Consider the following 72089-nt stretch of genomic DNA (forward strand, 5'->3'; position numbering starts at 1 on the left):
CTTTTACTAAGGAGTGGCTTTCGCCTGGCCACTCTGCCATACAGGCCTGATTGGTGGATTGCTGCAGAGATGGTTGTCCTTCTGCAAGGTTCTCCTCTCTCCACGGAGGAACGCTGGAGCTCTGACAGAGTGACCATCAGGTTCTTGGTCACCTCCCTGACCAAGGCCCTTCTCCCCCGATCGCTCAATTTAGATGGCCGGCCAGCTCTAGGAAGAGTCCTGGTGGTTCCAAACTTCTTCCATTTACGGATGATGGAGGCCACTGTGCTCATTGGGACCTTCAAAGCAGCAGAAATTTTTCTGTATCCTTCCCCAGATTTGTGCCTCGAGACTATTTTGTCTTGGAGGTCTACAGACAATTCCTTTGACTTCATGCTTGGTGTTTGCGCTCTGACATGCAGTCAACTGTGGGACCTTATATAGACAGGTGTGTGCCTTTCCAAATCATGTCCAATCAACTGGATTTACCACAGGGGGACTCCATTTAAGCTGTAGAAACATCTCAAGGATGATCAGTGGAAACAGGATGCACCTGAGCTCAATTTTGAGCTTCATGGCGAAGGCTGTGAATACTTACGTAAATGTGATTTCTTAGTTTTTTATTTTTAATAAATTTTCAGAACTCTCAAGAAAACTTTTTTCACATGGTCATAATGGGGTATTTTGTGTAGAATTTTGAGGAAAGAGATTAATTTAATACAATTTGGAATAAGGCTGTAACCTAACAAAATGTGGAAAAAGTGAAGCGCTGTGAATACTTTCCGGATGCACTGTTTTAATTTAAAGACAATTTCTCAAAACAATGTGCTATCCCAATACTCTCCCATATGCAGTGCAGTGGTTTATATTCAAAATCTGCTGCATTTCATCCACAAAATGCTTGGTTATATCCATAAATCCATAGTCCATGGTATGTCAATACAAAGTAGGATTGAATGGTTTACATGCTAGTAAATAAAAGATAGTACCACCAATAGCACAATTTCATTTGCAATGAGCTAATTCACCCTCCTTCAATTATGTCTCAAATTATATTGCATTCATTCATAATAAACAAGTGCATAAATAATATCTTACATATTTATACCAGTGTAGAAGCTGAAGGCATGCAGCTAGACTTAATTCAACTGATTTCAGCTGACTGATGCCAGCTCGCAAGGAAAACATTGAAAACAAACGACCTCCTGTATTTGAGCCTAAATTGATTCCTATTTGTTTTTGATGTTCAAAAAACAAGTTGGGTATACAAATAATATATATTAATAATTATATTATTAATAATAAGAATATCCCCACTAATTATAAACAAAAAATGTGTTGGTTAAAAATTCCGAATTTGCAATTATAGATATATGATTTCCTGTATTTTCAATGTGCATGAAAGTATTAATACTGAATAACATCATGCTTTCATTATTGTTGTTCATAACTATGGCTTAAAACTATGCAATACTGCAATCGCAGATTACAACTACTGTTTAATAAAACTACAAGACTTCGAACTCACTGCGCTTCTCCTTCTTCTTAAACTTGTTCTTCTTCTTGCTGTGCTCCTTGTCATCGTCTGAGGCTGCATCAGGGGGCTCATGGTGGTGTCCATCATGGGGAGGTGAGGGTTCACCTGTGCGGTACAGTCCTGGGAACTTAGTGGGGCTGATCTCCTCTGAGCTGGGGGTGCGGGGCACGCCACCTGGGTGCTCCGCCCGCCGCTGCTCTGCAGGGCTGCTGCTGGGTGGCAGGAAACACTCAGTCATCTCGCTACTGCGTCCCTATTGGCTCCACACAGAGCGCTGCCCTGCTACTGGTTGCCCTCAAATGGCGCGTCACCTTCCCATGCCATCTGAGGAGATAAATATGATTTGGTCATTTTAACAAGACACAGAACACAGAAACAGACAGGTAGAACTATTTACACATTAATGCAAAATGTTACATTATTTTAGATTTTAAGGGGACTGTAATGGCTGAGGAAAGCCTGAGAACCTAAAATGCTTCAGTGAAAGTCTACTGAGAGCACACTAATGAATTTTCCTATGTTTTGAAAATAGTCAAGAACCTTATTGTGCCAAAAAATGCAAATTCTACTGAGAGCACATCACTGACTCACGTCCAACAAACTGGTCCAATCTGACCCTGTGATTGCTAAAGTACCCTCACTGAGCACTGGGACAAGGTGACTGGTGTGTTTTGGAAACCCTCATGTTCTTTAACATGACAAACCTTCAGAAGACCTAGTCATCCATACTCTACTACTGTCGTTTTGCTTATATTAACCTAGATTCCCAAAATCAAGACAGCTTTTCTACAACTCAACATACGCTCTAGGGCCAAGGCGAAGTTGCGTGACTGCAAAAATAAAGTGTCTAAATAAAGGGTCTAGTGGCTTAGGGTTTGCTGCTATGGTTTTGCGTCCACATGTCCCCATACAGTCACTCAAAATCAAAAGCTATTCTGACTGACCACCTTTGTCCTTATGGGAGTGGTCTCTTCCAGGATGAAAACGCCCCCATCCACAGGGCACGAGGGGTCAGGGAATGGTGATGACAATGAAAATGGTGCAAGTCATATGATACAGTCTTTGCAGTTCAAAGCTCTCAACACAGTTGAACATCTATGGGAGATTTTGGACAGTGTGTTAAACAGCACTCCCGACCACCACCACCACGACCTCCACCACCATCATCAAAACACAAACTGAAAAAATATTTTAGGGGGGGCATTTCCTGAACTTTCTGTTGTGTTTCCATTGAAAATGTCCCTGGCCTGTATTTCACTAATAACTCCTACTTGCATAATCAACAGATAAAGTCTGCTGTTCCCTAATTTTATTTTCTAATGTTGATCCAAAACAAAGAACAGAAGGAAAAGAGATTATATAAATATCTCAACTACAAAACCTCTCAGAAATCTAATGTTGATGGTTACACTACATGGCAAACTCACTCAGAGCATTTCTGAATTAGCTATATTAGGTCTGATCCACTAGATAGTACTGTAAAGCTGTCTGTCAATCTGTCTAAAACCATGTATTGGTCACATACACAGTTCCACATGGTACAACTAACAGTGTAATACTCTGATGACTGATTCTGAACATAGGAAAAAGATACAGATAAAAAATAAAGGTTAAAATAGAAATATGTAGACAAGGCGACAAGATAACATTTGCATTTACATTTATGGCATTTAGCAGACACTCTTATCCAGAGCGACTTACAAGGTTACTCGTATTACAGATGTGGGCCAGTGTAGTGTTAGGAGTCTTGCCCAGGGACTCTTATTGGTGTAGCGCAGCATAGTCACCCAGACCGGGAATCGAACCCTGGTCTCCCACATGGTGTTGTTGTAACGCAATGGTAGGTGGTGGTGTTATCTGTTGCGCCACACCAACCACACGATAACTATTAGTGTTGGACACAGATAGATTTTGGCCTCCGCCTTTAACCCACCCATGCACTGAACACACACACACACACACACACTAGTGACCAAACTAGTGACAGTGGGCCATGCTCAAGGGCCCAACAGTGGCAGCTTGCTGAGCCTGGGTATCAAACTGACAGCCCTGTCACCAATAGCTTGGTGCTCTAACTGCTGAGCCACCACTGACCCATAATAAAAAATATCTACACACATAAAAAAAAACCCTGAAATATAAAGCTACAAGTAGGAAAAGTGTTTAAAAAAGGGGTTAAAGAACAGCTGACTAGCCAGCTATATATCAGGAGCTGCATAAACTACATAAACAAATTCATCAATCATTTCTTGCTCCTTATCACTCATCAGTCGTACCGAATACAAATAACTGCACGTTTAAAACATATCAAATCAATTTAATGTCACTGAATGTTTAAATCAGCCTTTCTTTATAAACTATTAGTTGGCATTTGTGTATAGTGTGTGTACGTGACTGCTTCATGAGTGTTAGCGAGCTCTAGCTGTGTCAAAAACAGCGGAAGCCAGCCTGCTAACGTTAGCTAGCTAGCTAGCGAGTTTCCGCTGCTAATAGTAGCTAGCTAGCTAACTCTCTTATGCCTTAAGGAGCATTTAGGTTCTAGATAACTAGCTAGCTATCTAATTACCCAGCTTTTAAGGGCGTGGTGTCTTCAGCCGAATCTCTGCATCGTTTAAGGTTCTGTCAATCCCACATTCTGGGTCCGTTAAGAGTTTATTTAGCTATCTCTGCTAGATAACAGTTAGCTAGCTAGCGGTGCTAGCATAAGCCACCGAGGATTACTTTAACGAGGCAATGGCAACTGATCAGCCACGGCCTCGACAATTCAGGGGTCTCACATAAACACGAAACAGCCGTTCCACTAAAACACATGCTGAGAAACAGCGAAGGCAGCTTCTTCATTTAGACCAACCTGCTCGGGTGGGATTCACAGCGCTGTGTTTCCCGTTGGCTTGTTTACGTGCCCAACTGGAACGTCAGTCTACGCACGCCGAGACTTCTGGGAGATGTAGTGCTGGGCAGGTGCCGTAACTAACCAGGTGTCTTACGGAGCGCCAGTTAAACTAATAAAACAATGACACGTGTTAGACTCGCCTCACTGTTTATTTTTTTTTTTTTTTACAGTCATTTAACCACTACAGCAATAGAAAAGGCACTGGAGAGAGTGTACCATTAGAAGAAGTCAGCCAATGGCCTGCAGACTCTGGCCACTTTGACACTTGTCCAGCAGATGGAAGCTCTGAGCTACAAATGTGGCCTGGCATGGCCTGCTGAATGATAATACACCAAGATGACCAATCCTATGTGGAAAAGGCCAGTGTGGCTGTAGGTTTTCATTCCAGACAAGCCAGAGAACTCAGCATATTCACCTCATATCAGCATCATTTAGACAAGCAGAATAAGAATGGAGTTCCTGCTTAGCTGGTATGATGATCTGCAGTCACATCAGCCTGTGTGCAGATAGGATTGGCACCCCATGATGATCTAGGACCAGATGCATTTTCCATTTAATACAACAGCGCTGTTCCTCATAGGGTTAGTGCTAATACTCCCATCCTGAGACGCTTTATTCCAGGCCCAAGCGCTGAAAAGAACTCCTCAGCCCAGATTCCATTCATGGCTATCTCTCCATAAACAGCAGATAGCATAGTATTTAGAGAGAGCATTGTGTTCCCATGCTCCCATTCTCAGTTCTGCTCAATAACAATGATGATTCAGCCTCAGGCTAATCTCTGAGCTCTCTCTTAATGAGGCGCCTTGAGATAAGATATGATTCTGACATTACCGCGTGTTATTATGGGTTATCAGCAAATAATCAGTTACATCGGATACATTTGAATTCAACATGAGTCAGAAACCAATATCAGATAATAGGCATCTTTCTAATGATTACAGGTGTGTGCTCTCATCTAGGCCTTAAAACTGGAGGAAGAGAACAAACATATATTCTGTTCTATTCTGTATTATTTATTAGGATAGGACAGAGAATTATGTTCTTTGCTTCATGATGACAAAATGATATTACAATATTATACAGTTATACCATATTTAATGAGGACAATTACCTTAAAAAAGTTCCACCCCCATGCAAGTTTAAATAATAACTTTAGGAAATGAGGTCAGTTGTGCTCAGTAGACGTGTGCAAAAGTTCAGAGCACTCGTTTTCCCTGATAAAGAGACTTTAAGTAGAAAAGTAGGTGAGGCCTTTATTTTTGCTTTAAAAAAGAAAAAGTCCAAAGTTTTATATGTCATAACTTTACAACGGTTTTAGAACTATCTAATCTAATGGAAAATTAGGCCAGTTGTGCTCAGTAGACTGTGATTTTAAATGTACAGTAGGTGTAGGTGTAGCCTTTTTTCATTACTTTAAAATTACTGAGCCTAAAAGCATGACTTTTATTAGGGGTTTCTCTTTGTCTTATGATGTATTGATAGGCCAAAACATACGATCTGAAAAAGCATGTTTATTGTGTTATGGCTTGTCAATAAAATCGCAAAACAAATTGTAAAACATTTAAATGACATTAAATTCACTTGTGCTTTGTGAGCTAAAGCACATTTTACACTTGTGTACTTATTACTCATATCACAGGTACACCTTTGACACCTTCTAGAGTTTTTACTCAATAAAAAGGTCATTTTTTCCCTTTAATGGTGAAGTTTTTAAATGATGAGATGATAAAAGCCAAAGAACACACTGGGACGATTTCCAAATTGTAAGTACATATTGTTTATATCTGACAAGAGCTACCACACAACCATTCCTATGACTGGAAAGACCACAGTGCTGCCAATATACAGCTCCGGAAAAAAATAAGAAACCACTTAATGCTTTTTCTTAAATGTTTGGCAGCCATTTAATTCCAGGTATTTCATTAAACAAAGCTGAGTTACCTGAATTTGCAGACTATAAATGGCATAAAGGCCCAACAGCAATGTGAAAGACTAGGGGAGAGCCGGTCAGGACATGAGAGCTGTGACTGGCAGTCAAGGTTGTTTCATCATAGTGATTTTTGAATGCTGAAAGTTCAAATATTAGTGCTGTGTTGTTTAAATCTGAATAATAATTATTTGCATTATAATTATTATAATAAATTCTTTGCATTATTTGAGCAGTTATTTTTGAGCAGTTGTCATTTCTGCAAATAAATGCTCTAAATAGTAAGATTTTTATTTGGAATTTGGGGGAAATGTTTTCCATGGTTTATGAAATAAACCGTAAACATTAATGCTAATTTCCCTAAAACACACTGCCTATAAATAGTAAAACCAAAGAAACTGATAATGTAGGGTGGTCTCTTCATTTTTTCCGGAGCTGTATGTACCAAATATGAGGCTGGAATCTTAAATTCAAACACACACTACATTACATACTGTCATGGTCATTAATTTTCCTAATACTGCTGGTATTACTTCACGGTGCTTGTGCGCAATAGTTGCAGTAAATTGCTGACCTGTTTGTGCAATACAGCCAACATTGACCTCATTAGGCAGTCTTGCCTGTGCTGATAAAAAAAAAAGTTGTAAAGATAAAACTGTTCTGAGCCCTAAAGCCACTGTATCCATGTTTTCACATCTTCTTGTGCTTAGAAAGAGCGGACGCAGTCTGGTTGATTATGCTAAGAATGTGAGATTCTTGACTTTTGATGTTAAAGCAGAAAAGGCAATGATTTTCCAGGTCCAATGTCTTAAAAGCAGAGTCCTGTCTGTATAAATCCCTGGCTTCAGATTGTGCAAATGAGTTAGAGAAGAAGTAAACACACTTTGTTGTTATCTGTCTCACACAGGTACAGGCCTCAGAGGGGTTTGGCTGTGTCTTTAGGACACTGAAAAATTACCAACCATTTGTAGGAAATGTGTGTACCGTCTGGAAATATATGCAAGGAGTACTTTGTTAAGTACAGAGTATGCAACAAGAGTATTAGAACAGACGTAAAATACATATAGACACCTACAGTTTACTGCCTCTGTTTTTTCAGATCCTCTAGTCAGATGTTTATATGGTATACTGAAGTACAATAATAAGCCTTTATTGCCCAATACATCCAGTTTAAGCAAAGATTTAATATTTACAGTGTTGACCCTTTTGCCTGGACATGCTGGACATGCAGCTTTTGGGCAAAATTCTGAGTGGTGGCATCCCAATCTTGCCTAATCTGTGCTTGGAGTTGATCACAGTGTCTGTGTTTCCTTGTTCGCCCTCTTTCTGAGGATTGCCCACAGGTTCTAAATATGGATTGAGATCTGGTGAGTTTTCTTGCCATGGACCCAAAACTTTGATGTTTGATGTGTTTGCCGAGCCACTTAGTGATCACTTCTGACTTGTGACGTGGTGTTCCATCATGCTGGAAAAATCACTGTTGATCATTGGGAGAAGTTGCTGTTAGAAGATGTTTTGGCAGTGTTCTTCAGCAAACGTTTTCAGCAAACCCACTCCCTTGGATGAGAAGATGAGAAGCAACCCCACACATGAATGGTCTCAGGATGCTTCACTGTTGGCATGACACAGGACCCATGGTAGCTGCGTTTTTATTAAAAAAGAAAAAAAAAATTTTTTTTTTATATATATATATTTTTTTTTCAGTGATTCCAAACTTTTGAACTGCGGTGTACATTTAAGAAGTAAACTTGGGAAAAAAATGTCTGTATCTTCTGTAGTTTCGACATTATGCAACACATATTATGCAACAGTAGTCTTAGTCTTTTCCTAACTCAGGAGGATGCTTACTGTTAAACAGCCCGGCTGCCTGTGATAACGATGAGGACCGTTAAATGATAAGATTACTGAACACTGGGACTGTTTGTAGACATAGAGACTTTTTTAACTCCCCTATCAGACTTCATGAAGCCACACCCAAAACACATGCATGCATACAGGTTTACATATTAGTACATGACATGCATGCATGAGTTTTAATAGTAGTAGTAGTAGTAATAATAATAATAATAATAATAATAATATTAATATGTATTCAGGAATCTACAGAACTCAAAGAACTACAGAAAATAATCAAAAGTAAAAACCCTGACAGGGAAAAAAAAAAAAATTTTTAATTATAAACTACGAATTATGGTAGTTCTGCTGGGACGCCTGCCAGGGCTTCCTCAGTGTTTCTTGGCCTGGATGTGCAGCTCCAGGACATAACTTTTAAAAACTTGGTATAGCACATAAAAATCTATACACTCTCTTTAAAAAAACTGTCCATGGAAAGGTTGGGGAACCAAGCGTGGTTTAGAACCGCACACTCATGCCCTTTTGTGAACCATGGCAATCACAACAGAGACTCTTCTTTGTTTGCTGTAGCTGGACTAATATTTCAACACTGAATGCAATAAATGACATGCTGCCATAAACAACAACCAGTGTTATCTCACTGATATGAAGGCCCACGGCCAAGAATGATTATCTCCAACATTAGCTAGCTAGCAGATAGTGTTCCTCATAGACATCTCTACTCTGCAACTCTGTACATACCAGGGGTGTAGCTAGGTGAGTTTTTAGGGGGGCAGGCTCTTCTACTCACTTAACTTTTCAGAACAAAAAAGTTGACCAGGAGTACCCAAACTTTTGAATCCGATAGTTGTCCTTTACATTGCATCTAAACATCACAATTGGGGTCAGAGTGGACCACTGCCACTATGATCTGAGGGTCGCTGGTTCGAATCCCGGGTCATGCTACTTGTTATCTGCAGCCGGAGCCTGAGGCAGCATACATGGCCTTGTCTTCTCTAGGGTGGGTTGATGGCCCATCCTCTCCACATCACTCCTAGTGTGATGTTGATCAGCACAGACATCTTCGGAGCTATGTAGCAATGCTAGATCAGTGGCAGTTCAATGGCAAAAAATTATGAAAAATGATGAATGGACCAATAAAATATTTACATTTTTACATGATTTTAGGTTTAGGTTTAGGTTTGGGTTTATTCTGCTGTAAAGTTGCTGTTTTGGAGTTATGCGGTTTTTGTGGGACAGTGGCGATATGCTATCAGCACAGTAGATCAACTGCATCCTGGATCACAAAATTCTAGCACAAACATTTCAATTCCAATTACTTGCAATTATGTAACATATACAGACATATAAACTGGACAACATATTACCCAACAAGAAAGGATACAGACTTTCTACAACATTCTAAAATCCAGTGTTCTTCTATTTACATCTATTCATTTATATTATTTTTTTCCATATATATTTACACTTTTTATATTATACTAATAGTTTTTTTTTTTACTATTCATTAAATATCTAATGTTGGAAGTAATGAAACCATTAAGGATGTTCTGCACATTATTTTATATACATCAGACATTCAGGGTTTTCAGGGTTTGAAGGCTTTGAAGGAGGCCTTCTGGTAAAATATAGGGAATATATTGGAATCTAAGGAGTAGCTTCATTAATTGCATGCAGGAATTAATAATTCATGGGGTTTAAAGAAATATAACATAAAACCTAAGTTTTGCATATAATTATGAAACCTGACTCAAAACTTTCATTTCAAAGAAGGAATACTGCTCAATCCTTCAATAAATGAGCCTGTTTTGGGAATTTATTAACACGAAAGCACTTTATTCCCAGTGAAAAACGATTGATATGTTGTATTTATACCCAGTTAATATTGCAGCTCAGTTCAGTGATTCAGTAAACAGTTAAAATATTAAAGACATGGGTTGAAACTGGTTGGCCAAACGTTTAAAAAATTCATAGCTAAAAGATAAATTTTGCTTTAGATTTCACAGGATTGTTGAGTTTGTGCTTGAATTTGCTTCACAGAAATCCATGTCATGACTGGACAGGCCCTAGGTGCTTTCAGATTCTTTAGATGTTCCAATAAATCCAATAAATTCAAGGACATGAAGTGATCTCAGCCTTTATTGCGTCTGTCTGGGTTACTGTGGGATAGATAAGGCAATCATCAGCCAATGGCAGAGAACTCCCTGGAGCCTGAGAAGTGTGATGTAACTTGTCAGTCACAGCGCTGTGCCCAATACCGTGGAAGTCCCCATGTCAATCACATGCTGATAATCTGAGGTTTCAGACTTTGCCCTGGGACAGAAATCAACAGGACAAAGCCAGAGGAAAACACAGTGAGGTCTCTTCCCGAGAAACCTGGAATTTTTCTGGATGCATAAACTAGGTGGTTTGTTAGTGCTGAACGAGGACATCCGTGCTGCCAGAATGGCACTGCTTTCAGATCAGGTAACTATTTCACTTATTTTCATTACTTTTCCCAGATTTACGAAATTGTGTTCCGGTGAAAAGACAAACTTATCAGCTGGAGTGCAGGAATTGTGTTACTGGTGTGTGGCGTGGCTGAAAATGTCAAATTTACTCTTTTCATTGGTGGGTTAGATGTTCCTTTCAACAAAATAGGTCTTTGGAGTTGTGCCATAGAAGACCATTGGTGTGGTAGAAATCGTTACAATGGATGGTTCTGTAATGAACCATTTGAGTAAAGGAAGGTGTGAAGAAGTTTTTTGAAGAGGAAATTTGTATAATGTCATAGAACCTATCTATTAAAAAGATTTATAGGAATAATCTAATAAAGAAAGTCATGTTCCGTCACCAGGTCTTTCCTAAAAAATTGCACCCAAGCCAAGAACCACTCAGAAACTTTAATTTATAACAGTGTAGCAAAGTAGAAGCGAACAAGACGTCTCAAGACTGTCGAAATCAACTAAAGGTTCTGTACCAATGGAAGGTTTCTCCAGGAGCCCTGTACCCAAACTAGGAACCTATCTGAGTGGAACTGGGTGGGTCTGGTTATCAGCAGGTGGGTTGTGTAGGCCAGAACTGTGTCTCGCTGTTACTTGCTATTGTTCTTACGCTATGGAATCACTTGAGAGCAGAACAAGGTGAAGAATGTTTGTGGACACCTCTGCTAACGATCATTCAGCTACTTTAAGACACAGGTGTGCAAATGCACACACACAGACACGGCTTGTCTAGTTCCCGTACAGAAGTACTGCCAATAGAATAGGACTCTTTGGAGCAGATCAACATGAACCTATTGGCACCATGCCTAATGTAAAGTGTGGCCTAGAGGGGTAAAAAGCCCCCCAGCATTGAGCTGTGGAGCAGTGGAACTGTGTTCTCTGGAATGATGGTTGGTGCTTCATCCAAAACTTTTGGGATGAGGTGGGGTGGTGATCATCCAACGTCCTGACCTCACTAACACTAATGTCGCTGAATACAATGAAACCCTTACAGCAATGCTCCAAAATCTAGTAGAAAGCCTTCTTCCCTGGACAGTAGAGACTTACTCCAACAAAAGCAGGATAAACTCTTTTAAATAGCCTTGTGAGCAGGTCCACATGACTCTTTTTATATTTCTGTGACGGTCCTGTGTCTCTCAGCTCGTCCAGATATGCATGTTACCGTGTCTTTCTTAAGGGGAGGCTAAAAGTGTAAATTCCTCCTTCTGACTCTAGGGGGAGCCCAGGAGCGAGAAATACCAATTCTCACACAAAGATTATGGTCTTCAAAGTCTAAGTGGAATGATGAAGAGAAAGAAGTATTGGGACATCTGCTGATTCATTGTTTCTCCCAAAATCAAGACTATTAAAAAGAGCTGATCCTGCTTCTGTTGGAGTAACTGTCTCTACTGTCCACAGAAGAAGGCTTTCTATTAGATTTTGGAGAAGCATTGCTGTGAGGATTTAATTGCATTCAATGATAAGAGTGTAAGTGAGGTCAGGAGGTTGGATGATCACCACTCCATCATTCCAGAGAACACAGTTCTGCCTCAAAGCTCACTGATCGGGGGTAAGGCTTCTACTTCTCGAGCCCACACCTGGCTCCCGAGAGTCCTTTTCTAGTGGCAGACAAGCTGTGTGTGTGCATCTGCACTTCTGTGTCAGCAATGGGTGCAACTTACAGTAGTTAAATGCATTGATTGGAAGGGGTGTTTACAAACATTTGGACATCTACTGTATGTTGGAAGAAGCCAGTTCAGTGGTTTGTTAATCAGGCCTACTGTTTTATCCCGCACTGGAGGGGATGGGATTTCAGTGGAGAGAGAATGTTCCTCAGCTTAGTTTACAGACAAACCCATCAGCTTACAAGAAGGTCCAAAGGCTTAGAGAGAATGTAGCCCTAAGGATCGTTCAGATAGGATAAGTCTTATCTGCTAAAGAACGCAGTGTGATCACTGTACAGAAAGCATCACACGGCCGTAAATGACTAGCAGTAAATGACTAAACCCATGCTTGAACGTTAGGCAATTTTCATCAGCCCTTATGAGGAACGTGTTGTAACCTTTTTGGATCATTAAAAAGGTGCAGAAAAGAGCTCTTTGAGATGCCATTAAAGAACCACCTTTGGACCCCTACAGAAGCATGTTTGAAAATCAGATGTGTCACAATCCTTTTGAAGGTTTACAGAACTTTCTATACCAGTTTAAGGGTTCTTTCAACTTTAAAAAGGTTCTTCACACCAACACAGTTGAAGGTTTATGATCCTTGAGAACCTTTTGGAGGTTCCTTAGTTTGAAACTGTGGAGGCGAAAAACTGTAAAACTCTTAAGGTGCTTTAAGGAACCTTTTGTTTTTCTTCTAAAAATCCTTTCTTGAAGGTTCCTCAAAGCACCTTGAGAGGTTTCTCCACAGTTTCCAACTTAAGAACTTTCAAGGACGTTATATTTTCCACTGAACGGTTCTCTAAAGAAGGTTTAAAATTAAAAATGGGTTAAAAATGGGCCCCCGTCTCGTTTCGGTTGTACACTGCAAACGAGGACTAGATGGGAGATGGGACCCATGTGAGATTAAGGTGGGCTTTAATGAAGAGGCCCATCTGGGAAGCCCAACTGGGTCCCAGTAGTAAAGTATTTACAAACCCACTCAGAGCTCATGCACACCTAGAACCCACTTCGCCTACGTTCCACCACATGAGCGTGTTGGCTGGGAAACATCTTTTTAGATGATGCAACGTTAGAGAACAATGTCATTACAAGGAATTAGCTTTAGCTAGGTTAGCATTTGCTAGGTTGTGGGTTAGCAAACTGTTGCTATAATTGCTGTTGCTGAGCAAACCAGTTTCAGATACACAGTCTGCCCTGCCCCTCCCCTTTCCCTGTCCTTCACACAAGAATGACTGCCCCCTGTGGTTGATTGGCTGGTATAGTGTTGTGTGGCTCGACTTGAGACGCTTCGCTTGTTTCCCATTTACAGAGCCAGGGCTGAGTACAAACAGAGGAGACTGGAGAGCTAGCAAAACACGAGGGAAGATTCGCTGAATTTTACAGTGTATTGGATTGAAATCATATACAGCACCTTTAACAGGTTCCTCATGGTTCTCTTTTTCAGACATGGTTCTATAGGGGATTAATTATTGGTATTGATTAAACACCTCTGCTGTTCTACATTCTATAAAGGCTGTATACTAATTACTGTATATCCAATCCAAGAACCATTTGGGAATCCTTACTTTAGGGTGGTGGTCATGATCAATGATGACTTGCTTTGACTTTTGTTACCAGGTCAATAATGATGTCCGAACAGCGGGGACTATGACCAAAACACAATCCCATTTGAAGAGACAGTGTGGGTTACAGATCGCCATTCAGCCACTTTTGTCAACACTTATTAGTAAAGGGTTAAAGTGATTTCCTTAGTTATGGCTCTTGCAGGTCAAGTAGAATTCACATCGTCTGACCAAACCAAAAACAAACTGCAGCAAAGAACACGCTTTCACATTTCTCAAGAGAGGGAGGGTGATATTTGTCCAGTTTTCAGACGTGTTTACTCTCAGAAATGGGAGAATCCACTATAGAGCTTAGCAAAACAAACATCTCACAGGCGCTGATCACGCTTGCTATCAGGGTAGCTGTTGTTACATCACCATTGTTTCTCGTGCTAACAATTTCTTAAAGGAAATCCTTATGTTTGGAGGAAAATTCGACACATTCGACTTAACACCAACCACAACTTTCTGTCCAATATTTATGTCGTGTTGCGTTTGGAACTGGCCCAAATCCGATCTTTTTGGTCATATGCGACACAGATGTGTTATGTGTGGCAGTGTGAACAGCACTCAGATCACATCTGGGCCCCTTTCATATGTGAAACTGAATCTGTGAATCTGTCTGAAAAAAATGGAATTAATTCAAAAATAATACAAATTCCTTCAATCTAACTCGACAACTCGAGGAGAAGGGACAACAACGGACAGCAATGTTCAGTACAGGCGTATTGTTCCTGTCACGCAAAAACCTTGCCTAGCCATTTTTGCTGTTGTTCACTTTTTTTGCCAAAAACTTTTATGTGGTATTAAAGATTTGTGGTAAATGATAAATGTAATGGTACACTGATAAATGTAGTCTGACCCTCCCCCCCCCCCCCTCAGTCTCTCTCTCTCTCTCTCTCTCTCTCTCTCTCTCTCTCTCTCTCTCTCTCTGTGTCTTTTTTCTCTTTTCTGATCTCTCTTCCTCTCGTCCTCTCTCCCTTCTCTCTCATTGTCTTTCCTCTCTCTTGCTGTCTCTCTATCTCTATTGTTCTCTCCCTCTCTTTAGCAATCTCTCTTTCTCCCCATTGTCTGCTTCACACCCCCCAACCTGTCTACAGCTCTCTCTCTGACCCCCTCTCTCTGTCTCTTTATCACTCTCCTTCTCTTCACCTACCTCTCTCTCTCTTTCTCTCTTTCTCTCTCTCTCTCTCTCTCTCTCTCTCTCTCTCTCTCTCTCACACACACACTTCCTCTCTGTTTTTCCTGTTTTTCTTTCAGTCCTCTTACTCATATTATTATAAATTAATAACTATAATTAATAATAAGCATAATATAATAATTAAGTATTAATTATAATAATAAGTATTATTATTGTTCCTGTTCTAGCCATTTTTGCTGTTGTTCACTTTTTTTTTTGACAAACTCTAATCAGGCTTTTATTCTTTTATTTGGTTATTTAAGATTTATGGTAACTGTACTGACATAGAGGCTCCTAAAAAGCTTCTACATTGGCTCCTATTGAAAGCTAAGCATTTTTCTTCTAATGGAAAGTTGATATTTTGTAGATAAGGTTTGCCGTTTTTTGCTGGTGGTGTTTTTATGAGCAAGGAGCTAATTAGCATTGTGTAAACTGCATGCACAAATCATTACATACTCGATTAAACTGCGTCAAATTGTTCAATAACCTTATTCCTCGTTCTTATGCGCTTCCTGACACTGTATGACACACATAACTTTAGGCCTTAAATTAGCTGCTGCTAATGTTTTTAGCAATACAGTGGCCATTGTACATGTCTATAGATAACAGTGTGTCATACATTAGTATAAACTTGAAAACGTTTACGGGAAACATTATTTAAATGTGGCTGAAATTCTTGGCTGGACTTTAGGTAGGATTTGAATTTGGCGTCTGTTGTCTGCGCTTTGCAGCTAAAACCAGCACTAGCAGACATCCCGAAGCCAGAATTCTGACTGTGCTTGTCCATGTTATTCCTGGTTGACTGGCATATTTCACCATTTTCTGACACCTGTAATGTCCCAGACATTATAACATTAGTGACAGTCGCTGTGCGAAACATTATGTCAGCTTTAAGCCCCCTGCATGTCACAGTAATGATCCAGCAGACACCCCGCGCTGTCAAATAAATACTTAATGTGATTTCTCTGGAAAAAGTGCAGCGATTTATAGCAACAAGAGCGGGAATGTGTCAGCAGAAGATCTTTCCTCTCCTATCGCGCCCTCATAAGATCTGCAGTGATTGACTCAGTTTCTCAGACCTATTCAGCGCTGCAGTAAATAGGAGTTTTCTATTAAGGGCCGAGGGGCTCAGGTATATATGCCTGAGGGAAAAGGCGGTGATTTTGGAGCATCTGGCTTCCAGCCGCCCAGATCCCAGAGGATTTACTCTGCAATCACATCCCTCCTAGCGTTTCATCAGTTCTCCACTTTAAGATAAGAGAACTCTAAAGGTGAATGAGCTTTTTCATTCCACTGATAAATGTAGTCTGACCCTCCTCCTCTCTCTCTCTCTTTCTAGCGATCTCCTTTTCTTCCTTTTGTCTACTCAATGCCCCACCACCTGTCTACTGCTCTCTCTACGTTTCCCCATTTATCTCTCTCTCTTCCTCTTTCTCGCCCCCCCTCTTCTTCCCTTTCCTCTCTCTCTCTTGCTGTCGCTCTATCTCTCTATTTAGCTCTCTTTCTCTAGGAAGCTTTCATTTTCTGTTGTCTACTTCACGCCCCACTACATGTCTACTACTCTCATTCTCTTCACCTACCTCTCTCTCTCTCTCTCTCTCTCTCTCTCACACACACACACACACACACACACACACACACACTTCCTCTCTGTTTGTCCTGTTTTTCTACCTGTTCTCTTACTCATATTATTATAAATGAATAACTATAATAAATAATAAGCATAATTTAATAATAAGTATATTAATTCATTATTTTACTTATAACACCAATATCTTATCACAGTCACTACCTTTAATAATAATATTAATATAAGAAGTAGCATGAAAAAATAGCATGACCCCCCCACACACACACACATCAAGCACACAATTTCACTGTCTATTTAATGTGACATTGAGGGTAATTACTAATCCAGCATTAAGACTGTAGCACACTTTAATGGGCGACACTTACTTTCTTCACTTGCTTTAAAGTACTTCATGGCAGTAGACTCAGCGTGATAGTCCATTCTCACATGATGGACAGCCTTGATTATGGCAATCTCTCCCGTTCTCTCTCTCTCTCTCGCTCGCTCTCGCTCTCTCTGTCTGTTTAAAGGCTGGTTAGAGTGGAATGGACTAAGCCTATTTATTTCAAGAGCTTAAATAAGAAGATTTCATTCAAAGAGTGTCACCTTCCTTATGCAAATGAAATCTGTGTGTAAGACACGAGTAGAAGGTGGAACCCAGGAAATGGACCTTCAGGTTCGGGTTTGTAAGTTTAGTTAAACAATAGAAAGAACAGAAGTCCAGATGTATCGGTTTGATGGATGGAAGTACAAAGTCGTACTCTGCCTTGTAGGTCAGCTCACAGAGACTTCAGCCCATCTGCTGATGCACAACTTGTGTTGGCTGCCCTCGAGCCCTTGGTTGGATGTTTTTGGTACTGGACCACACTCAACCTCACAATGACACTGATGTGTGTAAAAACCTAATACACCCACACCAGCTCTATACACACAATCATGTCAGTGTCACTTCTGTGTTCAGGATGATCCATCATCCAAATAACATCAGGTCAGTAACCAGGGACTAGGTAGAGGTTATCTGAGAAATTGTGCAGCAAGTGCTGGGAAACAGTGTGTAACTGTGTGTATAACGGACCCTTGAGGTTGGTGTGTCAAAAAGTGGCTAGTGAGTGGAAGCACAAAAAGCACAAAAAAGGCGTTGCTAATAAAGTGGCCATGGTACAAAGGAATGGTACAAAATAGGCCGACACGTTTGGAGGAACGCGCCAGGTCCCTAGCTCCACCGCACCAGCTAACAGACGTCTGTGCTGGCCAACATCACTTAAGATGTGTTTCTAATAAAGTGCCAGTAAGTGGTACAAAATAGGTGTTTTTAATAAAGTGGCCAGTATGTGGCCAGACAAAGTGTTTCTAATAAAGTGGCCAGTGAGAGGTACAAAATAGTGGTTTCTAATAAATGGCCAGTAAGTGGCCAGACAAAGTGTTTCTAATAAAGTGGCCAGTGATTGCAAGTAGAAAATAGGTGTTTCTAATAAAGTGGCCAGTGAGTGGAAGTACAAAGTAGGTGTTTCTAATAAAGTGGCCAGTAAATGGAACAAAAGATGTGTTTCTACTAAAGTGTCCAATACATGGCCAGACAAAGTGTTTCTACTAAAGTGGCCACACAAAGGTGTTTCTAATAAAGTGGTCAGGTAGTTCCAAACAGGTGTTTATATTAAAGTGGCCTCTGAGTAAAAACACAACATCATAAAGTGACCAGTTAGTGAATTCCAAAGAACGACGCAAGTCTCTCTCTCTCTCTCTCTCTCTCTCTCTCTCTCTCTCTCTCTCTCTCTCTCTCTCTCACTCTCAGAGCCTCAGTGGGATGGAACTCTTAGATCTCCTCCTTGAGCAAGCTGATGGAAACTCGCATCCGGAGGGACCAGGCGGTGGCCTTGCTAACCCAGCCTGGCCAATCACAGATCAAAGTGTAAGTGTCATGGCACATGACACCTCTAAACCAAAATCCGATTGCTTTGTTTTCATCAGATGCCGTGTACTCTGCACGGCCCTGTACAGAACTGGGTCTCGTTTTTGATCCTTCAATTCTCTTTTATATAAACAAGTCAGTCATGCAATCTATCGGCCCTTAAGCAAAACAAGTTCTTTAGCTGGCAGCTCTTCAGAGCGCCTGAATGGGCACACACTCGCGACACGAGCAATGTGAGGCGATCACTAGCTTCTTCACTGAGAGCACAGTGACGGCTTATTAAATGTGTCTGACCTACTTCTGTATGTGTTAGTGTGTTTGTGGGTGCACTCACATATGTGTGTTTGCATGCGGGTGTATGAGTTGCGTCTGTGTTGTGACCTCTTAATGTTTATTTTGAGTGGAAATAATCCCTTACTGTGATTAAATTAAATCATGTAAAATGTCAGTGGCTGATATTAGAATCCCATCTATACATCCAATCACTTTACAAGACCACCCTTATAAAGCATTTATGAATAGTTTATTTATGGTTATTAATAAAAATTTAATCAAGTCCCTTGCTTAAGAGCTCAACCGTGGTAGCTTAGCATACCTGGGTACTGAACCCACAGCCCTGTGATGAATGTTTGCTGGAACAGCTAAACATAAATTTCAGTAAAGTATTCACAAGTTTATGTATGTAGGGAACAGTTAAATGTTAAAGGTAAATGTCAGTAAAGTATTTGTAAGTTTACATTACTTTAAAGGAACAGTTCAACATGTAAAGTATTTGTTGGTTAATGTTGTGTTTAACTGTGTAAAGGAACAGTTGAATGCTAAATGTAAACTTTACTAAAGTATTTGTAAATTTACATTTATGTTTAACTGTGTAAAGGAACAGTCAAATGTAAACTTTAGTAAACTGTTTGTAAGATCAGGTTTGCATTTAACTGCTTAAAGGAACAATTAAAAAAATTAACTATTCCTTTACACAGTAAACATAACATAAACTGACAAATACATGAAGTGTACAACTCAGGTATTTGTCAGTTTATGTTATGTTTAACTGTGTAAAGGAACAGTTAAATGTTAAATGTAAACTTTACTAAAGTATTTGTAGGTTCACGTCTGAATTAAATGCTTAAATTAACAGTTAAATGTCAGGCATTAACTTCAGTAAAGTATTTCTAAGTTTATATTTGCATTGGGCTGCTTAAAGGAATGTTTCAATGTTAAATGTAAATTTTAGTAAATTATCCATAAGTTTACGCTTGGGTTTAACTGCTTAATGAAAGTAAACGTAAGTACAAGTAAGTAAACATTAATAGAAGTATTTGTCAGTTCATGTTTGCATGTTTAAAGGAACAGTTAAATGTGAAATGTTAACCTAAGTAAGGTATTTGGAAGTTTATGTTTGTGCTTAACAGTTACATGTAAAATGTAAAGTTTATTAAAGTATTTGTACGTTTATTTTTGCATTTAAATACTTAAAGGAACAGTAAATATTTTGCATGTGAGTTAATGTTTGTACTCCAAATTGAAATCGGAATACAGATCCATTTTGAGCCCTTAATATGCACAGATAAGGGCACTGTATTAGACACCTATGTAGTATCTAATAATGTGTAAAATGACAGGATTTATGCATTTATTATTCTCTTTTAATTCATACACTGTTTTCACACGTTAAACGTTCGTTTCAGAGCATTAAAACGTCTTGTGTGTCAGATATCAAATATGTATATGCTGTTTGAATATGGTCTGAATATGAACGTGTGCTCATATGAACTCACTGCCTGCCAAAATCAATATGCAGTAATTAGCAGCTACATGTTTGGGAAGGCTTAATAATAGCAATACAAGGGCGTTGTAATGCCCCCCTACACTGAAGTAAGACCCAGCATTTGTCCATACACACTACAGGATGGTAACTGCTTACCTGTATCATGCAGTACACCTGTCTGGAAGCACCTGTCCCTCTGTGCAGTTGCTGTACCAGAGTGAGGATGTGGCTGATCAGTTCCTGGACTCCCTGCTGTGTGTGTCAGAGTGTGCGTCGGACCCCGGCTCCCCCCTGTGGGTCCCATCTCCCTGCGACAGCGGCATTAGCGAGGACCCCCAGTCTGACCAGCGGGAAACCCCCCCACCTCCCTCCAGCCCGCTCTTCCACTCTTTCTACCACCCTCAGGTTCCTCTTCCTCAGGCTCAGCCTCAGCAACAGCTGCAGCGGCAGCAGGCCGGTTCTGCCCTGAACTCTACAGAACCCGACGTGTCCATTGATGTGGGTAAGGAAGTTTTGTTCAAAGCACCGTTCAAAACACTGTTCAAAGCGTCAGTTGAATTTACCAAATGCAATTGAAGTTCAAAGCCATTATGGTAATGTAGCCGGGGCGTGCAGAGTGGAGTGCATTAGCGGCAGTGGAAACGCTAATTGGCAACTTTTATTTTAGGCTCCAAAAACTGTAGAAAAGAATCCAAACAAGCTAAAACAAACTTTCACCTTCAAAAAAATATTTTTCTTATTTTTTATGCGAATTGTCTTTCATTTATATCCTCCGAGATGAAGCTCCCGAAGCGAGACATGCTCTCTGATGGAAAGAACAATTACTTCGAGCTTCTTAAAATGAAACTGTCAGTAGAATCTGACTTTATTCTCACCAAATGATACGTCCCGTCAGATCTGTAAATGAGCTTTCTCTGTCTCGGTAAGCATGTAACTCAGAAATACCTTCCTTCTAAGCAATAAGCTAGGAAAACACTTTTAAGGGGGAATTATATCATGGACATCTGATTTTGCCTTGCTTCTTGCTTTTCAGAATAAGGCATTTTGATGAGAACATGCTGAGGGGTCAAACCATAATGTTCACTCCCCAACAATACAATCCCAATGATGAAACTATGCTTTTCACAACGCCTTAAATCTATACACCGTATGGACAAAATTATTGGGACACCTGCTCATTCAATGTTTCTTCTGAAATCAAAGGTGTTAAATAAGAGTTTATCCTGCTTAACCTAACTTTAATTCACCAATATTGGATGGAGCACCATCACTCCAGAGAACACTGCTCCACTGTCCCACAGCTCCAGAGCCAATCGTGTTCATGCTTATCTCCTCCAGAGAGTTCTATTCTATTGGCAATGCTACTCCACAAGGACTAGACAAGCTGCATGTGTGTGCATTTGCACATCTTTTGTCGGGCAAGATTTTGTTGGAGTATTTGTCTGCACTGTCCAGGAAAAAGGCTTTCTACTCTTTTCTGGAACATTGCTGTGAAGATTTGATTGCATTCGGTGACAAAAGCGTTAGTAAGGTCAAGATATACCACCCCCACCTCATCCCCCCCCAACTCCTCAACTCTTCCCAAAAGTACTGGATGGAGCACCAACCTTTATTCCAGAGAACACAGTTCCACTGCTCCACAGCTCATGTTTATTTCTTCCAGAGAGTCCCAGTCTATTGGCAACACTTCTCGACAGAGACTAGATAAGCAGTGTGTGTGTGCACTTGCACATCTGTGTCAGCAAAAGGTGCAAAGTAAAGCGGCTAAATTCATTCATTTGAAAGGGGTCTCCACAACCAACTTGGACATTTGGCGAATATCCTCCTATTTGTTTTCCTCCGAGCGCGTTGTTTGTCTGGTGACGCTGCATTGACGGCCGTTTGGGAAAAAGAGGTGCTGGCTAAGTGCTCACGTGTCGGAGGAGGCGTGTACCAGTCTTGTGGTGGGGACATTGCATGTGATGGGGGAAAATATGTATGGGTTAGGTCATTTGCGACCCAAGCTGAGTAAAATCAGAATTACAAACAGTTGTGTAACTGTCCAAATACTTATAGACCTGACTATAGTAGGCCTCAAATAAAATGCAAAAGTTAGGATAGGATCTCTTCAAAAATGAAGGTGCCAAAAGGATTTTCTGATGTGATAGAAGACCTAAATTTTGGTTCCTTAGCTCTTAGTGTAACACTGATAATTAGATAAAAAAGTCCCCCCCACCCCCCAGTGAGTGAGTAATAGAACCTTTTTTATTACATTTTTTTACATTGTATTATTAATATTTTTTGGTATTGTACATTTAGGATTCTTCATTAAATCATGTAAGTAGAGTGTAAATTGTTTACATTTGGAATGACATTTGGAATTGCTTCATATATTGAACCAGTAGATATTTTAAGCGTCTTTGTGGGACGCCAAAAGAATCAGACAATAAGACAGTTACAGTCCTGGTGGTGTGTAGTCTGACTTGATAGGTTTTTCCCTTTAAGAAAATGACAGGTGTTTCTCAAAGGCTTTTATAAGTAACGACTTACAGGTAGGGAACATCTCCTTTCCCCTAAATCGTTTAGGGATTCAAAAACCAATTTGCACTTGCCATTTACCACCAAAAAACAACATGTACGAAAGGAGGTATTGGTTTTAGATTGGGGGCAAGGCATGTTTTTTTTTTTTTTTTTGTGGAGTTGTGTTCCAGTCATGGTGGCTTGAATTGTTTAATTTCAATCTATCCACCCTGCAGGGTTCTGTGCCAATCCCACTACCTCGCACAGTTTTGTTCCAGTCCTGCTTGTCTGTGGAGTTTTGTTCCAGATGTAATACAGCATTGACGTTGCTGCGATTAATCACGCCATCCCTCATCTTCTCGAGTCATTTATTCTTTAGCCACTGGGCGAAAAACATGGTTCTGTTTATTCTCCCGCAATAAGAAATCCGAAGCTGCTTTTATCTATGGTTCAATAATTGACTTTCAGAAATTGCCCCTCTCTACGTTCTATAAATCATATCAAAGTTGTCAAAGCCTTAACGTTAAAACCACCGGCCTTATAATGTGTAGAGCTCCCTTGTGCTGCCAGAACAGCTCTGACCTGTCAAGGCATGGACTTCACAAGAACCACTGAAGTTGGAGGTGTGATTGTGAGGGGAGGCCTCCATAGATCACATCAATGAGCCTTAGTGTCCCGTGACCCTGTTGCCGATTCTCTGGTTGTCCTTTCTTGAACCACTTTTTGGTAGGTACTGACCACTGCATACCGGGGCTGTGATCTTTAGGAGATGTTCTGAACCAGTCTGTCGAACCACACTTTATGTTCATCATTTGTATGGCCTCCTTTCGAAATGCAGAACAGGAGCAACTCGTTTTGGTCGACTGCTGAGTAATTTCCCGCGGGATTGGACTTTTTTGACTGTGGCTGCTTTTTGTTCTGTGTTTGAAGTTTGTTATTTTGCTGAGAGCTTAAGGGAAGAGCATGATGCAGCGTATTGTAACGGTGCATAATGACCTCAAATGAATGTTCTTGGCATTCCTAAGACTTGTGGCTTGCCTACTTCTGTATAAATGGTCATATTTAGTATAGGAAATCAATGCACCCCTTGTCGACAGTACACATGTATAGTATAAGTATATAGGACCAAGGATGACGTAGACACTCACTGAGCAATTCATTGAAAAGGCCGTACTAACACTGGGTAGGGCCTCATTTTGCTCTCCAGAGATGTTGGAAATAACAGATTCTGGTCCATGCTGGCATGAATCCATCACACATTTCCTGATGGAGCACCTTCATACTCGGAATCTCCTGTTCTACCACATCCCGAAGGTGTTCTTTCGGATTTAGATTGGGAAGGGCCACATTGTCATGTTAATGAAACCAGTTTAAGAGACTTTTGCTTGGTGATATAATGCATCATCATGCTGGACGGTACTGTTAGAAGATGCATTAACTGTGGCCATGATGGGATGCACATGGTCAGCAAATAGGCTGTGGCATTTAAGTAATGACTGATTTGTATTAACAGACCAAAGTGTGCCAAAGAAACATCCCCCACACCATTAGGTTGGGTCCATGGAGTCACGCTGTTGATGCCAAATTCTGACCATACCAACCAGACTACGTTTTTCCAGTCTTCAGCTGTCCACAGCCTCAGCTTTCAGTTCTTGGCAGACAGACGTGAAACCAGACATGGTCTTCCGCAGTTGTAACCCATCCACCTCAAGATTTGACTGTGTTCTGCATGCTGAGATGCTTTTCTGCTCATCACAATTGGACAGAGTGGTTATCTTTCTGTCAGCTTCAACCAGTCTGACCATTCCCCATTTACCTCTCATCAATAAGAGTTTTTGGTCTGCAGAACTGCTGGTCACTGGATGTGTGTTATCTTTATTGCACCATTCCGAGTAACTCTAGAGACTGTTGTGCTGGAAATTCCAGGAGATCAAACTAGCACTTCTGGCACCAACAGTCATGCCATGCTTAAAATTACTGAGATCACATTGGTTCCCCAATCTGATGTTGCCGCTTAATTGGCTGATTTGATAACTGCATGAATGAGTAGGTGTACAGGTCATTAAATGGGGCATAATATTATTATGTAAAGGTACTTACAGTATCATATGTATTACCTTATGTTCTGCCATTGCATAAAACTACAAACTGTGTGTGTGTGTGTGTTTGTGTCGATGCAGCTGCCTGGGAGTCCAGTGTGTGCTTGTACAGGCCTGTGGAGTCTCAGTGTGAGAGTCCAGAAAATTTTTCGATGTATCAGCTCAGTGTGAAGGACCTGCTTCTGTCCAGCATGGGAGAACCGGTGAGTACAGGCCGATTTTATGCTGCTTGACACATCACGCTCACTGACACACTGAAATCCAAACCATTCTGAGTGGAATACCACCTTCCTGCACTGAAGGAACTTCAGATATGAACTGACAGACAAAGTGTGTATATGTGTGTGTGTGTGTGTGTGTGTGTGTGTGTGTGTACATGTATGAAACAGAGCTGAAGGCACGTGTAGGTGTCTGTGAATGGGAGGGAGACGGAGGTGTCGCTTCTTTGTGGTAATCTCCAAAGAGGTCTGTACAAATCCAGAGAGGAGAGAAAAGAAAGAGAGATAGATGAATTTGATGGGGGCTCCAAACTAACGATGACAGCTCTGGGAAAGAGGGCTGTAGCCGCAGAGGAGTGTGAAGGGAGGAGGCAACTTTTATAGAGCGGGGAGACAATAAACACGCAGGAGAGACAGGCATGTAAATGTGCACCTATTTGTATTCTCACCACAGCATAAATCCAGCTATTCTGGGCTCCTGGTAATTATGTGGAGTGTGGAGGGAGAGCGGTGTGGGCCGGGCTGGGGGGGAAGCACTAGGCTATGTTCAGACAAACACAGTGATGCTCTGGGGTTTCCGTATCAGCTTTAACCCTGATTTGTATTTAAATATTCTGAAACTTGGGTTTACTTCCTGGGAATGATCAACTTCCGTACATTACCAGTGTTTTTCAACCTTAAGCTCTTCCTGAGGGATGTGCAGTGTGCGGTCAGCTACCGTGGACAATACTGAGTGATTATCTGATTCTTATTCCTCTTTTTCTGCTGGATCTGGATTTTTGTGTATTTTTTCCACACTGTCCTGAGATGTCAACCTCGACCAAACTCGGGAATGTTTACTCTGATCGGGAATGCCGGGCTTTTATAAACATTTTTCCCACAGAAAGAAATGTGGGCACAAAAATTTCATCATTATTATGTCATCATGATACAAGTTTGCCAGCACTAACCACCTAACACCATAAAAACCACATGGGATATCATAGCGACCACCAAGCAACACCCTAGGAACCACCTGGAAAACCATGTTGTAACACCGTAGCAATATTCTGGAATGCTACAGTAACTGTCTAGCAGCTATCAGGTATACAATAGAAACCACACAGCAATACCCTAGTAACTTCTGGAATACCACAACAACCACAGAGCAACATCCTTGCAACCACCTATTGTAAAAGTCTAGCAACCTCTAGATACCACAGTAACTGCCTAGAAACCAGCAGCGATACCAAATAAACCACTTAGCAAAACTCTAGCAGCCCCTGGGACACCACAGCAACCACATGATTGTGAGCAGGCAGCATGTACCGCCTGCCACCAGCAGGGGGCCCGGCCAGCAAAGTAGGAAAGCTGGTGGGGTTGGAGCAAAGAACTCCAAGCCCCAGAATTCCCAGCGGTAATCAACGCTGACCAGACCCACCTGTGTGGCACGGTATAAATACACCCAGCCAAACACACTTCCCTGTCACACCTTTGTAGAGGGGTGAATTTGGTGTGGTGTGAACCTAGCATGAGTTGCAGTGGTGGCTCAGCGGTTAGAGCGCCGGGATATCGATAAAAGGGTTGTTGGTTCGATTCCCGGGCTCGGCAAGCTGCCACTGTTGGGCCCTTGAGCAAGGCCCTTTACCCTCTCTGCTCCCCGGGCGCTGGAGTTGGCTGCCCACCGCTGTGTGTGTGTGTGTGTGTGTGTGTTCTTTACCAGATGGGTTAAATGCGGAGGACACATTTTGCTGTACAGTGTACACTGTATAGTGACAAATACGTGCACCTTTAAGTTGTGAACAGAAAAGAGAAAAGCATTTGAGTTGCTGTCTTTAGTTTGAGTAAACATCCTCCTGGTTTTTCCTTTGTTTGTTTTCCCGCCATTTTCTGTTTTGCTTATGATTAGTGTTTATACTGCCACCCCTCACAGCAACATAATATAATTTACTCATAATAAAACTGCACTTGAGTCCAAACCCCACACCACACCGTAACAATGATATGTCATAGTCACAAGTCACAGAAATGTCCACCATTAAAAGCATCTACATCTACAAGCACATTGATGAGTGAGGTCAAAAGAGGGCTGAACAGAGGGGCTACTCTGGCACAAGTCACAGAAATGTCTACCATTAAAAACATTGATAAAAACACATGACCACCAGAAATGGACCTTGGAGCAACAGAAGAATGGCCTAATAAGTCCTGAAGGTGTTAGATAGGCAGGGCACCTACAGAGGTCTGGAGGACTGAGGTGCCACGCAGATGACCAAAAGTCTATTAGGCCTATCAGTGTATATACTGTGTTAAAAAATCCCTTGTACTATTTAACAGTGTTTCTTAAGCCCCAGAACTAATTTACATATGCCTTTAAGGCCCAGTAATGAAAACTGAGGGTTAAAAAAAGGTTGGAAAATGTGTATATATGAATGATTTAGGACTTCTTTTGGTATATAAACTCTAAATACAGATGTCATAAGAGAACCTAAGGGAAGACAAACATACACAAGGGATGAAGGCCCTTTAAATTGTAATACATAATAAGCAACTTTATCCTCTATACTACTTGCTGTGCATGTGAGAAAAAATACATACCCAATAAAACAGATCCCAAATCATAGAGACTGTTTGGGTGATGCTTGGTTTAGTATTCTGGACTGTACACTCAGTAGAATAGGACGCCCTTGTAAAAATTGCCCTAGTTTAACAGAAGCCACATTTTCCAGTGCCAAAGCATTTTTTTTTTGTTTGTGAGAGTACAGCAGGAAGGCTTCCTTGCCCAAATCAGCGGCTCTGGCTTTTCCCCAGCGAGCATTCCAAGCCTAAACTGGCTGGAGTTTTGCAGGGGAGCGTTCTGTATATTTCACAGAGGAAATGAGCAGAAATGAGAGATGCGTGCAGTCAGGCTGATAGCAGCGCAGCATGAAGCCATTCAAATGCATGCTTGCTTGCAGAACGACACTTATATAGATTAAGATCGTCTGTAACACAGTTGGGTTCCTGTGCTGCTGGTTTGTTTGGAGAGGGGTAACTAATAGATGTTAATGTGTAAAAATGCATGTTATTTGAATCCTGTTGACATTTTACATTATTTTCTTTTTATTTATCTTAACGAGTGTTTTAGCAACTGCTAAAGTTGATAGTGAGTTGATACACAGTTGATTTCCACTTTCTCGTTTTTTAATTAACTATATGTTTCGCTATGTCCATAATTGACTTATCGGTAATCATTGCTGCCATAGTATTTTTATAGTTTGCTTAGGTGAGATTTTTACTCTTGGATTTATCTTACTTGTTTTATCATTTCTAAAATTGTCCTTTTCATTTCTCAATTCATATTGTATGCATCGGCTCAGCTACACTGTAAATGAGGGTCCCCGTCAGTGTACTCTGAGTTTAAATAAAGGTTGATTGATTGATATTGATCATGATATTGGGATGATACAGTATTATCCCAAAATGCCTAACATCGAGTAGGTCCCCCTTGTGCTGCCACAACAGATCTGACCATTGTGGAGGCCTAGACTCCACACAACCTCTGCAGTGTCATGTGGTATCTGGCATCTTAGTAGCAGCAGGTCCTTGTAAATTGTGAGGTGGGGCCTCCTCAGATCGCGACAGTGAGCGTTGGGAACCCATGATGCTGTCACTGGTTCATCGTATCTACCAATTTTTGGTAGATACTGATCACTGCATAGCGGAAAACCCCCCACAGGACCTGCCTGATGCTTTGGAGATGTTCTGACACAGTCAGTTGTCTAGCCATCACAGTTTGGTTCTAGTCAAAGTGGCTCAAATCCTTATGTTTGCCCACTTTTCCTGCTTTTAACACACATCACCTTCAAGAACTGACCCTGAACTTCACAACCTTGCAGAATGTGTACTTAGAAGCATTGGCATTGGCAGAAATCACAGCTTGCAAATGCTTTTTGTAAGTCTTTCAATTCTTTGGAATTGTTCCCACGCTTCTTTGTAGACGCCTCTAGCTTTGAGATATTTCTGGCTTGGCCAGCTACACAGCTTGTTTAAGATAAATCCACAAATTATCTATGATATTTAGGCCAGGAAACTGTGAGGGCCATTCCAAAGGCTTCAGTTTGAGCCTCTTCAGGTAGTCCATGGTGTATTTTTGATTGTTATCCTGTTGGAGAAGCCCATCTGTTTTCTATTCTTTTCAGCTTAAGCCTTTTAACAGATGGTTTGACATTTGCATCCAGGATTTGCTGATATTTTGTGGAATCCATTGTTCTCCTCATTGGTGCAATATTGCCAATGCCTCTGGTGGCAACACAATGGCAAAACATGATAGATCATCCCCATGCTCCCCTAGCAATGTGCTTTTTTAATAAAATGCAGTTCTATTTCCTCCAAAGTTTTACTGATTGCAGCCAAATACTTCTATTTTCATCACTTCATTAAGTGCTTGGCAATCATATGGGGCAATCATATTGATTTACCATTCTTGCATACCAGCATACAAGCAAGTCTCTCTATAGGTTTTCCTGGTCTTCCAGATCTCGATCTTGACCTTCACAGTTTTCCTGAACTGATATTTCTTAATAAATGTCTGCACTAAAGAAACTATCAGCTTTCTTGCCATGTAGCCATTCATTGACCTATAAACAATTCCTTTATTAAAGCACATGGTTGCTAAGTGTAAGAACAGAATTTGAAGAGGCCCAGGCCTAATCTGGTAATTGAGGTCTTATATTTCTATTTTTTCATAAAAGTGGCACATGTGAAGGTTTAGCTTGTGTGTTTGCTTGACAGTAACTGAACAGTTGGTTCTCATAGTTAAACTTGTTGAATACATTAAAGATCATCAAGTGTAAAGAACTGAGACACTTAGACAAGAGCCACATTGATATGGCCAGATGATTGCAAATGGCAATACTTGTGGGGTGCTCCAGGACAGCAGTGGGGATTTCAAGAAGAATAACCCATAAACTGGTAACACAGCGTTAGGCACCTGAGGCACATTGATGAGTGAGGTCAACAGAGGGCCGAACAGACAGAAGGGCTACTGTGGCACAAGTCACAGAAATGTCCACCATTAAAAGCATCTTTAAAAACACACAAGCACCAAAAATGGACCTTGGAGCAACAGAAGAATGGCGTTATGAGTTCTGAAGGTGTTAGATAGACAGGGTACCTTCAGAGGTCTTATGGAGTGAGCTGTTTGGTGGCACGCAGATGACCAGCAGCATATTAGGCTTATCAGTGCATTTACTGTGTTAAGGTAATTAAGTTGTGTAAGGCAAATTCAAGCTTGTGTGTATGTGTGTGTGTGTGTGTGTGTGTGTGTGTGTGTGTGTGTGTGTGTGTTCTCATAGCCCAAGCTGCCATCTCAGAATTCACTGCAGGAGCTTATTCTTAATGATGATGAAAAAAAGCTTCTGGCCAAAGAAGGAGTGTGTCTATCCAGCCAGCTTCCTCTCACCAAGGTAAAACACACAAACACACTCACACACAGTTGCACATAAATCCAACTGGCCTTCTCTTCTATCTATCTATCTATCTATCTATCTATCTATCTATCTATCTATCTATCTATCTATCTATCTATCCATCTATCCATCCATCCATCCATCCATCCATCCATATCATTATTTAAGCCAAAGGTCAACTTTCGCACATGTGTCCCTAATCAACACACCCTTGAATTTGTAGCACCACAGGCAGCTACACATCTCATATATTCATCCTCTTTTTTTTATAACACGGTGTAAGGAGGTGATGATTGCATTGTGTGTTATGAAAAGGGGATATTGTGCAATTTGGCATGCGTGGACACTTGGAGGCCACCTACACTTGGATTTAGTGGATGGAAACATGCAAAAGGTTAATGAAAAATAGCTTAAATTGAAAGGACACTGATGAAAGGCAACCATGGCATCATCTCAACCCTCAAAAACACAGCACTGATTATAGCATTGAAATAAACTGCCATTGAAAGGTTCAGCTGAAAAAAATCTGGAGAAAACTGAGGATGTTAAGGCCAAATACAGTCTGGTGTGAAAATACAGCTTCATGTAAAAACACAGCTTCAGGTAGGATGTGTAGTGTGAAATAAGAAGATAGACAAGCATTTTCAGCTTGCCATTTCTACAGTGCAAGATGTTGTTATTATTAAACAGCAGTTCAGGGGACCTGTGGAGGTCAAGATCTGGAAGACTAAGAAAACATCATAAGAAGGAAACATTAGCTTCAACCTCAAAATTTAACAATGAATGTATACCACAAAACCAGCCAGGTGGGTTTTGGAAATATGTACAATGGACAGATTAAGTCAAAATAATTAGAAAAGGTGGATTTGGAGAAAGAACAGAACTACATTTAATAAAAAGAGCGCCTTGGCAAATGTGAAGCTTGGGGGTGGATGTATCGTGCTTTGGGCTTGTGTTGTGTTCAGTGGCTTGGCAGTGGCGTGCCTCCACCAAAGACTGGGCTTCACAAAATGCCAGCAAAACATGGATGCAAATGTCAGACTATCTGTGAAAAGGCTAAAGAAGAAAAGCAGATGGCTTTCTAAAGCGCAATAACGATCCAAAACTATAACTGCACATCATGATGTTGTTCTCATCTGGATAGTCTCAATGGATTACTTTTTTTCACTTCACTAAGGCGGTCAGTAAGAGCCAAAATAGTAAACAAAACAAAACAAAGACTGGGTTCTAATAAGGACAAAGAAAAACTCAAACTTTGAGAAGTTGATTGGATACGCTGTTCAGAATAAGCAGCTCTGCTTTGTGTGCTCCTGTGCTGTGTTAGCCTTATCGTTGGTTTTGGAACCCACAGTTGTTCTCTGTTGGATGGGCCGATTCCGGTAGGACGCCAGTGTGTTTTTGTTGGAGCTTTTTTTTGGATGCAGTGTCTTTAAAGTGGAGCAAGTTTCAGTACAATTACTAAAATAAGCTCTGTAGCTACTGATTCTGCGTTCATGTCTGTAATAACGATATTCTCCCGTTTCTTGATCAGTACGAAGAAAAGGTCCTGAAGAAGATTCGCAGAAAGATTCGGAACAAGCAGTCGGCACAGGAGAGCAGAAAGAAGAAGAAAGAGTATGTTGATGGCCTAGAAGGGAGGTAAGACCTTTTCTCTCTCTCTCTCTCTCTCTCTCTCACCCCTTCCCTCTCTCTGCATGCAAAACAAGAAGTTGAAAGATTTGGAAACTTCAAACCTCAGAAACTTTGGCAGTGCAGTAAAGCAGTGGTTGTTTAAACCGGGATCTCTGTAGAAATATGAATAAGTCAATCAGTTGAACATGAAGCCATAATTAGCTCCTGCTATCAGCTGCTAGCTTTTTGCTGCTCTGACGCGGATTTGGTGTTCATGCATGGTATAATGCTGTATAATCCTGGGCGAAAAACACGGGTGTGTGGGGGGGTGAGGGTTGTGCTTGATTGCTCTGACAGCGAGTGAAATGAAAGGGGCATATAGCTAAGTAGAGAGGTTCAGTATGTACTGGCTATGATTAATGAGCTGTGTGAGTGAGTTTGTGTGTATATTAAAATAGAAGTGTGATGTATTAATAATTGACACTGTGTTTTATTCAGAATGGCTTCATGCAGTGCGCAGAACCTGGAGTTGCAGAAGAAGGTGATCCAGCTGGAGAAAACCAACACGTACGGCTCCTCACTAAACATAGTTATATAATTAATATACATTTTCTAATCAGCTCATAACATCATAATCCTAGCATCACCTCGGCCAGTGAAGACCAGTTTTTGCTGGTAGCTGCTTTTAGATGGTCTGAGTTGGTCTTTGGTGATCAGGGTGGTTAGCTCTTAACCAACATAGGCCTAGTTCTTAACAGCTTATCGGCTTAGCTCTTAACCAGGCCTTATTTTCATGGGTTGGTGGTTTAGATGGTCTACTAGCATGATCAGTTTAGCCAAGTTAGTCATCACGTTGACCGTGCCGGTCGACCAGTTTATTCAAGCTGGTCATTCTGGTAGACTCAGCTTCGTCATGCCAGTAGACTAACTTCAACATGCTGATGGACCAGCTTCATTATGCTGGTAGACCAGTCTCAAATTGCTGGTCAGTTAGCTTGATTAGGTTGGTCACTTTGATCTTGGTCAACTAGCTTAGTCATGCCAGTAGTCCATTTTCACTATGCTGGTAGACCAGCTTTGTCATACTAGTGGACCAGCTTCATCATGCTGGTCAGTTAGCTTGGCCAGATTGGTCACGCTGGTAGACTAGCTTTGTCATATTGGTCTATTAGCTTGGTCAGGATGGTTTCTGACCAGAAAACAGTTTCTTCATACTAGTAGACCAGCTTCATCATACCAGCTTCATTACGCTGAAGGTCATGAAGGTCATGGTGGTGGCCAACTAGATTACTCATGCTTGTAGACCGGCTTTGTCATGCTGGTCAATTTAGCTTGATCAGGTTGGCCTGTTAAACAGGAACATCAGACTATTTTCCTATGTTGGTCAAAAGCCAACCAATTGAACCAGCCTGACCAGTAGTCTGCGATGGCCAGGCTTTCATTTAAAGTTTTTCTCTACACTGTGGCCTCACATCCACAACCATCCTAGCATTTCAGGTGACTGAAAATGTTGCTCCAGGCTCCACCCACAGATATGTTCAGACTGTTGTAGTGTTTTATTTTGTTGGTTTTTTTTACAGTATTTATAAAAAGGTTGGCAAAACTGGGTCAGAATATGTACATTTATAAGGCATTTATAATGTCAAACACATGGTTCTCCTCTGTAACCTGAATAAAGTATAGGTCAAAAATAGAAATCGAACAGTGTAAGTATTCTTTTGTATTCCACTGACGTTAGCAGTGCATCATTGATCTCGCAAACTATATACTCTCTCTATATTCTATATTCTCTCTCTCTCTCTCTCTCTCTCTCTCTCTCTCTCTCTCTCTCTCTTTCTTTCCTTCTCACTCAGGTCTCTAATGGAGCAGCTGCGAAGGCTCCAGGCTCTGGTCATGAATGGCTCCTGCAAACCTGCTCACACTGGCACTTGCATCCTGGTGAGATGACAATGGGAAAAGTCTACCTTGGCAGGAAGACAAGCTTTTTCTCGGCACGTTATTTGACAAGGCCGTATCTTACTGAGATAACAAATGTCACTGACGTCACAGATAAAGCTTTCCAGGCTCTAGTGACTTTTTGTAAAACACTTGTGCTATTTAAATGTTAAGAAACCCAGTCTGCATCGCAAGAAATGACAAATGGCAGTTCAGGAAGGGAACTGCCACTTCTTCTAGGAGTTTACACCACAGTATTCTTTAGAAAGGAAATACTGAGGGGAATATTAATGGAACGTCTAGACTTAATATGCCTTGTTCTTAAATGCTGTATATCATTAGTGCAGGTAATTAGTAACATGAATACAGTAAAACTAACGGGAATATATTTCTTTTCTAAACGTTATTGATATTGGTTAGATGATTAGAAACTTGGTTGTTGGACCCAGGCCACTATAACCCTCCAAGTCCATGTTCCACCCATGTGAGCCCCACAGGAGCATGTTGGCTTGAAGAATCTTCCAGATTGACCTCCACAGTTCCCCTGAACTGTGATTTCTTAATAACATTCTGCACAAGCTGAACATTTCTCTTCTTAGAGCCTTCCCCTGCCTTCTGGGCATGGACTACTCTTGCTTTCAGGTCTTTAGACAAGCCCATGTTTGATGAATGCTAATAGGTTTGATGAAGGTTTGAAGTGGGGGATTTTTTACAGCTTAAAAAAATTCAGCTGACAGCTCCTAATTATAATTGGTGACATGCCTCAGGCCTGATTTACTAATCCAAAAAATCTGAAAAAAAATTTTTGGAGGCCAAAACCTTTGCAGAGATGATGAAGACATTTTTTTAGGGGTATGAGAACTATGCATTAAGAAAAGCTAGCAAGTTAGCTCATCTGTTTATGAGCTAAAAAGCTCAGCAAAGCGACTGCAAAGTAGCTAACAAAGTAACTAACTACCAGTTATTCATTTAGTTGGTTATTCATTCAATAGTCTGCCCATCCATCTGTCCAACTGTCCCGGCTAGTGGCTAGTGTAGTAGGAAGTAATAGCAGCTTACATCTGACTCAAACCATGTCAAGAGGTCAGAAAATGTCAGATAGACCTCCTTATATGTTTGTATGATGAACTGTTATCCATAAAAATTGAGAAAAACTGCTGTCAGTCGTTATCCACATTAGCCTTAAAGCTCCTGTGCAAACTAATACTGCATTCCATTTGAGCCAGAATGTCAGAGTTTAGGAGTTGCATATTTCAACTGTACGATTTTCTACACAGAAAGTTGGGAAAGACTCAACAACTCCGAGTTCAAAATCTAAGATGGTTGCACCGCACATCAACAGTAATAAAAGCAGTAGTATTATACAGTTTAGTAGCACTTCTATCTATTTGTGTCTCAGTAAATTAGTCAGACACACAGGACTGTGCAATGTCTATCTGTGGACGTGTTTCCGTGGTGTAAGGACGAGCAAAATGCTGTATAATTATACTGAATAATAATCAACTGGTATCACTAACAATACTAACAATGCCAACTTGGGATATAAAAAGTGGGACAAATTTTGGTAAAATCCAGCATAAAAACAAGTGTGTGAAACAAATGTGAAACAAGTTGTAGTAAGCATAGGTTTCAACTAAACGTACAATTTTCTGAATGCTTAACTGGAACTCGGTCAGCTCCGATTTGACGTCATTCCCAGCTCCGACATCCGACTTCTGAGGTAAATGGATGTCTTAATGGAGCTTAAGGAAACAGACTTTGGAAACCTAACATGCCTTGGCTGTTTGACTGCATTTGAGATAAGGGGGAATATAATGTGAAAATTTCATTTTCTCTGAACTTTCCCACTAACACATCAGACACTGCATTGCAGTTCTAAATGTGTTCAAGCTTTCAAGCTCCATGGAGGCGTCATGCCCTAGATGGAGATGCAAACTTTATTAATGAGCACAAGAGTGAAGCTCTTATTATCGCCTTGTATGCGAGCTGCTTGTTTTGATAAATGAATAATTCATAAGTGGTTTGGAACAAATGATTGTAAATCAAATGAACATGAAAGCGAACACAGATGTCCTGGATGTTCTCGAGAACTGTCAGGCATAACGCTAACATGCACTGAATTGCATAGGTTCTTTACTTCCCTTCCATCGCATGTTCAGTCTTCACTGTCTTCAAGTACAATGCATAGTTAAAGCCTTGAAGCCTAAATTTAGATTATTATTATTATAGACAACAGTGTGTCATACAGTGTGTCATACAGTATCAGATGCTAATTTTGCACAATGCTAACTGATGAGGCATACTTTTCTATGACTTGTTAGCTAAATCAGTCTCTTAGTTCCAGCTAAGTGGGCAGCCAACACACTCTGAGGAAAGCTCAGGGTTTCCAAATCTGCCACACTGTCTAACAGATGCCTGTGCCGGCCAGTATCGCTTTAGGAGTGATGAGGGAAGAGAGCATGGCCATTTGTGCTCTTTCAGACTCTGCCTACAGATGGCAAAGCTGCATGGCTTGGGATTAGTGACCCTTTTCAACCCCCTCTGGACAGTCATTTCTAGTCATGCCAGGCTAGGTGCCTATTTTGTTTAAGCATTTTAAAGATATATTTGAAATTTGAAAAACAGCATAAATAGTTTGTAGCATTTGACTTACAAAAGATACCATGTCGAGGGTAATGGGCCATTCCTCAGTGTAGTCTTTCCACCTCCTATTATAATGCCTCTGATTCCAGTGTCTTTCTAAAAAATGGTGCATCGCATCAATGAAACTGTGTGTCTGTATTTAGTAAAGTATCTCTTTAAATAGAATAGAACATAATCAATAACACAGATAGTTAAGCAGTGCAAATTTGCTCCTAAAACAAACCTAGCATTAGCATGCACAAGCTGATTTCACTGCTTTTCATGCAGCTAATTGACTAGTACTGTACTGCCAGCTTAAATGACCACTGAAGCAAACATCTCCATCTTCTCTCCATCTTCCAGGTGCTACTCATGTCTTTCTCCCTCATCCTGTTTCCCAGTCTCAGGCCGGTTTCCCTCAACAGGGCTGGGCAGCCCGGAGACTTCACCACAGCTAGAGGTCAGTGTCTTACTTAGCTTCAGGGTCAGTTTTGCCAGAAATCCTGAATGTTGAACACACACTGTAATGTTTTCTGTAGTATTGCAGTTCTGTAAGCATTGCAGTTCTGTACTTGTCTGAGGGGACTTTTCTGGTATGGTTTAGGTCCCCTTCTAGGTTAGAAGAACACAAATTCACACAACAGCCTTCTGGTGGCAACAACTGCTGTTCTATGTGATGGTGGTATAATCTCCCAAATGTGCAGACTGCATTTGATTGGAGTGAGAAAAAAGACCAATGACCTGGCATCTCGCCACAGGGGCATGCACCTTGCTCCATTTTTCCATTTTTCAGCCTTTTTTTTTCACATTTTGACACAATGCAAATGAGGCAGTTGTTCTTTACAATGAGTCCAATTTATACATCGACTTCCTTCAAATTTAAGATGAATTTAAGATGAGTTTTGGTGAAACAAAGTGAAGTGCTCTGCTGAACAATATTTCAGCTCTCCACTCCAACCTCCCCTCTTACTCTCCTGTTGTTAGACCCTTAGGCCTGTTCTCCTTACGTCTTTCTCAATTTGATGAAGCTGGAACAATATCACCCACAAAGTTCTGCACGTTGTCAACAGTGATACTTTCTGACTGATGGCTGTAAGGAAATCTAGGTCTCTAGCCTCAAGTGGTGTGTTGTTTTTTAAAACAATGACAACTTAAAGTAAGAAGAAATAAGTAAACCTTTAATCATTCATTTATAAGTTATTAATAATAATAACTGCATTAAAAAATGTAGTTGGGTTTGATAAAGTAACTCGTCCGGCAACTTCAGACTGCTATGTACTGCAGTCATTTCACAGCTCTTTTAATTCATTTATGTCTTATAATCATGAAGCTGGGGAAAACATCACGTTATACATCTTTCTTTTGCTGACCAAATAGCCTCTGCATTTCCATTAGCGTCTTTAGGCTATATTTAGTGTTTGTTAGCATGAAGCTAAATGTTTTGTAAGAACTAACCAGGATACACTCATTGGAGTTTGGCAAGACATTCAGGTAAAACATTCCCTACATGTTATGCATCTTTACAGTGAATTACTCAGAAAATACTTCAGTTCACAGCCAAACACCGAGTATGAGTGGAGGAACTGAGCTAGTCCCTGTTCTAGTTGTTTAGAAAATGGTTTGTCAGATTCTCAGTTCTCTTAAAATCCACATTCTTACTTACCGTACTTGGTGGTCAACACACAGCCCATGAAGATTAACAGAGCAATGGTTTTAATTAAAACAGAATTCTGATGTTTTGAGCAAGGTTACCATGTCCATCACAAATATCCATGTCCAAAGAGAACTGAAAACCTGCCCATCAGATGCAGAATCTAGGCCAATCTTTGAGTTATGGTGTATATTAAAATGTGTGATGCTTTGTAATTTTGCTATCCATGTATACTGTATACTGAATCAAGATGCAAGAAAACACCTTACACACCGTTCCAGAAGCTATGCAGTACTTTAGTTTTTGAGCTGCTGTCAATCAAAATCTTTCTGAAAATATTTTGTAAATATTTCTGAAAATTCTGCTGAATTCCACTGTGGTATTGCTCCTCCCCACTGTCCCAATTATGTCCCCAAATATGGATTGTGTACAAGTTACTTCTACGTTTTCTGCAAATTGTCTTTGTTTGCAGAAGCTAGCTAAAGCTTACTCCACCTTGAGTTCACATCTCTCTCTCTTTATGTCTGTCTTCTTGGTTCTGCAGTTTTCTATCTGTGTTACTCATAAATCTCTGCCTGTCTCTCTGACTTACTTACTGAGATAATATCATATACACTATATGTCCAAATGTTTGTGGACCTCCTTTCTAATAAATACAGTCATATTTTTGCACCCATTGCTGATACACACACACACACACACACACACACACAGATTGTCTAGTCCCTATAGAGAAGTACTGCGAATAGAAAAGGACTTTGGATTTCCGAATAAATAATGAATACTTTTGTCCATATGGTGTATGTTCACACATCTTCATTTTTAGAATCATCAGGATGCGAATCAAAAATATTACCCTATTATAACTGGGGTCTACAGTACCTGCCTGTCCTTAGGTTTCCAGCTATTTAAAACAGGGGCAACATATTCATATATTTTATTTCCTACTGTCTGTAGTGTAAAGTGGCAGCCACAGTGCATTTTTAAAGAAGCACTAATTTACTTTGAAGTAACTTTGAAGCAGCACTTTTTCCACTGTTTTTTCTCTGGCTCACTCTGACCGTGTGTGATTATGCAGTACAGATTGATGGCTGTTTGACGGGTGCAGAGTGGACTCCCTTATGGATCGTTTTTGATCTTTTCCTTTGCATTAGTTTAATCACCTCTCACATTAGTGAGAGCAGAGAAGTGCTATCCTGTCAGAATTACAATGGTCTCTATTCACCGCCTGCTGTACATCTGCAAAGGTACATCTTTGCCCTGCAGTTTTGGCTCTAAGTGCTCCTTTAAGTCCTTTAATATAGCTACACTAAATGGACAAAAGTATTGGGACACCTGCTTATGAATCGTTTCTTCTGAAATCAAAGGTATTAAAAAAAGTTGATACTGCATTTGTTGGAGTTACAGTCGCTACTGTCAAGGAATGTTGGATGGTTACCAACTCCCCAACTTATCCCAGAGGAACTGAACGGAGCACCAGCCATCATCCCAGAGAAATCAGTTCCACTGCTGCACAGCTCAGTACTGGGAGGCTTTATGCCCATCTAGCCCAGGCCTTGCATTAGGCATGGTGCCAATAGGTTGATGTTTATTTGCTGCAGAGAGTCCTATTATATTGGCAGTACTTTTCTACAGGGACTAGACAGGTTGCAGGCATGTGCATTTGCACATCTGTGTCAACAATGCAACTTAAAAGTAGCTGAGTGCATTCATTAGGAGGGGTGTCCACAAACATTTGGACTTATAGTGAAGCTTTTTTCCTTATGTGCTCTTTGTAAACAGCATAGAGACCAGACAGTTCACTACTGCTGGTTTTTCAGGCAGAGCTCACAGTTCTCCAGCTGTTTCCTCTGCTCAGCTCTGCTCAGAGTTTCCCGGACTACATGGCATTGGAGAGGACAAGCACATTTTCTGTCACGGCTCCTTAGCTATGTGATGTCCTCTGCCTTGAGAGCCCACATTTTTTATGCTGGCAAAAAAAAGTGTCTCGTGAACTCTGAACATTTTAATTAGTTCATTTACATTGTCCTTCCCTGTCAGAGAGGCTGAGATGATGGAGCCAAGAAACTTTAAGGTGCTTGAAATTTCCCCAACCTGATTGTTAATGATGGTGCCTTGCGGAAGTCCACCACCAGTTCTTTGGTTTTAGAGATACTTAGGGCCAGACGTTTGGAACTATTCACACTGTCCTGTCAGCAAGGACACTTCCTTTCTGTAGACTCATCAGAAATCGCCACAGATGTGTGAGTGTGAAGAACTTTCTCTACTTCTATCTCTATTAAAAAATGATTGTTTATGGAAACAAAAGTGGTTCTACTAGTGGTTTCTGACTAGTGGTTCTACTAGTGGTTCTGGAGTCTATAGTGTGTGCAAAGGCACAGAATCATCCACAGATCAATGCCAACTACCTAAATCCACTTCTTTTGACAGGTATGCTATTTAGACAAAAGTATTGGGACACCTCCACATTCCACCTACACCATCCCATCCCATTTACCATCAACTGTGAGTGGTATAATTGAAAAGTGGAAGCATTCAGGAACCACATCAACTCAGCCACCAAGTGGTAGACCATGTACAGTTACAGAGCGGGTATGCCGTGTGCTGACGCAGCGCAAAGTCTCACTCAAAGTCCATCTAATTATTTGTTAAGATTAAATTTAGGCTTTACTGTTCTCATGTCTCCAGAGTCTTCTGGCAGTACTGCATAGTTCCACACCAGTTCCACAGTGAGCTCAAAGCAGGTGTGGAACTATGCAGTACTACCAGAAGACTCTGGAGACATGAGAGCAGTAATACCTACATTTATTCTTGATAAATAATGAGATGGGAACAACATCAGGACTTTGCGCCACCTCAGCACTCGGCGTAGCCGCTCTGTAACTGTACGTGGTCTGCCACTTGGTGGCTGAGTTGTGGTTCCTGAATGCTTCCATTTTTCAATGATACGACTCACAGTTGATGGTGGCAATTTCACCAGCTGACTTTGAACTGTTGCAACGGTGGCATCCTATTCCAGTACCACACTGGAGTTCAATGAGCTCTTTAGAACCATCCATTCTTTCACCAATGTGTGTAAAGGCAGACTGCTTGGCTAGGTGCTTGATTTTATACACCTGTGGCAATGGGACTGAATGAAAGACCTGAATCCGATGCTTAAGAAGTGTGTCCCAATACATCTGTCCCAATATGATGCACTTATAAATGTTCTGCTGCTCAAAAACTGTGAATATTACCATGCTAAAGCACATGCTAAAGGTCTGAAAGCATTCGAAAAAGAGGAATTAGGTCTCTTTGGCACTAAAACAGCAGATTTCATACAAGCTGGCAATTTATAGGGCTGGCGTCCCGGACAGGGATTAAACCTGCTCACGGACTGTATATGCTTTTCAATAGAAACTGTGCATTCAGAATGCTGTGCAGTGCTACGCTTTGTAGGACCGACTGCTTTCCTACAGCTTTGCCTATGCACTAGGTTCTTTACATCAATAGGCAACAGTCGAAGTTGTTCAGATTATGAGACAGAACGGTGATCATATGTAGCTTCTGATAGCTTAGAAACCTTACCTCACTCAATGAATGTCCTTGGCATTTTGTTTGTTTTTCAGTGTGTTCCTTTATTCAGCCTTAGCCTTTTTAATACCAGTTTTAAATTCACACTTTTCAGCCTTATACAGTTTTCTGTATCTGCCTTTAAAGGCATTATGCTTCTTTTTCTAAAGACCTTAACGCACCCTGTTGAATCATTAGCTTTATCAGCTTATTATTATTGCACATAGTTGGTATGAAGGCAGCATTACAACTCTAAACACTACAAACAGAAGTTAGTAAAGTCCAAACAAGTTATCAGAAAGAGCTATTTGCTTGACCACTGTCTCACCATTGCCAGAGTTGTGTTTTGCCAATAGGTTGATATAAGAAAAATCCCATTATGGCACCATGGAAAGCCTCAGGGATGACATGAATACAGCATTGGTCCAGTACTTTCTCAAACCAGGTGGTTACCTGAATCTTCTAATTAAACCCTGGCAGGCTGACATCCCTGCTGGAAAATCCAGCTCCAGACCAGCTTTTGCTGGCAGCTGGAATTGGAAGGTAGAAGCAGTTTTTTGATGGTCAGAGCCATGCTGCTAAGATAGCTGGTTGACCAGCACTTGAACAGCTTAGTCTATGTTACATTTGATTTTTGTCATGCTTGGTCATGCTAGTCGACCAGCTTGGTGATGCTAGTGATGCCAGTCGACCAGCTTGGTGATGCTGGTCATGCCAGCAGGTTAAACATGCTTGTAAACCAGTTAAAACATCAAACTCAAACAAATACATATCCTTTGCTGGTCAAGAGCTAAGCTGGTCAACCAGTTTAATCAGCTTGAACAGGCCATGCTAGGTTTTTTTTTTGACGTTTCCCTGTCATATTTGGGTTCATTCTCTTTTTCATGGTTTTCAGTTTGTGGGGACGAAACAAAGAAAGGGACTGAAAGTGGTTGGTACCTCTTTTAATACTTTTGTGGTCATCCAGAAAGATAACAAACCACAGTGATACGACCGCTATTACCTGCCTTAATGTGGTTACTTACTGACGTCTATGCGCAGTAGCCTTAACTTGCATGTAGCAATTTTAGTATTACGACTCTCAAACTACCCCATAACAAAATGTACGAACATATTTATTTATTTATTCATTAATATCTGTTCATTTAATGTTACTCCAATTTCTCCCAATTTGCAACTGCCAATTAACCCACCAATCCGTAGCTTCGCCTGGCACTAGCAATGCTCCCAACACTAGCAGGGTAAGGATATAAAGTCCGATACATGCAAAGGCAGCCACCGCCGATGCAGCATCAACAGGCAGCCGACACACTCAGAGGAATAGCACCGGGTCCCCAGCTCCACCGCACCAGCTAACAGATGGCTGTGCTGGCCAACATTGCATTTAGAGTAATGAGCGGAGAGAGCGCCATCTATCCACCTGGAGAGAGCTCAGCCAATTGTGCTCTCTCTGACTCCGTCTGCTGAAGGCAAAGCGGCATGTCTTAGGATGTCTCATGACCCCACAGGCCAAAGTGGTACCCCAATAGACTGCTAAACCCACTTGGAGACTCCTCAGCATATGCATTTGCCACAGAACGTAATCGAGACCATTTCATTTTTGTCACTGAAAATTCAGTTTAGACCCAGAATGCCAAATACGGGCATAGCAACATGGCTCGGACTACAAAAGGATGACACAATGTCAGTGTTCTGTTCGGGGCACACAGACGTATCTTGTAGCTGCCAGTGAAGTTGGCATATTAAGCATGACAATATTTTAATGGAAGAAATGACCTTATCAGCGTGTGCTACTGTTCAGAATGTCAGAATTAGTTTTACTCTGTCTGAGCTGAGCTCAGCTATGACGACAGAAAGCTATATATAACTGGTTTTGACACCGTGGATGAATACACATGTGATTTTAGCGCAAAGGCAGTTCAATCAACTTGCCATTACAACGTCATGACAAGCAACGTTGTTGTCTGTTAGTTGAGCCAGGTGTGTACAATGTGCTTAAGTTTGGCTTCCTACCAGCCAAACTTAAGCCTTAAGCCAGATTCCTACCGTAGGCCGCTCTCTTTACAGAGCCTAGTGACGTGTCAGCAGTTTTATTTAGCGATGTAAACACAGCATGCTAGCTAGCATTTGAACTTTTTAATAGATTGAAACCACTAGTACACTGCACTAGTACACTTCTACAGAAGTGTGTGGAGTGGGCAGTTTTATTTTTAAGAAGTGAATGAAGTAAAATGATATAAAAGCTGCCTGAGGTGCCTCGTAAATGGCCAGTACGTACTTAGCAAAGCGTCCAAATGAAAGGAGGTTAACTCCCCCTTTAATATGTGTTTTTGCTATAGGCTACATGTTATTCAGCTTTTGACTAGTGTCTTCTCGTTGCCAGTAATGGTATCTCTCCAGCAGAAACCTGTTTGGATGCATTGACATTCACTGTGCATAAGAGACTGTTTTCAGTTTGCTCACTATTATTTTCACAACACGCCTCAGGTTTTATGCGCCCTTGGCAGCTGCTTTTTGTGCCGGATGCTGATTTTAATTCTAACTATGTTTAAACCAAAATGTCAAGTCTAAGCAGAAGCATAAGAAGCACATTATTAAACCCTGCAATATGCAAAAATCTAAGAGGGGTGGGGCGTTGCTCTACATGGGCCCTCGTGATCTCTCTACACAATAAAAAAAACTCAACTACGCTGTTTTTGAATGCAGAGCAATGATGAGGAGGGCCCCTGTCAATGCCGAGGCCTTAGGCAACTGCCCACTTTTGCTGATAGCTGCCGCCGGCCCTGATGCAGACCACAAAATAAGGCCTGATCTCTGTGATGTGGAAATGCTCTTAGGCCATTTTAGTACTAGTTTTTGGGCAAGAAAAATACATAAACAAGTAAAAAGACAAGCTAGTTTTGCCGGACTGCCACTGGCTGCATTGAGTCGCCAACGGCATTTTAACAGTGGGGAGTCTGGGACCAAAATATCAGCTCTTTACGTTGGAAAAGGTTCTGTGGCATCAAATCACCTCTATTCTGTTTCCTGTCCCATTTCATGTGACCCTGCCTGGTAAAGGCAGAAAATTGAAAAATAGGGTTGGTTCTATTGTTGGATGAGCAAAATGCCACACAGCACTGCAACACAAAGGTAATGTACTGAGAGGATGGATGACCCACTGCTACTGATGGTGGATCTACTCTTTAAGTATAATTACCTAAGTAAATGTAACTAGTTATATGCTGATTACTTAAATTAGCAGCGGAGAAATTCATATTCATGTCTCTGTGATGCAGCATTTCCAGTTTAGACAGCAATGGAGAAACTAGCTAAGCCATCAAGATATCGATTGGTTGTGTCTGTGAGATCCGTGTTTTCTTTTGAAGCTCAGGAAATCACAACAGGTACTATTAGCTTGTTATCCACTTTACTCTGCAAGCGTAATCCCATTTCCTCCCTATAACCACCCCACCCCATCCCCAACTCTCACAATAAAGCTTTTCTTAGTGTAGTCAGAAGACTCCTCAAGGTCTGCTGGTCCAAAATCAGTTATGTCCACAAGCCAAGCTCATTAGCAGCAGCAGTAAGAAGAGCTTCGGGCTTGTAATTTCGAGCAATAATGTTGATGTCATAGTCTCAGGATTATGCAGATTACTATGTTAAGTGAAGCAGTGAGTCTGCCATCATTCCACAGTTGTATCCACAGTTGTACCCGCCCCTCGGGTGAGATGTACAAAAAATAGTACTTCCTTGCATTTCACTGTATTTCTAATAGCAGGGTTTCAGTCATGACCGACTAACGAAGTCCGAGAGTTGACATCAAGGATATTAATGAATCCGGAATTATGGTCTGAACCAGTATCTCTTTTTCCAAACTCCAGCTGCCCTAAGCCACTTGTTCAATTTTACCACTTTCAGCTCCATCACACCCATAGCAAGACATCATCCAGCCCTTGATTAGTACATGCAGTTGCTCACTAGGCAACATAGGCTTGATGTGTAAAATGAGCAGGATGTTCCAGCTACTTAATTGAGAGTCTCTGAACTGAATATTGAGCAGATTGGATGCTGAAGCACTTACAAGTCATTATGAGCTCATATGCACAGATCTATGTGATCTCCAGAGCATGCAAGGTTATAACTGCTTATTGCTGCTTCAGTTATCCTCAATACAAAAACAAGAGTAGACATTTCCTTTTATGCTTTTGTCCCCTTCAAATACACCCCTGGGGACCAATTTCAGCCAGACTGGCAATATTGTAGGGAAAAATAACGATCATCCCTTTAAGTTATTACCTGTTTTGACTGGTATATGAAAGGAAATTGAGGGAACATTGGGAACACAGACTGGTATAAGTATGCTCTTTAACTATAAGATAACTTTGCATTGTGTTACAACTTCCTTTGTGTAGAGCTCTTCCCTATGAACAACAGAACTCAGAAATATCAAATAAGAACTCTAGGCTTAAGGGTTCAAGGCATTAAGTTCTGATTTAGAGAGTCAGCTGGGCAAACACACGCCAACACTGATTTACTGTTATTGATTGTGCACTAACAGAGTTCCTCTCCTGTGTGTTCTTCCTTTAGTCCAGTCGCGCTCACTGCGCTCTGTACTGGAGGTCCATAGCCTGCAGCCAGTCCTGACCTTGGACAGCGGCATTGAGACGGCCTCCCCCATGATCACCAAGATGCACATCAGGCCTGAATACGCAGACATGGACCCTCCACCCCACAACCGTAGCTATGGAGACCAGGAGCATCACCATGGCGACCCTATCACTGGGCACATGGGCACATTGGGTTGGCTGTCACACCCTGATTCGGGACCGTATCATCAGGAAGGCCGGAAATGATGTCATGTGTCATTTGAATGGATAGGTGTGTCCGTCCACAGCAGTGTGTGTGGGGGGGGGGGTAATACAGGAAAGTTTGTTGACGTTAAGTGTTGCCTGCATAGAGAAAAAATGAATGCGGTATTGTAAACTGACAATTGCCTCACTTTGACTGTTCAAGCCGGCTAGGACATTATTGTGGGCGTCAAGAGCATTTAGAGAGAAATTCAGAAGGACTGCTTTGATAGGCTGTAATGAATTCTTCCAAATTCTCTACTGAAACTGATTGTTTTGTATTGATATGAGTAGAGAAAAAAAACTGACAGCAATGTTGGCACATCCTGTCCTTATCCTGTCCATATCTCTTCAAACTGCATCTAAGTGCATTGATTTCTCTCCATGTTTCAATTGAAAACTAGGTTGCTCTGCATGTTTGCTCTTGCCTTTACAGTTGAAACTATTAACACAGCGATGGTCCCATGTTTTCATGTTCAATTCCACCCACTAACTGGCTTTCCAACTTTTACCCAATACCTTCAAGCTGTGACGATGAATTTTTGTATTTGCTTCCTCTTTTCCTTTCATTCCTTTTTTTTTAAGCATCGCATTTGAGCTCATACTTGAGAGAACACACTTGGAGGAGCATTCTAACCATCCAATTCTGTTACATCAGTTAACAGACATTTGCAATGGCTAGCATCTTGATAAACAATGGGGGGGGGGGGGGGCACTACCCATTCAATCACACTCTCTTGGACTCTCAGCCACGGATGGCTGTGGCCTCATCAGGAATAATGGCCAGTGCTTGGACAGTTGCGCCACATCAGTGTGTATTTTTCATGTTCTCCTATCAGAAGTGGCCTCAAGTCATTCATAATAAAGTTGCTTCGAAAAATATAGCTAGCACTAACATTTTCTCATGTTTGAAATGCTTTTAAAGACTGAAATCAAGCGCTTTATATTAGCCACCATTCAGATCACAGCTTAGTGGGCTAGTGGGCTAAAAACAATAAAGTCTTGTTAGTCAGTGAATGTAAGGAGTTAAACAATGTGTTTAATCTGAGAAATCTAATCTTTACTATTGACTGTTAGGCCAGTACTTTACCCCCTTTTGTGGTACTGTCAATAAACACACCCAATCATAGATCCCCCTAGCACAAACAATGCTTCCGACACTAGAAGGGTAAGGACTTAGCGCGTGTCCACTGATACATGCGAAGCCAGTCACTGCAGCTGACACACTCAGAAGAAAGCGCCAGGTCCCCAGCTCCACCCCCCAGCTAACAGACGCCTGTCCCGGCTAACATCGCTGTAAAAGTAATGAGCAGAGAAAGCATGGCCAATTGTGCTCTCTGGCACTCTGGCCGCTGATGTCAAAGCAGCATGGCTTGGGATTTGATCTTGTGTCCCCCTTTCCCCTCCTAATTTTATTAGCTTTTATTAGCTGTTAGTAGGGTTGGGTGGTATCCACTTTTTTGATACCATCATACAATCGCAAAATAGTATCGCGGTACACAGTATTAGAGGAGACGGGGAGTAGTGTAGGATGTGCAAGTACAGCAGATGGTTTTATGTTTACGTGGCTTTCATGTAATCTCATCCTACATTATTTTAAAACCCAAAGGGTCACAGACCTAGTGAACACTGTGCACAATTTTAAATGAATCATTCCATAAATATTATCTATATAACCTCATATATAACCTCTCTGTTATCAGACAGCTCAGAGAGCCAAGACTCAAGAGACAAGAGTCAAGGTATTGGGGTGACAGAAAGTTGGAATGAGACTAGGCTTAGCTAGCAGGCTAAACACCACAGAACAGACCGTGTTCCAGCTAACTGAGGCTCAAATCACACAAGTTTAGGGGATAAAGTCTCATATCTGAGAGCATAACGTTGAGTGAATGGTTTTAGGAATATTTCAGACACATTTATAAGACTGTTTAATCCAGGTCTGCTTGCTCTCCCTTTCAATAAATTGAGCAAATCTCTAAACTATGTGCTTGTTTTTTCTCCCACCTGTTTTCAGAGCGTGCCATCACCAATCAGCAGGCTTCCACATCGACCCCCACCCTGTCGTAATATAGAGATACTATCACATTTTTAAGTACCACAGTATACAATATTACAGTTATACCATCCAAACCCCAGGCTTTTAGCATAGTAAAGTCCCTTGTGGTGTTGCACATATCAGTTCTCCTGGACTTCTTGAAGGCCAATCCATCCCTGACCTCTTAACCCATAGGTCTGAATAGGTCTATTTCATTTGACCCACTGAATGTCAGTACAACAGATATTGACATTAACAAGAACACTAATGCCAGTGATGAACACCTTTGTGAAACGGACATCGGTGTAAAACGATAGTCCCTGCTTTTGTCGTTCTGGCCCTGCAGAGAGTGAGGCAGCTGCTTGGAGGAATGAAATGATTTATTGATGTTTGTTGTTTGGTGCTCTAGGGAGGAAAAAGTGGAGGCAATGGCAGAATGGCAGTCTCCCATGAGTTAGCCACAATCAGTGTGTGAAGCTTTCCATGGAGAAACAGCAGCATATGCTTCAAGCCCTAGTCCTGAAGTCAGACTAGCTGTAGTGAGGAAAGCTTTGGAGGAAAACATCCTCTATGCCATTTTACCTTTACATTTTACCTTACCTTTCTTTAAATGACCTTTCTTTTTCCTCTGAAAGGGATTGTTCAAAATGGACCCCTTTTTGATCCTTTAATTTCTTAAAGTGGTTTCAAGGCCATGATGCTGTGCACATGCTGAGACACAACCAGAAACAAGATAAACATTGGCGTGCATTAATGAAGTGCTCTCAAGGTACTGAGCATTGAATGGATAGTTGACTTCTGTTCAACCTGCATTTATTTACTTTTGATGTATGAAAAGTGTCATTATTGGTCAAATATACAATATGGTAAAGGCACCCTAGAATGAAAAACTGTATGTACCTTCGCATAGATGAATAATGAGAGTTCGGTACATGGAACTGACTTACTGTGAGCCTCAAATACTTTTTATTCACAGACAATCCCTCATAACCAAAACAGAGCTGTAAAATAGGCCAATTCCAAAACCCCCAAACTGTGATGTAACAGTCCTGACTTCTTATTTCTACATCCCTATAATTTACATCCGCCCAGCCCATTAGCGAAAGCTTTCAACAGCTGTGAAAGCTGCCACACTGTAAAATGCAACAGCCACATTGGGAGAATATGGTGTTTACATGACTTTTGATGCTCATTTATGCTCCACCTTGTTACGAGAACCAAGGATCCAGCTTTTAGTGTGCCAGTGTCCGCAGAAGGGTAACTCTAACTCTGCAAGGGAGGAAGGTGCAGCCAGTGAAGCCGACCAGCTTTTACTATCTTTACTCTCCAACGTTCCCTCAAAGACAAATAATCTTTGTTTGGCTACAGTCTCTATAGCTAGCTAACTGCTCACCTCACAGAGAGGACTCAATGAGAGGACAGTGACACTATCTAGTACCCGGAATAATTACAAAAAATAATGACAATGTTTTTATTAGAATACTAATAACAAAGCTATGCTTTGCTATGGTACGTAGCTCCCGTGAGCCATTGTGGTGCAGTAAACCAACCAATAAAAGCAGAGCTCATAATTTTTTTTTCACTAGCCCTCCCTGAAAGAAAAATCACAGTTTCATTCTGCAAAGCTCCAAACCTGCCGTCAGAGCAGGACCAACATGGGGGACCAACTCCACATAAACTTCTATAACCTTGGAATGGCATGTCATAAAATCTCCTGTAGCTGTAATGTGTAGGTGTCCCAATACTTTTGTCCATATCGTGTACATGTTGTGAATCGACCCTTCATCTTTTATTATATACTCTATACTATACTCTTTCAGTTCAGGCAGATTTTTCCATACAGTCTTAGAAGTTCAGGAGCATTTTCTACTTCTCACTGTCCAAGTCAATCCTAATACATTCAATGATGCTGAGGCCTGGACTTCGGTTCATGGTTCTGAAAAGACCAGCAGCTTCTTACCAGTAGGTTCATATGTAAATGTTCTTGTTTGTTTGCTTTTCTTAGTAAGAGCTTCTTCCTCAGCTCCACATACTTTCAGACCCAGGGTGTTGAGGGGTCTTCTTACAGTGGAGGGATGAAACAACCGAAACACCTGTAGATTGTTTCAAGTGAGAGTGGAGCTTGATTTTCTACAGTCTCAAGTGCTGTTTATCTGATGGGGGCAGTCTAGCAGGTCTTCCTTGGTTATTAGTGGTCCTGTTTTCTCTGTAGCTTTGAACGTTACTCTGAACTGTTTTTTCACTTACTTTACTTTTAAGATCAGGCCTGTAATTTGATGTATAGTGAAGGCCAATGTATAGTTTGGACATGAGAAAATACTGTATGTGGATTGATCATATTTTTGTTCTATATATTCTGATAAAACTAGCATCTAAGTAGAGTCTCTGTGAGTTGTATAAGACCTGTGCGGGTTCGGCAGTCCCGCAGGGGCGATTTTGCTGTGTACTCAAGCTTTGTGGAAGGTTATGGACGGTTGAAGCATAGCAGAGTTTGTTGTGAGGTGTATTTTTACAACTGCGCAGAGAGGGAGTACAGATGGAGCTGAAGATGAGGACATTCACTACAGGCGGAAGAAGAGAGCCGGCTGGCAGCTGCTTGACAGACTATGCACAGAATGCTAAGCAGCTTGTCTGCTTGTCTCTCTCCCTCTCTCTCTCTCTCTCTGTCTCTCTTTTTCTCTCTCTCTCTCTCTCTCTCTCTCTCTCTCAATTAGCTCTGTGTGCATGCTAATGAAGCCTGTGGGCAAATATGACATGTAATATTATTGACCCGATTTTCAAACGCAAATGGAAACAGATTTGGTCACTAAACGCTCTAAAACTCAAGCACTCTTTCAACCTAGGTGTGTTGGCACGCAGCTAGCTTTCAAAAGCTCGCACTCAAGCAAACTCTGCCCACACACACACACACACAAGCACACTACACAACAGGTGACGAAACAGACTACCCTAAATAACCCTTATCCTTTCTTCCTAGTTTTTCTACCCAATTCAGTCATTTCTGACTCCCACTCACTAACTAGGACCCCTGCTATCGCACAATGCTACCAGTGCTAGGAGGGCTTCTTCTGAATCACGCGAAGGCAGCCACCCCCTCCTTTTCAAACTGCAGCAAACGCAACGCAATGTGATTGGACAGCTGAACCCGCTCGGAGAACACTAATTGCCAGTGCTGTGACATCGAGAGCGGAGTGGGGAATCGAACCCACAACCTCCTTAACCTTTTTTTAGGCTAGGAACACTGCATGAGCTTATTTCTTTTACTTGCTAGTTTCATTAGTAAACTCATTAGCAAATATGACTTGTAAAGAGAGCTCAGCTTCATTTGTAAGGTTAATTAGTCAGTTATTTAACTTTAATTTGTCAGCCATGTTTGTGAAATTGAATAAGCGCATATCGTCGCTGTCCAATCAAAAACATGTCTCTCCAAAATGGTGATTTTACAGGAGAAGGCAAAAATGCTTGTAACTTTGAATGGAAGTTAATGTAAAATAAGAGTTTCTAAAAGCAATTTTAGAGCATTTCTATTGGTCCATTATCCAGTGTTATTTACACAATATATAGAGCAGCTTCAGGGTTCAAACCATGGAGAAAACTAAAAATGTACAAAAATGAAGGTTGATTTTCATTGGACAGCAGCGATATCATTTATATAAGTTAAAGGGTCTATATCCCAGAAATCTGTAGTAGAGAACACTGTAAATTGTTCGGAGTGTGGTGGTCCCTGCGTGACTTCTCTGAAAACCTAAACACCCTAGTTCTGTCACATACTGGAAAAATGCTCTGTACCAGCAGAAATACTGAGAGCTTCAGGTTGTCTTTGAGAAGGACTTGGTTGGTACTGTGTTGAGGAGGTTCCCTGGCGGCCCATGATCATGTTGTCCTTTCTTGGGGCACTTTTGGTAGGTACTATTCACTGCATACCAGAAACCCCCCCACAGGCCTGCCTGTCTGATGTTTTGGAGATGTTCTGACCCAGTTGTCTAGCTGTCACAAACTGGCCCTTGTCAAAGTGGCTCAGATTCTTACACTTACCCATTTTTCCTCATTTTTTGATTGCAAACCTGCTTCACTGCACCCGGTGTTAAGGTTGTGTGTGTGTTTGTGTGTGTATATATATATTAACAGACATTCCATTATCAATTCCACAGAGAGTTTATCCCTATTCCTACTTTCGCTGCTAGAAAAATATATACATTTTGTTCCCATGCCCACAGATTACAGTGTAAATCCAGGAATTTTTATATATGTACACATATACACTATATGCACAAAAGTATTGGGACACCTGCTCATTCATTGCTTCTTCTGAAATCAAGGGCATTCAAAATAGAAATTGGTCTTGCTTTTGTTGGAGTAATTCTATCTACTGGTCTCTACTGTCCAGGCAGGTGTGGTTCTGGGTGGGAGGCAGTGCGTGTGTCTGTGACAACAAGCTTGGCCTGCCCAATGCCCCCCTAAATGAGGCGTGAGTCACCTCAACACAGCAAACACACAGCAACAAAGCGGCACACCAGTGTAAAAACACATTTACCGGTGGGGCTCGTTTAGGTGATGGACTGACTTTTGTCTCTTTTTGTCCTCAATGCACAATAAAGTAAACAGCCATTGCCTCCCCCCCAACACAGACACTGACCCCAGCCTGGTCTAGAACCACCACTGTGTCTAGGGGAGGCTTTCTACTAGATTTTGGGGCACTGCTGTGAGCATTTGATTGCAATTAGAGATAAGAGCTTTAATGAAGTCAGGATGTTGGATGATCAACACCCCACCTCACCCCTACCTCATCCCAGAAGTATTGGCTGGAGCACCAAGCAACAATCCAGAGAACACAGTTCTTGCACTGCTCCACACCTTAATGCTGGGGGGCTTTAATACCCCTCTAGCCCACGTCTGGCATTAGGCATGGTGCTAATAGCTTCATGTTTATCTGCTTCAGAGAATCCTATTCTATTGGAAGTACTTATCTATAGGGGCTACACAAGCTGTGTGTGTTTGCATGTGCATATCTGTGTCAGCAATGGGTGTAACCTAAAGTAGCTGAATGCATTCATTAGAAGGGGTGTCCACATACATTTGGACATGTAGTGTAAAGGACCTTCACCTTGGTTTCACATCAACCTCTTTAACCCTTTGAAAAGGGTCTTTTACAAACACAGACAGTTGGAAGAATGCAGTAAAACGGGGGGGATGTACGTGGCCTGACCGTTAGCTCGAGGCCACTCGCGCTCCCCCCGCCCCCTCACTCGTTGCGCCTGGTTATAAACCTCGCCAGAGCGCCGCGCGAGCTCAGTTCACCGCGAGAGTGACAGAACGCGAAGTAGCCACGCGCTGTGATCAGTGCGCGTCTCCCTGGTCTCGCGTAAAGGACGCTTCAGACATGGACGACAAGGAAACGTCGGTCTCAGAGAATTAACCCCTCGTGCAGAGGTCCCCCGGTGGCGCGCAAGAAGCGAGCGAGAGAGAGATGCAAGCGAACAGCAGCTCGTCGCCGCTCGGCTCGAGCCCGTGCGTTCTGGGCGCGGACGGGGACGACGACCCGTGGAACCGGAGCGATCTCTCACTGCGCTGCTGGCTTCAGCTGCTCTCCAAGGACCCCGCCGTGGAGGCGCACGCGGACGGCGCCAGCGCCGCGCTGCGCGTGGCCATCGCCCTGGTGTACCTAGTGGTGTGCGCTCTGGGGCTGGTGGGCAACGTGCTGGCGCTGTGCGTGCTGCGCTCGCGCCACGGCCTGCGGCGCTCGTCCATCAACTGCTTCGTGATGAGCCTCGCGGCGACCGACCTGCAGTTCGTGCTCACGCTGCCCTTCTGGGCGGTGGACACTGCGCTGGACTTCCGCTGGCCCTTCGGCAAGCTCATGTGCAAGCTCGTGAGCTCGGTGACCACCATGAACATGTACGCGAGCGTCTTCTTCCTCACGGCCATGAGCGTGGCGCGCTACTGCGCGCTGGCCTCGTCGTTGCGCACGGCCCCAGACACGGCAGCGTGCGGCGGCGCCAGGCGCGCCAGCGTGGCCATCTGGCTCGTGGCGCTGGCCGCCACCCTGCCGCATGCCATCTACTCGACCACGGCGCGCGTGGCCGACGACGACGAGTTGTGCCTCGTGCGTTTCCCGGACACGGGCGGTTGGGACCCACAGCTGCTGCTCGGCCTCTACCAGACGCAGAAGGTGCTTCTCGGCTTCCTCGTGCCGCTGGTGGTCATCTGCGCGTGCTACCTGCTGCTGCTGCGCTTCGTGCTGCGTAGACGCGTGAGCAGCGGCGCGCCGCCCAGCTCGGAGGAGCGCGAGCGCGGCCGGCGCCGACGCCATTCGCGCGTCACCAAGTCAGTCACGGTGGTCGTGCTGTCCTTCTTCGTGTGCTGGCTGCCCAATCAGGCGCTCACGCTGTGGGGCGTGCTCATCAAGTTCGACCTCGTGCCCTTCAGCAAGGCCTTCTACAACGCGCAGGCTTACGCCTTCCCGATCACCGTGTGCCTCGCGCACACCAACAGCTGCCTCAACCCAGTGCTCTACTGCCTCGTGCGCCGCGAGTACCGCGCCGGGCTCAAGCAGCTGCTGCTCAGGGCCGCGCCGTCCGCGCGCACCCTCGCCAGGCTCACGCGCAGGGGCAAGAAAGTGGCCGAGGCGCAGCCGCATGCGCACCCAGGGGCCACCCCGGGACTGGCCGTGGTGCGCGTGGACGGGGGACTGTGACAACTTCACGTGCAATGAACCTTATTGGGCTTCCTTCGTAGCCCGCTGGGGGGGTCCATAAGGGTCGAGCAACAGCAGCAGTGGGCATGGGCTGTCCACATCTGGTGCAGGAACGAGCGAAACGTTCAGCCACTTTCATTTGCACTAATGCTGGGAAAGGAGGACGTGCGCGCGCTTTGATGAGAAGCTAAACTGATATTAAGAGGCTTAGTTTGGCTAATCCAGGAAACCGCTGGGATTCAGGAACTTTACGACTCTCCAAAACTCCCCAAGCTCTTCTGATCTGAGGGAAACGGGGGCGAGGTGGCCTTTATGGCTCCAATGAACAGATTAGTCATCATGACTGATCATAAATATATCAAACTGTGTAGCTCTGAGGATGTGAGATAACAGTGCTCCACTGAAGCCTCTTAGATCAGTCACTGGGCATGGGAACTCTAAGGTGGCATGGGGGTTGCTTTTTTAATGAGGCGTGGATTTTATTGTATTCAGTGCCAAGAGCATTACTGAGGTCAGGATGTTGGATGAGGAAACACCCCACCTCATCCCCAGCTCTCAATGCTGGGTGCTTTATACTCCTCTAGCCTACGCCTGGCATTAGGCAGGTGCCACTAGATTCATGGTAATCTGCATTAATGTTAGTCCTATTAGTCCTATTCTATCCACAATGTGTGCATTTGCTGAATGCTGTCAGAACTGCTGAATGCATTCATTAAAAAGGGGTGTCCGCAAACATTTGGACATATAGTGTATATCTCATGGCCACACCTTACTAAAATAAACTCCATGTCACCTTAGAAGGTTATGGAAGATTCCCATGCACTTGTTTTCCTTGTTCTAACAGGTCTAACAGATCCTACCCAGCACATTAAGAGCTCGTTAATTAGGAGTGGGAGCAGATGTGTCATGTGTCACTACTGTGAGGACTTAAACTGTGTTGTAGGAGGCGGTCATTATGTAAATTGGTCATGCATACATTCATTCACACCCAACCATACCCATATGGGTCACACACACTCATACACACACAGACAGACACACACACAAAAAAAACAACAACAACACGTATGCATGCACACATGCAATCTCTTGCATGTACTTGTACTCTGTGCCGGGGTGGATTTAGCTCTAGGCAAAAGTAGGCAGCCGCCTAGGGCCCCCATGAGCCAGGGGCCCAAGTGGAAATTCAATATACTGTACATGCTGGCATTAAATAACCTGTTTTGAAATATAGGCATTTTACATTTGCCATTGTAATGATTATTTCCAGTAATGCCAAAGGCAGCCCCAGCCCTGGCTGTGGTAATGGACTATTCTATGTGATTATGGGATGTCACAGCTGTGCAGAAACCAGTAAAAAAAACAAGGCAATTAAGGAGATATGCTACATTATAGAGAGTGACATTAAGGACAGTGTTTTTCTGGCCACTAATATCAGGGTATAGTGCCCTGAATGTCAGACATCCATTAAAATAATAATACAACCCCATCCCAGTTTTTTGCATAGGTCCACAAAATGATTAAATCTGCCCCTGCGCACATGCATTAACAAACCAATACATTTCATTAGGCCTATTTTTAGAACCCGTGCAAGAGGGAGATATGCAGTCTCCGTTGCTCGTGAGGAGGAGATGAACTTTAGTTTAAAGCCTCCTTGAGAAAATGCATTCATTACATACGATATTAAAATCGAGGTCTGTTAAATCACACACACCACCGTCCATGCGTCTCTCCTCAGCCCCTCTTCAGGTGAAGAGCATCCTGGCCAGAATATTTAATTCAGCCTTAACGACTCTGGCTGCCTGCATGCGTTCTAATCGAATCATTATCAAAAATTAGACTGAGATTCCTGCAGGGAAAACACAGTGTCATCATCGACTCTGCGGCGCCCTCCTACCACTGTGTTGCTGTGTTACAGCCAGTGCTTTCAGTGCGTACTGGATGGAAATGACTGTGTGTAAATAAAGCAGTATTTTTGAAGCATGTTCAATCTGCTCTGTTTTATATTGGAAAGTTAAAGATGACATGGAATGACTTTATTAGGTGTTTTGTGTTGTTTATGTGGTGATAAATAGTAGGTATGCAGCATAAATGCTGAGATGTGGTTGTACAAGTCTATTTACCACCCTGTTATTTTGCCTCAGAATGAAATGCACTGATTTTCCTTTTACTTAAGGCTGTTTTTTTATGATTGAGAAATAAGATAGTAAAAGCTGGTCGTCAAGTGTTAGCTTTTAGCCTAGCATGGGTTCCTGTTTGCTGCCCCAAAGCTTTCGCTTTGCCATGTGTTGAGTTTAAACTGTGGACTTCAACAGAGGAAAAGTCACAGGCCCGAGCCCTGGTTCACATAGCAACCCGTCTTCTTAGTCGTAGTCTGGAGGTGATGGGATGCTCTCTAGTATCAACAACACCATATTTTCCCGAGGTCACTTTCATGTTGTAGCATTTTACCAGCTTTGGCCAGGGCTTTTGCTAGGGGGTGGGGGGGTTCTGAAATTTTTGAAGGTATAAACATAATGTTTGGAACTGGTTAATTTTACAGCATGTTTTGGTTATGCAGGATTGAAGATGAAGGAGGAACAGCAGTGTTTGAGGTTCACAGTTTGTTTCTTCCATGGACTGTGGGCCAAACTCTCATTATTCAGCTATGCCAGGGAGTCTGTGTGGTGGTTGGTGTGGCGCAACAGTGTGGCGCAACAGATAACACCACTACCCACCACTGAGCTACCACACCATGTGGGAGACTGGGGTTCGATTCCCGGGCTGGGTGGCTGGGTGACTGTGCTGCGCTACACCAATAAGAGTCCTTGGGCAAGACTCCTAACACTACACTGACCCACCTCTGTAATACGAGTAACCTTGTAAGTCGCTCTGGATAAGAGCGTCTGCTAAATGCCATAAATGTAAATGTCTGACATTCATAAGTGGCCCCCAGAACGCATAACACAACCTCTTATTCAGTAAACAAACTGCTGTGTGCTGAGAGTTTAGCCATTAGCCTTAATTTTCTTTTACTTTGATGAGACAAGCTAACAAATTACCTACTGAATAACCTCTAGAACCACAGTGGAACATCGAAGTCAAGTTTATTTAAATATCGCTTTTAACAACAGGCAATGCCACAAAGCAGCTTTACAGTGATCTGCGTTTGAGCCCCTAGTGATTAAGCCAGAGGCAACATCAGCAAGGAAGAAGTCGCCCAGAGCAAGAGGAGGAAACTTTGAGAAGAAAGACTTAAAAGGGGAACCCATCCTCCTCTAATTGACACCAGATAGCAAAAGAAATGACACAATAAAAGCAATAAACTAAAGACAGATGTATTCAGATTTAAACCACTGGAAAGCAATAATTGATGGAAGTGTCAGAATGGGAGATTGAGAATGAAATCCCTGACTGCCATGTTAACATGATGTTCATTGTGTGGCCTCAAAGTAGCATAGATGATATCACCAACATCAGGTAAAAAAAAGGGGTTTGCTATGACAGCTGTACTGCAGCCGCCTAGAACTGCCTTGGGAACTAGAACCCACTGAAGTGAAACCCAGGGACTGGGAAATGGAGCCAGAGTTTGAACTGGAGCAGCCATCCCAGTTGCAGTACTGCCCCAGAGGAGAGTGCTAGATAAGCCACCACTAGAGAGGAGGATCTGGGGAGCCAACACAAATGCAACAGCTCAGTGAGCCACCATTAGAGAGAGAAGAGGGAGGTGTTTCTTTGAGGTGAAGCATTGTAAAGCCAATGCTGTCCTTAGAACTGGGCAGTGGCTTGAGATAATGCCTTGAATGGCCAGCGTTCCACAGCTCTAGATGGAGCCTTGGGCAGGACAGAGTAGGAGACTCGGGTGTCCTTGGGAACACTGTGGAATCTTCCACTGACTTGCAGGCCTTATTTGGATTGCTCAGCCATGCTGTGAAATCTACCATTTGCTCTTCACTCTATAAGTCATCCCTATTCCTTGGTAACACAGTAAGACCAGTAAGAGCATGGTATAGCCCCCAAAATGTTCCTGGGGAAGTCTATCTTCAGCAGCAAGTCGAAAAGCAGACTGTAGGAGGCTCCAGAACATGGAGAAGTAGTGAGTAGCCTCATTGTATGTGTTCAACATGTGAATCACCCATTCCAAGGCAGGCTTTCAGAGCAATGGAACTTTTGCCTTCTCCCAGCAGAGGGCTAAATCGCAAAGGAACACACGCCTAAAGTGCCACCACTGCTCAGGATCCCTGTAGTAGAAGCAGGGGAACACTGGCAGCGTGGAGTGTTCTACTTGCTGCAGCCCTGGGAGGTGAAGTCTTCTGTAACAGAATGCCGCAGTCACAGAGTGGTTTTCTTAGGACTAAACCAACAGTCATTATCCATGAAACAGGCAGAGGTCAGAACCCAGACAGGCAGGGAATACACAGACAAATCCATAACAACAAAGCAAAGATCAGAGGCAATTTAAACAGTACACTCTCGGATCAGACCTCTGATTACCATTCAGCTCCTGAACCTGAGAGAGATATAAGAGAGTCCTAAAAGAGAGAGTTTTTGGATGGGTTGCAGGTGTATAAGCTGGTATGATAGGATGGAGCTTGTGAGGAGCCTAGGCAAGAACTAGAGCCTTAGCACATGGTCTTTACAAGTGCAGTAGAAAGGGGACTCAATGTGATAGGCAGATTAAATCTGATTATTTTGGCATTTGAGATTTGAGACATATGAAGACACATGAAAAATTAAGTCACCCATACACTAGGACGCCAATGCATTTGGAGGAAATCAGTCAGATCTTCTCAGTCAACAGATGCCTGTGATGAGGAGAGAAAGTGCCATTTACCCACCCAGAGAGAGCATGGCCAGTTGTGCTCTCTCGGCTTCTGGCTGCTGATGGTGAAGCTGCATGACCCGGAATTCAAACTTGCGATCCTCAGGCCATAGTGTTAGCATCTTTGTCTGCTGGGCCATTCTGAGCCCCAAGCCATGTGCTTTTATCTCAGTTTGACCTGTCAGATTCCAGTTCCTCAGTTTCAGCTTTTGGGAAACCAAGGCCTGGTCAGATTTGTGTTGAAGTGTATTTGTGTAATTCGGGGCATAACGTCAGAATGTGTGAGCAGTGTCTTTAGGACCAGGTAGCTAAAATACACCTGCCCCTCCATACTCAGTGTACTCACACATGCATTGTTACTGTGGCAACCAATGTGTATATGTGGGGAATTGTCTGACCATACAAATTCGATTTGTATAAGTATATAAGTATAATGACTCTCCCATGAAGAGAGTCAAGTGTGCTGAAGTAAAGAAAAACACTAAAAAGAAATTGGCTAGAGTTCTAGGGCACCAACACTGCAGGAATCTCAGTGGAACCCACAGTGACCCCGCCTTCCATGAGTAGCTGGCACATTTAATCTGCCATCATATGTTTGTACTGTTGCACACAACACCCAAGTCTAATCACAGCAGGACACTAACTGAGATCAATTAATCTGGCAAAATTATTCAACGATCCGCCAGTAATGTTTAAATGACTCCCAGATGTTCCACTTAACTGATGGCATTTCCCTTAGAATGCTGAACACTTCTAGCATCCTCTGTATATTTACTGCAGGCATTGGTTTCAAGGGACCGTGTGGAAAGTGCAGGCCTTTACAAGGTGTTCAGAGATGCAGAACATACAATACAAATGCCACAGAGCCATTCCAGTGCAGGGCCTAATGATTTATCTTTGCTCTTATTGATTCTTTTGCTAGTGCAGAGCACGGCCTGAGATGGAACAGAAGAGTGGATATAATATTTTTGGCTTGGAGTATCGGCTTTCCTGTGGTCTGCGCATAAAGTGGGACCCCCCATTGGTGTGGTGAGTGATGGAAGAAAGGACATGGGGGTATATAAGAGGCTTGAGGGCCAGGAGGAAAAGGAGGAGTAGTTCAGGGCGTGATTGTATAAGTTCACACAGAAATGCCATTCAAAGGACCTGTTGAAGATTAACCCATATATTATAACCTAAAGTTTATTTATATGCCACGCCTACTACCGACTGAATCCAGAATACATAAGATTAACTATCATTTTTCAAAGTTACGCTTTGCTTCCTGTCGAATAGCCATAATTCAAATGTAATAAGTAATTTTGATGATACATGCTACTGTACAAATCCACAAAAATTAGGTAATTCATGCAGCAATATTTAAGACTAAAGCATTGAGTCACAGCCTTGCTCCTGGAGGACCCCCTGCTCTGCACATTTTAATGTTTCCCCTGCTCTCAGTCCACCCAATCCAGTTTATCAGCTAATAAATCTGAGTTGAAGGTGATGTGTTAGAGCAGAAAAGCACTAAAACATGCAGAGCAGGGTGTTCTCCAGGGCCAGTTGGAAACCACTACTCAGGTACACTGATTACTGAGGCTTGATTCTGCAATCTGCAATCATCAGCTTCATCCCTTTGCCTGCTGGGAGTTTTGCATCGTGTAAAGCAGACGGCAGGGTTTGTTTTGAATTGTGAAGATGAAAGTGCATGCCTGAGCATCCAGTGTAGAGCTTTCAGAGGACTAGCTGCGCTTTCATCACACATGCAATCAGTGCACAGCTGCGAATGCACCAATAAACTTCGACCCGCCCCCTTGCATGTTCTCACATAGCGTGTATTTTCTTTCAAACTCCTCTACAGTGCTACATCTCTGCTTATGGAGATAAATGAGCAAGTTTCAAAAGACTGTAGTAATTACCTGCTGTGTCTTATCAGACAGGTCAGGCTTTGACCTTTCGGAGCAGGTTGGCTGCTGATAATAATCGAGACCAGCCGGGAGAAACTGTGGGTTTAAATACCAGCCTACGATGGATCGGGGTCATCTTCGCGCTGCTGTGTGATACTGTCACCCTGTGACACACTGCAGAGTATGCAGCTTCACACGGCAACAAGAAAAGGGCAAATGAGACTTTGGGTTTTGGTGGGGGCGCTGTTCTCCTAGACAGACCAAATCAAAGGGATGCTAGGTTTAAAAAACTTTAGTGCGCAGGGATTCCAGACTGGATGCTTGACCTCTCTACACCTACTCTAGTCATCGGCATTTCAACAGTGGGGAGTTTGGGACCAAAATATCAGCTCTTTATGTTGAAAAAGATTCTGTGGCATCAAATCACCTCTATTCTGTTTCCTGTCCCATTTCCTATGACCCAAACTGGTAAAGGACTCCAGCCTTGCTCTCAGAGTTTAAGATGTAGACTACATGTTTACTAGTATTTAGATGGGAAAGCACAGGACCTTGGCAGCCAGCGGAGTAGTGTTACCAATGCCGTGATAGCGATAAAAACACTGCTGTAGTGATGCTGGACAAGGCCGATGGCCAGTGCGTAAGCGATGCTGATGCCAGGAAAGTGATGGTAACACCATGGTAGCAATGCTGAGTGAGGCCGGCAGCTGGTATAGTAGCAAAGCTAACGATGTAACAGCGATGCTGAGTGGAAGTGTTCAGGAGCCACAGCAACTCAGCCACAATGTGGCAGACCGGGGTCGTCGGCACATAGCACATGAAAGTCTCCAGTGCTCTGCTGTCTCAAAAACTGCAGAGTTCCCAAAAGCTGCAAAAGGGGGATCACCACACATACAGTCAGTGCACAGCTGCGAATGCACCAATGAACTTCAATCCTTATTAACTACTCAGAACCACCAGTGATTCCTGGCTTTCCCCCCACTGTTTTAACTGAGGAACAGCTCAGCTTGCATTGCTTTGCATATAGTTACTAATTAGTAATTCTTGAAGTGAAATCATGAAGAAATGACAGATCACAAAGGGTTACTATCATTTACTCCCCAGTCCATACAGCTTACATATTACACGTCTCCATTGTTGTCCATCTTTAGTTTTTTCTGTGGTTTAAACCCTGTAGCTGCTCTGTACACTGCGTACATAATTCTGGAAGAATGGACCAATAGAAATGCTCTAAATTACTTGGAATAAACTCTTATGTTACATTGACTTCCTTTCAAAGTTAGGTTGCAATTTTGATGATTTAGAGATACTTGTTTTTCATTGGACAACGACAATGTATACAGTCTATATACAAATAAATGTGACCATATGAAATTCATAATTTTGCACCATTTACATATTTCCATTGTTATTTACATGCCTGTGTTTTTTTCCTATAAGTTAACAAAATATTCAGTTTGTTGTAGATGAGTGCTGTCCCACTTTTTTCTTTCTTTTTTTTCTTATTTTGATTTAGCAATCTATGAGCATTTTTTTGAAGTACAGGGGAACCTGTGTATTTCTTGCCAAGCAACAAATTGCTCTACCTGCCTCCTAGCAGCCCCTGGCCGTCTGCTTTCCAGGTTTGGAAGATAATAAATCAACAGTGGTTTGCAATGCAAGCTGTGTCCAAGCACAGTGCCACAATGAGTGAAGGTATTGTTTATTTCCTTAAACCCATTATTTAAAATAAATCATTTTTCATTAAGCAGTTTGGCACCCAAATAGCTTTATTGTGCAAGCAGTGACTGAAGCTAAACTACTTTGCTAATAAGTTCTGTGGTATCAGTACATTTTCCTGTAATAATAATTGCAAAAAATGTATTAAATTATAGATTATTGCTGTCATCTACATGGATGAGCCCAATATGGGCCAAAGACAAATATTTTGCATTAATGGTTTAAGATTTACAACAATTTTTACACAAATAGTCCCTCCATTTCCCCTCCATTTTCAAAAGTAACCAAGTTTCCTCATCCTTTCATGAAAAAACTTGAATATTTTAAAGAGCCGAGTCAGTGACCTTACCTCAACCAAACTGAGCAGTTTCTCACATACTGAAGACAAAGCTGAGGACTGAAATGTCCAGAAACAAGCAGTAACTGAAGGTGGCTGGCAAAGCAGAAGTCCTGGTGAAACCGTTCCAGACTTCAGGCGGCCATTGGCTGTAAAGCATTTGCATACAAGTATTAAGAATACACATCTATTAAAAATTATGTGCATTTGTCCAATTTCTTTTGAGGCTGGAATAACTTCCAAGTACATTATAACTGCATTCATTTCTATTAGTATCACTACATTTTGAATGAATCTTTTTATTATACTAATGTAATATTTTATCATATTATATAATCTGGCTATCATTGCAAGAATCAGCTTGGGTGGCCATTTCCATTTGCATTTGGCGTGATGTCTGTTTGTGCATATTTCATTTTCATAGATCTTTGGGAACTTCCAGCAGTAGAGAAAACCTCCACTGTCACAGGCCTCAGACTCTAATCTAATCTACTCAGCTGAATCTATTAACATATCACAATGAAAGAGTTTAATGCTATTGGTCACAGTCGACAGTAAGAAGGATGGAGCTTTTAGAGCGGAAAATAAGTTTCTTTGCTATAGAGCTTCAATTCGCAAAAACACTGAAACTTTATAGCAAAGAAATGAATCATGCTTTATCAGTTGATGGTGTGTGTGTGTGTATGTGTGTGTGCAATGAAGTTAAAAGCCAAACGTCCAGTCCCAACTTCAGATTCAACACAAAGATGCCTCCCCTCATGCTTACACTTTACCCATATCGTTACCTTATGATTTATTATTTAGTAAGTTATTTTGAAAGATTTTCTATCTGTCTCCGTGGACTAGTTTTCCAGTTGGAATAATTTGTGGTCATATGCTAATAGGGTGTGGATTACTGGTACGGGTAGAGTTTTCATCTGTAAATTATGGAAGCCCATTTCCACAACTAAAGTAAAAAAGAAAATCCAGCACCTAAATCTGTCTCATTAGTAAGTGCTCTCATTATTTGTCATTATTTTCAGAAACCTTATGATTATTTTTAGAAAAGTTCATGTAATTTTGAGATCCTTTAGAGATTTAGAGACAATTTATGGTTATTTTGAGAAACATTTTCCTCATTTTGAGAGAATTTCACAATAGTTTGAGATCCATCCTCATTATTTTGAGATAATTTCTCGTTATTTCGAGAAACTTTCTCATTATTTTGAGAAAATTTTAAATGAATTTCTAAATTTCATGAGATTCATTCTTGTTTCGTGAACTAGCTGGTATATCAGTATGGCCACCTTGACCAAGCTGGTCAGGAAGCTTGTTGTACTGTTTAAATAATTTGGTGGACCACATTAGTCAGGCCCTGTCATCCTGGATGACCAGTGTGGTCATGTTTGTCATGCTGATAGAGCAGCTAAATCATCAAACTCAAACAAAAACATGCCTTACACTGGTCAAGAGCTAAATTGGTCAACCAGATTGACCAAGTTGAGCTGTGTTTTCATGTACTTATTAGACTAACAAGCCACTGATGAACTCTTAAAGTTTAGGGGATGTGAGTGTACATGTGTCAAACTCTTTATCCTGTTTTGTGTAAACACAGTTGACTGCTATGATCTGATAATGAGCTGAACTTCCCAAAAGGATTTTAGCATCACACTGAACACTCCCTCTACCCGATAAGAGGATCTTAATACTAAGATGTTTTGGGAAACGAGCCCTGGATGATGATTACCCTGGTTATACGAATAAATATTCACAGCAGTCAGCATGTTCTCTGAATTGCGTTATTGCTCAAATGGCCCAAATTACTCAAATAAGACCTTTCATTCAGTGCGTGCAGTGAACGTGCTGAAGAGGTCGAACCGTTGTTAGATGCTGCAGGTGCCCCAGCCTTGTTACGCATGCATGCATTGGGTGGGAATTACCATAAAATTGATTTAAGTGCAATTTCCTGGACATGGTAAATAAACAAACGCTGCTGTTGCAAGGCTTCGCTGTCTGCTTTGCTCTGAAAGTCATTTCAGTGAGTGAAGAAGGGTACGGTGCAGCAAATATGGGCCATCGCCATGACTACACCAGTGCTCTGCTAAAGGCTTCATATAAAATGTCTGCACAAGTGGAGAGACAACTAGACAAACAAAGATGACAGAAAGAGAGAGAGAGATAGAAGAGAATGTCATCTCCAATGTAGCTTACATACTACGTAGATATACATTGCTACACTTACCTACACCTACACCATATGCTGGTCATTTTATCAGAAACACCTACATATGCAGGAAGTTTACAAACACTCAACTTGGACTTGAATGTCACGGTGTCTTAGTCTTTTAATGATTCTTTGAACCATTTATTTTCTGGGGCAGAATCAGTGAGAACACACACACACACACACACACACAATTTAATAAAAACAAGGTGCATCTTTTAATTTTGGGTGGTCTCTAAAATCAACACATGGTCAAAATTCTACATACACCGACTTTCATTGTTAGTTTAGTGGTGCAAAATGTCAGTTAACTTGCTGTGGCCAGTGCCTCTTAACTCGCTGATGGTGATCATGATTGACTACTGTTTTTAAAAAGCAAGGTTCTACACATGGTTCTTTTAGCCATGCTATAAAACAGTCACTTTTGGTTGAACAGAGAGTGTGAAGAACCTTTTAAAAGTCTAAAGAGCCTTCACTTCATGTGAATTTAAAGGTTCCTCAACCTCACCCCTCTTTATTACAAGCATGGTTCTTTATGGAACCAAAAATTATTGTTTTATAGCATTGCTAAAAGAACCACTTGAAGAACTTGTTTTTTTTTTAGGATAGTAAATGCCTACACTTTCTTAAAGGGTTCTACAGTGTTCTTTTGTTAAAAAAAAAAAACAAAAAAACAAAAAACACTTCCTTCAAGGGTTCCTCAAACTTATAACCTATAAGGTTCTTTTGTAAACACAATCTTTCTTTAGGGTTCTTTGGGGTTCTTTTGTAAAGCCCTACACTTTCTTTAATGGTTCTTTAATGTTCTTTTGTAAAGATAGTGGTTCTATAAAGAACCATGACATGCCTGGTCATTACAAGTCAAAGAACCCTTTTTGTGCCGTGTTTCTGGTAATGGCCAGTTGAGTGTAGGTACAAACCCCAGTCAGTGGATAAAGCCTGTGAAATCATGAGCGTGGAGAGCTTTTCTCAGCATGCTCACAGCACACAGCTTTCTGTTTGCTGTTTCTTCTGGATCCATTTCAGCACTCATTCTCAATCTATAGAGCCAGGATGTGCTAGAGTGTTTGTTACTGTTCACTGAGGTGTGTGCTATAGTGTTAACGGTGATGAAGAATAAACCACAGATCAATAAGCCATCTTCCTGAGAGATTCCAGTCAACACAATGAAAAATATATTGAACATGAAACCCAGTCTGAACTAACAGAGCATCACCCACTATCTCATAGCAGTGGCGCATCAGCTTTGTGTGTGTGTGTGTGTGTGTGTGTGTGTTATATTAAACCCAACAACTAATGAGTGTACAGCATGTGGAATCAGAGCTTTCTGTGTGCTGCCACTGCATGAAAGAAGCTGCATGCTGCCTTTATTGTTGGATGCACTTTAACAACTTTTTGGACAAACAGTAATTGGACTGAGTGAGAGAGCGAGATTGAGAGAGAGAGCGAGATTGAGAGAGAGAGAGAGAGAGAGAGAGAGAGAGAGAGATAGAGATAGAGAGAGAGAGAGAGAGAGAGAGAGAGAGAGAGTGTGTGTAAAGTGTAATCTACGCTCAACAGTAGCGACACTGTGTTTACATCACTAGATAAACCCTAATACGTCACTAGGCTCTTTAGAGAGAGTGACCTACGGGAGGAGGTTGGGGCCAAACTTGGTAAGATGATAAAGTTGTGTTAAAAAAGGTCAGCACATTAAAGTTTGCAGATTAATGTTAATATAATTAATTAACATTGACAGCACTAGTTTATCATTTTAGATAAACTGTCATAGTATGAAAAACACACCATCATGTACATCAATCCTGAGTAAAGGACAGTTAACTATGTCTGCAGTCAGAATAGCGGGATCTGAAGACAGAGTACAATACTGCCATCTAGTGATTGGGGTTTAAATACAACACAAAAGGAACCACTGTCTGCCACCAATCTTTACATGTAGACTATAGATCATTTCTAATGTAACAATATGAGCAAGGCTAGTATGCACAGTGTCTTCATTGGGGCTAAATTAATACTCATCATCACAGCAGGCAGGGGGAAGGCTCAGACAGGCAGGTTCAATGGCAAACTAATGAGTACAAAACAACAAACCTTGGAATGACTTTCACTGAACGTTGGAGGTCACATTGGAGGTCTCAGGTTAATTATTGATGCATGACGGCAACAAAACATTTTAGAAACCCACACTATACGAGCAAATGCTAATGACGGCATTTAGCTTCTTTAAGTCACCCCCATCGCTGACACAGACGTGCAAATGAATACCGACACACAGCTTGTCGAGTCCCTGTAGAGAAGTACTGCCAATAGAATCAGACTGTCTGAAGCAGATCATCATGAACCATTGCTACCTAATGCCAGATTTGGGCTAGAGGAGTAAAATAAAATAAAAAAACTCCCAGTATTGATCTGTGGAGCAGTGGTGCAGTGTTCTATGGATTGATGGTTGGTGCTCCATCCAATACTTTTGGGATGAGGTGAGGTTGGTGACCATTCAACATCCTGAGCTCACTAATGCTCTGTCTAAATACAATCAATTCCTCACAGCATTGCTCAAGAATCTAGTAAAAAGCCTTCTTCCCTGGACAGTACAGACAGTTCCTCCAACAGAAGCAGGATCAAGTCTTTTTAATACCTATGATTTCGGAAGAAACAGTGAGTGAGCAGGTGTCCCAAGACTTTTTTCATTCTGGAAATTATAAGGAAGCTCACAAAAGTAAATACACAAATAAACGAACCAAAATCCCAAACTAATTAGCTATAAATTTACCCACCAAAAAAGAAACTGTTACAGAAAACAAAATTATTTATTTCTTTATTTTTCACATTGGTGTCAGTTTGGAATAAAAATTGAAGGTAAGCAAAAATCCAAAAACCGGATTTAGTAAAAATGAGTAAACCTTTTGAAACCTTTTGAAAAAATGCAAAAATCCTAAAACAAAGATAAGCGAGGCAGGAAACCCTTGCTCATAATCTGCCAGGAAGGAATTTGTCACTGATTTTTGGCAGCATGTTCTTTAAAGGGATTACACAAATGTTTTGAGGCATCTGACATGGCTCATCAAAGGCCAACTCACTCAAATTGATTCCAAATATGCTTTGAACCGTATTCAGCACAAGCCTCAAAAAAGCCGGAGGATCCATTATGTCATACTTCCATCAACTTTTCCTCTCAGAGAAAACCTCAGTCAGAGGTATAGAGCCACAAAAAGGCACTAGCTCCAGAACCAGAACCTTCCGAGACCTCATCACTGCATTAGAACTAGTCGACAGAGCTCAGTTCATTTCCTCTGACATACACACTCTAGAGAGGGTGACGTCAAATGCGTCTTGGGTTTGTGTACGCGAACTTTTCTTCATTTTGTCCTCTGTGCTTAGTTTTTCGCCCAATTGTTGGCTTTATGCCAGACATAACATTTTATGACTTCTGGGCAGCTTGACATAACAGCTAATGACTTTTGAAAGAGAAGGAAGAGGAAACGTCTGTTTTATCCCTTTCATTATCTGTTTGAGCAGATGTCTCATCAAATTCTGCCTGCTTGAGATATGAAATGGAAATGGGGGACATGAGGGCAGAAGCGTGGCCAGACCAGACATTTAAATTTAAAATTTAGACTCCTTTTCGAGAAAAGAGCCTGAAAGAGAAAGGATGATCGTGACTGTGCTCCACGTGGGCATCTAGTGCCTTGTTAGCATTATGCTTTAAGATTGGGCTTAAGAGCTTTAAAACACTTCAAAACACTTTAGCAGATTCATTTGCTTTTCAATCCACTTTCCAACAACCGTGGTACCACTGTTAATAGCTGCATAAACAAGCCTAAATGTATCACTTACACAGAGCTCAAATTCCTTAGTAATTCTTTTAAAGATTGCAGAGCAGGGGCCGGCGTCACAAAAGCTTTCCTAAGAAAGAACGTCTGAAGGACCATAAGAGAAACTCTAAACTCATAATGAAATATGAAATATGAATTATTTTTAAGACACTCTTCATTGTTTTCTTGAACAATCTGTAACATAGTTATATTCGTTTATGAACATTTTTTGAATTTCCCAATATTCAGTTAAACACATGGGCCCTATTTTACATGGGGCCCTTTGGTTGTGTCCAAGAATACTTGGACGATTAGAGTACTATGGTCACCTTATTGTCTTGTGTTTAGTAATGTCTAAAGCTTAGAGGTATCATTTGAATTATTAGTCTATTCTAACTAGCTAAAGTTTTTCTTGGGTAAATAGCAAAGCACTTTGTAAGTCGCTCTGGATAAGAGCGTCTGCTAAATGCCGTAAATGTAAAGGTAAATGAAGGCTGGTCTAGAGTTCAGTTCTCAGGCTTTTTTCAGTAACCCAGGCTTTTAACGGTCTGTTATTTTGAGAATCTTAATCCGGTGTTAGATCTGTATGTACGGATCAAGCAAACATGCTCAACGTTCCATCACTCTCATTTCTGCAGGTCTTCATTTTGCGAATAGGTCAAATACTGCCATCATTTATCCCATAGCAGCTTAGTTTGGTTTCTGCGTTTGTTGTGACATTATGCTAAACTGTTGTTATGATGATAAGGCTAAATGAGGGAGAGCCAGCATGTTTATCTGTGCTATATATTTAATATCGTATAGAATAATTGAGTTATGGTAGAATTGTATTTAGCTGGCTGCTGTAGTGGGTGAAGTCGCATCGGTGATGTGCAGAAAAAAATCGGAATCGTTCTCTCTCTCGCTCGCTCGCTCGCTCACTCACTCACTCGCTTACTAAGTAGTCAAATGTGTGCGTTTGTTGGAATACTAAAGGTAGCCTACATGCTGAGCAGTTCTTGCTTCTACCACTGGTTGCATGGGCACAGACCAAGGTAGAGATGATGTTTATTTGGGATGTTAATTCTAAAAAAAACACCATCTCTACTAATTCTCTTCATCTCTACCACTTCTCTACATCTCTACCACGTCTCTTCATCTCTACCACGTCTCTTCATCTCTACAATTCTCTTCATCTCTACCACGTCTCTATATCTCTACCACGTCTCTTCATCTCTACAATTCTCTTCATCTCTACCAATTCTCTACATCTCTACCACGTCTCTTCATCTCTACCAATTCTCTTCATCTCTACCACTTCTCTACATCTCTACCACTTCTCTACCTCACTACCAATTCTCTTCCTCTCTACAACTTCTGTACATCTCTACCAATTATCTACCTCTCTACCAATTCTATACATCTCTACCAATTTTCTTCCTCTCTACATCTCTACCAATTCTCCTCATCTCTACCAATTCTCTTCATCTCTACCGATTCTCTTCATCTCTACCAATTCTATATTTCTACCTATTCTATACATCTCTACCAATTCTCTACATCTCTACCAATTCTCTACATCTCTACCAATTATCTACCTCTCTACCAATTCTATACATCTCTACCAATTCTCTTCCTCTCTACATCTCTACCAATTATCTACCTCTCTACCAATTCTATACATCTCTACCAATTCTCTTCCTCTCTACATCTCTACCAATTCTCCTCATCTCTACCAATTCTCTTCATCTCTACCAATTCTGTTCATCTCTATCAATTCTATATTTCTACCTATTCTCTTCATCTCTACCAATTCTCTTCATCTCTACCAATTCTCTTG

At 41.8% G+C, this 72089-nt stretch overlaps 3 protein-coding genes across 3 annotated transcripts in view; 2 read left to right on the forward strand and 1 right to left on the reverse strand.

Moving 5' to 3' along the window:
• The window catches only part of ralbp1 (ralA binding protein 1), a 15388-nt gene extending 10938 nt beyond the window's left edge, over nucleotides 1-4450 (reverse strand). The window contains exons 1-2 of the mRNA XM_072669063.1: nucleotides 4368-4450; nucleotides 1508-1840 (exon numbers count right to left, since the gene is read on the reverse strand). Of these exons, the coding sequence (XP_072525164.1) occupies nucleotides 1508-1754 (247 nt within the window). The 5' untranslated portion in view covers nucleotides 1755-1840; nucleotides 4368-4450. The remainder of the gene's footprint in view (nucleotides 1-1507; nucleotides 1841-4367) is intronic.
• A 6185-nt stretch (nucleotides 4451-10635) lies between these two features.
• Nucleotides 10636-46792, forward strand: creb3l3b (cAMP responsive element binding protein 3-like 3b). The gene is made up of 10 exons (XM_072669325.1): nucleotides 10636-10656; nucleotides 18460-18576; nucleotides 20546-20843; nucleotides 25021-25142; nucleotides 30473-30583; nucleotides 32118-32224; nucleotides 32696-32764; nucleotides 34051-34135; nucleotides 37118-37214; nucleotides 46527-46792. Exons 1-10 carry the CDS (start codon nucleotides 10636-10638, stop codon nucleotides 46790-46792), a joined length of 1293 nt encoding a protein of 430 aa, XP_072525426.1.
• A 7344-nt stretch (nucleotides 46793-54136) lies between these two features.
• Nucleotides 54137-57498, forward strand: rxfp3.2a (relaxin family peptide receptor 3.2a). Its single transcript, XM_072668813.1, has one exon. The coding sequence runs from the start codon at nucleotides 54289-54291 to the stop codon at nucleotides 55513-55515; it is 1227 nt and encodes a 408-aa protein (XP_072524914.1). The 5' UTR covers nucleotides 54137-54288; the 3' UTR covers nucleotides 55516-57498.
• The last annotated feature ends 14591 nt before the right edge of the window (nucleotides 57499-72089 follow it).

Source organism: Salminus brasiliensis, chromosome 23 (assembly GCF_030463535.1).
Source record: "Salminus brasiliensis chromosome 23, fSalBra1.hap2, whole genome shotgun sequence".
Taxonomy (NCBI): Eukaryota; Metazoa; Chordata; class Actinopteri; order Characiformes; family Bryconidae; genus Salminus; species Salminus brasiliensis.

Excerpts from the sequence above, each read along its gene's own strand:
- creb3l3b (XM_072669325.1), top strand. The coding sequence starts at position 10,636 with ATGGCACTGCTTTCAGATCAG. Across the intron at positions 18,577-20,545 it reads GGCCAATCACAGATCAAAGT|TTGCTGTACCAGAGTGAGGA; the intron begins GTAAGTGTCATG and ends CCCTCTGTGCAG. Across the intron at positions 32,765-34,050 it reads CAGCTGGAGAAAACCAACAC|GTCTCTAATGGAGCAGCTGC; the intron begins GTACGGCTCCTC and ends CTTCTCACTCAG.
- rxfp3.2a (XM_072668813.1), top strand. The coding sequence starts at position 54,289 with ATGCAAGCGAACAGCAGCTCGTCGCCGCTCGGCTCGAGCCCGTGCGTT.